General features: G+C 33.0%; 2 protein-coding genes, 1 long non-coding RNA gene and 3 other non-coding genes across 6 annotated transcripts; 3 read left to right on the forward strand and 3 right to left on the reverse strand.

Annotated features, from left to right (window-relative positions):
• The first annotated feature begins 12,637 nt into the window (after positions 1-12,637).
• Positions 12,638-14,381, forward strand: LOC132060299 (uncharacterized). Its single transcript, XM_059453272.1, has one exon. It carries the CDS (start codon positions 12,794-12,796, stop codon positions 14,273-14,275), a length of 1,482 nt encoding a protein of 493 aa, XP_059309255.1. The 5' UTR covers positions 12,638-12,793; the 3' UTR covers positions 14,276-14,381.
• A 14,353-nt stretch (positions 14,382-28,734) lies between these two features.
• Positions 28,735-43,225, reverse strand: LOC132060300 (villin-2-like). The gene is made up of 23 exons (XM_059453273.1): positions 42,983-43,225; positions 37,939-38,087; positions 37,645-37,744; positions 37,459-37,527; positions 37,141-37,377; positions 36,866-37,043; positions 35,996-36,128; positions 35,451-35,610; positions 35,230-35,377; positions 35,052-35,152; positions 34,807-34,965; positions 34,149-34,217; positions 34,008-34,076; positions 33,779-33,916; positions 33,268-33,396; positions 32,524-32,674; positions 32,405-32,415; positions 32,160-32,300; positions 31,950-32,075; positions 31,234-31,296; positions 30,394-30,685; positions 29,502-29,716; positions 28,735-29,241 (listed from the first exon to the last, which is right to left on the reverse strand). Exons 2-23 carry the CDS (start codon positions 37,992-37,994, stop codon positions 29,128-29,130), a joined length of 2,859 nt encoding a protein of 952 aa, XP_059309256.1. The 5' UTR covers positions 37,995-38,087; positions 42,983-43,225; the 3' UTR covers positions 28,735-29,127.
• Positions 43,178-43,424, forward strand: LOC132060301 (uncharacterized). Its single transcript, XR_009415915.1, has 2 exons — positions 43,178-43,327; positions 43,363-43,424. It is a non-coding gene; the product is annotated as an uncharacterized LOC132060301 (long non-coding RNA).
• A 7,566-nt stretch (positions 43,425-50,990) lies between these two features.
• Positions 50,991-51,079, reverse strand: LOC132061737 (small nucleolar RNA snoR114). The gene has a single exon (XR_009416154.1). It is a non-coding gene; the product is annotated as a small nucleolar RNA snoR114 (small nucleolar RNA).
• A 4-nt stretch (positions 51,080-51,083) lies between these two features.
• On the reverse strand, positions 51,084-51,154 carry TRNAG-GCC (transfer RNA glycine (anticodon GCC)). The gene has a single exon. It is a non-coding gene; the product is annotated as a tRNA-Gly (tRNA).
• Positions 51,155-54,739: 3,585 nt separating this feature from the next.
• Positions 54,740-54,810, forward strand: TRNAA-GGC (transfer RNA alanine (anticodon GGC)). The gene has a single exon. It is a non-coding gene; the product is annotated as a tRNA-Ala (tRNA).
• Positions 54,811-61,200: the final 6,390 nt, after the last annotated feature.

Consider the following 61,200-nt stretch of genomic DNA (forward strand, 5'->3'; position numbering starts at 1 on the left):
AAATTTCCCTCTCAGAATGATTTCCTTCGAATTTTTCCCAAACTTTGTTGGACTCATAAAATATGATATCATTTTTTATTGCAAGTTGTGTTGCCCCCATTGGTTTGTCATTACGTTAGAACTACACATAAATGTTTTGCCTTGAAGTGGGGCTTCTTCAAATTGTGAGGTTTCTTGATCCTTTTTAGCTTCATTTTTGCATATTCTCTTCTGCCTGTCAAATAATTTTTTAAATTGATGTGGATTATCAGGATAAGATGTTTCTCTAACCATACAAAATTGTGAGTTTTCAAGATTCTTTTCAACTTCAATTTTGCATCTGCTCCTTTGCCTACCCAGCAATACTTTTAAAATGTTGGAGTTGCTTTGGATTACCAGGATAAAACTCGAAAGTACTTTTCTGTTTTGTTTAAAAATCAAGAAATTAGGTGGAGTTAGATACTGTATGTTTTGTGATGAAAGTTAAAGTCACTTGAAAAAAGTGATTTTTTTCCGGAATAGTTCACCTTTGAAAATGAGAAAGTATCTCTCACGGAATCACATTCAAGATATCTACTTCTATTCTAGAATCTCTTTATCCTACTCCTATCTTTTTTCCCGTTTTTAATCGATAATATTGGGAGTGTGATAAGATGTAAAGAAATAGGAATATACAAAGGATATTGTCTTGTAGTATAAATTGTTCATTTCTTTCATTTCCATATCTAATGCATTTTCATTGGAGGAGGTATGGTCTTAGCTACTGAAAGATAATGGTAGCTTTTATATTTGATCTAAACATACTTGATTCATAGAGAAAAAAATTGAACCTTGATTTTGTCATATTTAGAGGTGAGTGTAGATAGAAGAGTTCATTATAAATAGTTTTGACAGGCAAATAATTTTGACTTGGATTGACACCATTGATTTTAAATATTTCTCCAATGTACGAAAGCTTTAAATTCAACACATTTTTTCCTAGATTGATTTCCTTAGAAGATTGACATCTTCATATGAACTCAATTAATATTATACTTAGTCAATTGTGTTTATTTCGGCTTTATTATTTTTTTGAGTGAAAGTTTGATCTGTTAGAGGTCAGATTTGCAAAATCTGATATGAACATAATTTCCTTAATCGGTTTCAGTGAACTTGGTTTGTGATGAATGGTTACAAGAATTGGAATCGACTAAGAACGCTAATTGTATAGAACCTTACAATGTGATTTTGCTTTTTAGGAGCTATTTTGGCCACTGCAAACGTTGAACCAAACCTCCATTATTGCTCTCTTGTATGTATCTAAACTATTATTAAGATTTGCTTTATAGGTCGTGGAGGGTGCAAACGTGCTGCGGTGCCTGCGAATTATTGCGGTAGATATTGACAGCAAAAAATATTATTTGTATAACTCTTCTACATCATTTGAGATTTTGGATAGTCTCCATTCATATTTCACATCAATTGTTTGACCAAATTTGAGCTTGCATATTCTCTTAGAGAGAAGTAAATTTTAAGTTCCTACATATTTTTATTGGAAGTAGAGGAAGTAAGGAAACTAAAAGAGATGACAAGATGAATGGTGAAAGAATTGACTTATATTGGGAAGTAATGTTACAGGCTCTCTTTTATCATACTTTATATTGTGAATATACTTGAAGCTTTGTTCACTTATACTGTCAATATACCTGAAGCTTTGTTTACTTTAGCATTGTAATGAGAACTAAGAATTACTACATGATTGACATTTTTGAATGGTTTAGAGATGAAATAGAAGCAAATAAAAGAGAAGGGGGCGAAAATTTGGGATAAGCTATCGTAGGGAAATTAGAAATATATTTGCTGGTTTGGTTTTTTTTTTTTCTTCTCAAATTAGTTGGCTAATTTGTTTTTGCATGATTTCTAATGATAAAATTGTGAAGGTTTTTAATTCAACATTCATCTTCTTAAACCCCACACCCAATGTTCTTTTACAATTCATTTGAAATCATCTGGATTAATTTCTCTTTTGTTCTCCTTCCCAAGTTCGATACTATTCTTTTCGGAATACTTTAAATTGTTCAAATGTCATTATATTCTTTTGATCACTATGTCTTTCTAAAATTTTGCATGTAATCAATTTACAAGCATGATAAGATACATTAACAACTGTATACCATTTTTTAGTTTTATGTACTCTGACTCAAATAAATTCTTATACTTGTTTTATTCATGTAAATTGATAATGAATATACAAAGGAAAACAAGAGAGATATATTTTACTTTAACCAGCGCGCGAGAAGTCTTGCGAGCGTATTAATACAGTTATTAATTAATTAACTACTTTTTGTCCTAAAAGTACCACTTTTCATAATCCTAAGCTGTCACTTGTCACAATCCTAAGGCAAACTATCCTCTTTTTAATAATATATAGATATAGATATAGATATAGATATAGATTTTGCTTTTGTATGAAACTATTCAAATATCATGTTAGCAATCCTAAAAGCGGATCAAAAATTGGGCCGGCCCACATCATTTTTACCTTGACTTGGGCCAAGCTCATTTGCACAAATGTCCCTCTTTCGGGGTGGTCATTCATTTTAAGCCGTCGGCATGTTTGGCGCGGCATAATTTAGATTTCGTAAGGCATAGTTTATATTTAACTTTAGCATATGTATTATGACATAGCACAAATTATGTCAAACAAGGTAAAACTTTCAACATCAACATAATATGAAAAAATGACATAATTTTAAATTTTGCTCGGCATAGTTTTACATTTAACTTCGGCATATGTATTATAACATCCACGTAAATTATGCCGGACATGACAAAATTTTCAGCACTCAACATAAGCTGAAAAATACTATAAAACTTGTGCCGCAGAACTTAATTCCTACATAATTTATGCCCAGCGATGCAAAAGTTCAGTTTTCGAAGATAATGTTACAGAAATTATAACTTGCGAAGCATGTCTTGTTATTTTCCTTAACTAAGTAGCGGGCGGGGGGGGGGGGGGTGGGGAATTAAAAGACCGGTGCGTTTGAAGGAAATGCGCAACAAAATGATTCGACGGATCCAAACCTTGGAGCTTCTATCAGGTCTTATATAGACTCTTGGAGACAAGCCCATCAATTGCTTAACATATCTTCTGGCCCAATAATATCCTCCAGCGCCTTGATGAGCCACCTTAGTAAAAGGGTTTCAGAAATCACTTATTTTTCACAGAAAGAAAAATACTTTTCTTAATGCCAAATGGAACCATAAGGTTCAACTTATAGAGTTATAGGGTGGCTCGTGACGTTTTAGTAATAGATTAAACGAATATACATGATGTTTTAAGTCATAATTAATCATCTTTTTTCACGAACGGTATGATGAATGCAAAAAATGTAGGGATTGTTGTCCTGATATGTTTTTTTTTTCTGGCTTAATCATTTAATATCCAATGCTAAGTAGTCCGACTAATTTATACTACGCCATGTAAGAACATCAAGGAAGTTAGAGCATTCTCTCTTTGGAATTATTTTTTATTTTCTAGATTCGAATGCGGAACTTTTAATTATGAGTGCGGGAATTCTAATCATCACAATACATCTCTGGTTGGTGCATATATTTCAATTTTATTAACATGTCTCCTAATTAATACACAAGAAAATGCAAAATGTGAATGTATGTATCAACAATACAATTAGGGGAATTGCTCTTATTATTATTCTCTCACATGCTAGGGAGTACTATTTATATCTTTTTGGGCCAATATTTAGTCCTTTTCATACCTTAGATCATCGGATTCTTCTTCATCCAAAATGAATGTCCAATTGAATCCACTTTAACAAGCTCATCCACTTTATAGACTTTTTGGTTCCCCATCAAGCACAAAGATTGTTTCACTATGTTTGTGAAAGGAAAAAGAAAAAGTGAGCACAAATATAAAACATGGCACAGGAGATAGGCCTAAAAAATGTAAGTGATTCCTTTCTATTTATCTCAGCTTAGTGAGTAGAGTTATTCGATGTTTATACTGGTGATAATTAGCAAATATCCTACAGAATAATTAATAGAAAGTTGCATTTATCACGTAAAAATAGTTGAGGTGCGTGTAAACTAATCGGATATTAATCTTCTAAAAAGATAAGTTATAGGAGTGATAGGCGGACCTAGCTAACTTGTAAGCTATGAATTCACGAGAACTTAGTAGCTTTTGTCCAAATCAATCACATTTTTTATAACATCCACACAAATTATGTCAGACAAGGCAAAACTTTCAATGCTCAACATAATAGAAAAAAACAAAACTTGTGTCGCATAACTTAATTCTTCTGAGAATTTATGCCGAGCAAGGCAAAAGTTCAGTTTTCAAATATAATGTTATAGAAATTATGCCTTGTGAAGCAGATCTGGTTATTTTTATTAACTAAGTAGCAGGGGGAAAAAAGTTAAAAACCACACATATGAGGGGCAAAAATTAAAGACCAGCACGTTTGAAGGGAAATCCGCGCAAAAAAATGAGCAAAGGATCCGGCAACAGGCTTATATCTAGTCTTATATATGACTCTTGGAGACAAGAAGCCCATCAATTGCCTAACACATCTTCATGGCCCAATAATATCCTCAACACCATGAGCCACCTAAGTAAAAGGGTAGTGATTCGGACAATCACTTATTTTTCAGAAAAAGAAAAATATTTTGTTAATACCAAATGTACCCTTAAGTTTCACCTTATAGAGTTGTATGTGGCTCATGACATTTTAATAATAGATTAAAGGAATATACAGGATGTTTTAAGACATAATTAATCATTTTTTTCCATGCATGGTATAATGGATGTGCACAATGTAGTGATTGTTTTCTTGATATTTTTATCCGGCTTAATCTTCTGATATCCAATGTTCAGTAATCAGGCTAATTTAAATTCGAGCTAGTACGCCATGTAGGAACATTAAGGAAGTTAGAACATTCTGTAGTGGAATTTTTATTTTCTAGATTCAAATACGGAACTTTTAATTATGAGTGCAGGAATTCCAATCATCACAACACGTCCTTGGTTGGTATATATATTTCAATTTTAGTGATATATCTCCTAATTAATACACAAGAAAATGCAAACTGTGAATGTATGTATCAGCAATACAATGAGGGGAATTGCTCTTATTATTATTCTCTCACATACTAGGAAGTACTATTTATATCTTTTTGGGCCTATATTTTATCCTTTTCATACTTTTTAGCATCAGATTCTTCTTCATCCAAAATGAAGGTCCAATTGCATCCACTTTAACAAGCTCATCCACTTTATAGGCATTTTGGTCTTTAATTCTTAAGTTCACACCCCATCCCCATCAAGCACAAAGATTGTTTCACTGTGTTTGTGAAAGAAAAAAGAAAAAGTGAACACTCGTTATAAATGGCATAGGAGAGTGATTTCTTTTTGTTTATCTCAACTTTGCGGACAAAGTTATTCGGTATTTTTACTAGTAAGAAGCAGTAAATATCGACAAAATAATCAATAGAAAGTTGCATGTACCACTTTAAATAGTTGAGGTGCACACAAACTACTAGAATATTAAACTGGATGCATAGTTACCCTTACGTCTTTAATACATGGGACCAACACTTGAAGTGGCTGTCAGTCGAGCAAAAGGCAAGTCTCAAAATGCTCAGTTATTCAAAATGTGGTACACAGAAATTACGCATGCCTTGTGGATTGAAAGGAACTTGAGAATATTTGAGAAGAGAAGCAGATCATGGGAAAACATTGTAAAGGAGATTATCTATGTCATTTGTGTCCGAGCTCTTCCTAGGATCCAGAATGTAGTTCATAGTTTTATATTCTAGATTAGCTCTTTGTTTATTTGATGTTTTGAAGATGAATAGCTTAGCTATGTACAGCTAGCTACAGTGTTGTAAATCTTACACTTTGGTGATTAATTAAAAATAAAAAATTAAAAAAAAAATAAGGCGTAGGAGTGATAGAGGCGGACCTAGCTAACTTGTGAGCCATGAGTTCACGCAAATTTAATAGCTTTTGTCCAAATCATACATATATATTAAAAAATTCACTAAATATCTATAAGTATTTGACTGTGATTTACTTCGATTTATCTCAGCTTTGTGAGTAGAGCTATTCGATCTTTGTACTGGTGATAATTAGACAATATATGATAAAATAATCAGAAGAAAGTTGCATGCATCATGTGAAATAGTCGACGTGCGCACAAACTTCTTTGATACTAATAGTGTAAAAAGTAGGATATGAAACATGATCCAGGTTATGAGTTCACGTGAATATAATAGTTTTTTCAGACCCCATATATATGAAAGAAAAAATTCTTGAATTTCCATAAATATTTGACTCTAAACACAATTATTATTTTATACATTAATTTGAATGGATCCCCATAAAAGCACATCACACCCCCTACTTATGAGCTCAATAATCCAACACTATAGCATAAGCTTTTTTCCCCAGATGGGATCTTTTAAGGTTCATCTTTTAGATTATTCTGTATTGTTTCACCCTCCATGTGAAAAAAAGTCAGAAAATACTGTGTTAGCATTTATTCTCGCGGGGATAGGCAAATAGAAATGAGGCATCCACTTAAAAAAAAATCCATATTGCAAAAAAATTAAAAGAAAATGGGTCTAATTGAAAAATCAAATATCCACACTTTCCTAGGACTTCAGTGTGCATAGACCATGAAATAAGTGTAGGAGTCAATGTAAAATAAGAGTTTAATATATTCAGATCGTTTTATAAGCAAAAAATTAAATTAAAAAAATAAAGTCATATCACACGGCTCCAAAATTTTATCGGTCTATAATGAAAGATAACTAGTTCAAACTTTTAGAGGAGTTGTTCACTAATGATTGTTAACAGTTGACTTTTTTAATCTTTTCGATACGTAGAAACAAGTTAATTAGAAAGATTAATAACTTAAATCATCTAATTTAAATGGTCTTCAAGAACAAAATACAAACTAATAACACAAATTCTGTGATTGCAACTGAACTCATATATGACTCTTGAATTATGTATTATGTGGGGAAAAAAAATACATCGATTAACATAACGCTCATTTTGAACCTATAGATTCTAAATTTTAAATCAGATTCTATTATGAAGTAGGACCATTTAAATGTAATTAAATGGCTGGCACTTGTCAGTACAAATTTGGTACATATTTTGAAAGGTAGAAATAAATCTATTTAGACATGGTGGGACTTTTTATGCGTGAAGTCATAAAGGAGCACTGGAAGGTGCATTGCCCCAGCTACAGCTAACAGAACTGTTTACAATATGATTGGTTGTACTAGTGGTGGAGTATTTACTATTTCGACTACCTAATAACAGTAGCTAAATATATAGGAATTATATCAACGAAAGAAAAAAAGTTCTCCTTGAATCTTAGAAGATTTTTTTTTATTTTTTATTTTTATAATCGTGATGTCCGGTCAGTTTCCATACCTCGATTGATTTTATGAATACATGCTACTTTTTATGCCACAGGGAGTATCGAAAACTACACGTCTATCAAAGTTTTGAACAAAATGAGAAGAAATCATCTGAGTGTCTTTTTTCTTGGCGAATTTGAATCCGAAGGCTTCAAGGATTTCAATTCACTTTATTGAGACTACACCCTTTAGTTCAAGTATTTAGTGTATAGAGAGAAAATCAACCGGTCCGACTAATCCGAATTTACACAATAAAAGTCTATTAATTGGAGAAGTGATTTAGCTATTATTCTTGAAGAGGATCGGATCGTTGGGAATCAAGCCCTAAACATTAGGTTAAGAGTTAAATACTTACCATTTAATCACACTCTTCGATGAAACATCGTAAGAAAGTTAAACATAATCAGCAACCACTAAGCGTAATTTTGCAACAAATTTTTTATTTAATAGAAATTCTAGTAAAAATGACATTTTAGAATTAAAAATGAAATATTTTTTGGTAGGGAGCGTTTTTCCTTTTAATAATTTTATGCAGCGCGAATTTGAATTAATCGAATTAATAAATACCGAAGGACTAAAACAAAAAAAATTACATTATTCATCCATCGGTTAGAAGTGAGCAGACATATATGAGGGGAAATATTATATCTCCCTCCAACCGGATATATTGTCATTAATTAGTTGAAGTTGGCAACATCTATGTAGTCTTTTCAATATATCGCTAAAATTAAAACTTCGTATAGTAATTGTGTAATATAGGAGTATAGAGTAAAAAAGTGAACGTTTAGTATATATTTGAAAACTAAAATGTTTGTTTAACCTAAACAAGAAAGGGGGAAGGTGAAACATATTACAGTCTAATCTAATAATTACAATTTCGCCTTACATCACTTATTTCAATTATCATCGGCGAATATTATCTTGTTGTTTAATTAGTTTCAACTCGTCATATATTTACATGTTACTCTCTCATCTTTAAAAAATTGTACAAATAGAAGAAGCAAACAATAGGAATCTTTGAGAAAGATCAAATTCATCACCTATAAATGTGACTAGGATAATTGAGATCCCTTCACTCGTAATTAACTTGAGATCTTGGAGTCGAATGAATAGAAAACCTCTTGACAGGAATTAAGGAGTGTTTTATCTTTTCTAATAAATCTACCTGACACAAATCTAAAAATCTAGTCGAATCAGTAAGTTTTCAAATACCAGAATTTCAAATGAAGAAAAGAGAAAGATTACTTTTTCCATCTAATATTCAATACAGGCTTTGGGGCACGACTAATCCAAATTCGTCTCAGAAAATTTTATCTTCGGTGCTCCCTTCCAAAAGTGACTCCATTGCCCGAGTATCAACTCCTAAACTAAATTCTTGGAGAAAAAAGAATTTTCTGCTTGATCCCGCTTTGTTTCTCCATCCGTCTGATATTCGTTGTGGAACCAACTAATCCAAATTTGCGATGTTAAGTTTTCACTTTTGGAGGTAAATTTAACATTCCCTACCAACCCTTCTCCGAACTCAAATCCGAAGCATATATGATTAGGAATGAAATGGTACTTACCACTCTACCATAATAAAATTCAGGTTCATATATATGTGTTCTTTGTTTAGTTCCAAGAACCAAAGGGCCTAATAATATGTGCATTGTGCAGTGCATACTTGCCAAAGTACTGTAGCTGCCACTTTCCTAGTAATAACAACCAAACAAGCACATGTTTCATAGAAAGTTCTATGAAATTATCACCATAAATAATTCGTATTTTGACATATAAAAAAAACAAATACTTTATTGGGACAAAGACCATAATGGAGGTTCAGTTTGACTCTCACAAACAAGACTGACATGGTGGATCTCTTAACAAATCTTTTTTCTTCTTTCTCTGTCTTTTTATGTTTGGTAGAAAAAAAATACTTTAAATAATATTCCTTACATCTTCAAAAAGAAAAAAAGGGAGGAAAATGAATGGTTTTGGTTTAATAAATTTGGTATTCAAAATTTACTAACTCGACTAATTCAGTTTTGCGTAGAATAAATTCACTAAGGGAAGTAAAAGTCTCTTCACATGTACAATTCTATACGTGGAAACATACTTTCAAGTTGTGCAATGGAAATTTTGTGTTATTATTCCTCAAAATTATGATTTAGGTCCTGATAACTTTCAATTAACTGAAATTTATACTTTAAAGTTAATTCTTCTTCTTGTAAATCTTCAAAAACTTAATGATAATTATTAACCATTACATCATTTAATTACCTAAGTGCTATATTAAATTTGTATTCTTTTCATATATGAGGGTAATATAGTTCTAAAAATAATCTCAAGGTAACATATTTCCTATAAAAATTAAGGACAGAAAAATACATTTTAATTAAAAGTTAAATGTGCTTCATCATACATGACAAAGACTAAATCTAGAATTTACTAACAACCGCAGACCAAAAGTATTATTATCTCTTATTCAAATTTCATGCGACTCTTTTTTATATTTTATTATTATTTACTTGTTGCATGTCTTGATAGGGACAACTAGTTACAATTATTGTTTATTCAACCTGTACATTATTAGATTGCCACAAGAGTATTTCCTGATTATAAATGGAATTTTCTTCTGTAATAATTGACTTATTTATTCAGATAATTTCTTAATACAGCAAGAAAAATTTAAAGCAGCAGAAATAAAAATAGTAGGACTATAAATTATAGCAATTGAAAACTATAACCACAAAGCCAAAAACTTGTCAACAAACTGTAGGGTGGCCCCTCTAATTTTAGTGCTCATTAGCATTAATACACACATTTTCCTCATTTATTAAAGTCTGCCCCTTCTGTCCACCGACACTTTCATAGCAGCCCCACCTTTTGCCTATTATTACATTGTCCTATCATAAATTGACAAATTAATTTTCAATGAAATCTTAACGTAGATTTTGAATTAAGAATATGCTTATATGTCCAATTGTCACTTCAAAAGTCAGATAAATTTTCTTTAGTACTCCCTCCGTCACAATTTATGTGGTATTTTTCAATTTTCTAGAGTCAATTTGATTAAACTTTGAAGCTAAATCAGATTAGATTAATTCAATATTTTAAAATTAAAATTTATATATTGAAAACTACATGAAAAGTAGTATAAATTGCAACTTTTCTCATATTAATTTGGTGAAAAAATATACCTTGAGATGTTGGTCAATGTTCATGCAGTTTAAATCTCGAGAAGCAAAACGTGTCACATACATTGGGATAGAGGGGGTAATAATTTAGAATTTTTTTTCTTGCTCCAAAAGAGTACTTTTAACATGTCAATTATGTGAAAACATTTTGTTGATGAGTGATAGACTGACAATAAGATTTGATTTTAAAAATTTTGCGCAATATCATATCATGTTAAATTGTGCGACTTGTTTCTTATTCTGAATTGCATCAAAATTACTCATATTTGGGAATTAGGTGTACAAAATTACCGCATTTAGCCTAAGATTAACCATCCAAATTTATTGTGCCTACAATTGTTTCTTTTAATCTTTGCTAAAGTTGAGTTGGAATCATGCACCAAATTGGTAAAAATTAACCACCAACTTATAACTTATACTCCATCTCTTAGAGTGGAATGAAAGCTAATTACCGTATTTAGGCTGGATTAACCATCCAAATTAATAGTGCCTACTATTGTTTCTGTTAAACTTTTTTGCTAAGTTAAGCTCAAGCATGCACAACATTGGTAAAGAAATAACCACCAACTAAATTATACCCCATCTATTAAAGTGGAATGATAGCTTTAAAAGTTGATCAAAACAAAGTTCAACCAATAATTTCGGTACTCAGATTATGCCAATGACAATTCAGTCAAAAAAGAACTATTTTCATATAGGTGGGTAAATATTTCAAAGGCTGTATATTTTTGAAAATTTTACCACAAGGGAAAATCTTGTTAATTAATTTTGTGGTCCTTAGCTTATTGTATCTGAGCCAAATTAGAACTTCTAGAGAATATGTTACTCGATGGAAAAGAAGTACTTTTTGCCTAATTAATCAGGGATCTGTGATGCTATATGTAAATATCTGTACACTTTAAAATTTTCAAACAAGAAGTCGAAAAATTGACTTGCCCACAAAAGATTGAGTTCTATAATTTTTCATGTAACACAATAGAAGATCACATCAATTGAAAGTTAATTGCCCCAAAGATGATTTCTAAATTAAAGTTAAGAAATGCAATTACGACTTTTTTTAAAAATAATTCAACTAGAAGAAAATTTATTTTTATAAAAGAAAGTCTCATTAATTAATTTTGTGATTTCAATTGTGTTTGAGTCCAATTAGAACTTTACAAAACCTGTTATTTCGTGAACGGAAAAGGTCTAAAAATGTCCTTGAACTATTACAAGAGGTCTAAATATACCCTTCATCCACCAATTTTGACTCACTTATGTCCTTTGACTAACGGTCAACAATGAATTATTATTTTTTTAAATTACACGTGACAACTTCTTATTGCCCAAAATTTAAACACACAGAAAATCTAACTTAAAAAAGAGACACCACTAATCTTTTTCTTAAGGGGTGTGCAAATGGCTAAGTGAACACTCTTTTTTATCCGAATATGGTACTCTGGTTGGTACCTAGATAAATTTGATATGATCTTTGTATGCAGTTCAGAAATCCGCATGACAAATACATATATACTCCCTACGGTTCAAAATAAGTGTCAGTTAATCTTTTTATTTTGATTCAAAATAAGTGTTCATTTACAAAATCAAGAAGGAATTAATTTCATTTTTTCAGATTTGCCCTTATTTAATCGATGCAATAAATAAGCAAGAGTCTTATTAAATAAGGGATGTTTAGTCAAATATTTTTTTTCTAGGGGTTAGTGTTTTCTTAAGGGCCGTGAAAATGCTAAGTACGCTTATATTGAAATGGAAGGAGTAACTAATTATTAACACATGAATAACTAAACCAGACATAGCTAATAATGCATAGATTCTCTCCTAATTAATCTCTGTATTTGCTAAAACCACAACTCTAACCATCTACCAAACCACCCTAAGTAATTACTCACGCTTTAGACGATATTTTGGGAATTTTATATTTGATCAAAATCTACTAAATTATTATTGTCTATTATATTATTGTTATACATGCAACTTTGTTCTAATTTATTTCCATCACTAATAACACATTAACACCTTTAAGAGAAAGAGGACAACAGAGAAACTCCATATATATGGAGGTGGGAACCTTGAAAACCACTTAGTGAGAGAGAGAGAGAAACACAACATCAATAACAATCACAAAACCACAAAGCTTTCTAGATAGAGAAACAGAAAGAAAAACCCACTGTCTATCTGTGTGAGAGAAAGTAAATATAGTAGGCATGAAATTCACAACAAAAACCAAAGAAAACAATAACAACACCAACAATAGCAGCATTAGTAAAGAAAGTTGGGGTATGGGTTTTTTCTTCATATTTTTCCCAGAAGAAGATGATAACAATATCAACAACAACAACAATATTCACAACAAAAAACACAACTTTTCTTTGTCTTCATCATCATATTCTCCATCATTTAAATCCATTAACACAATCCTCAAGCGTTCCAATTCATCTCATCTTCTTTCCAAAGCACAATCAACAATTTCAATTTGCGCACTTTTAATATTCATCACACTTCTCCTCTTCACTCTCTCAACTTTCGAACCCACAAATACCATACAATATCACAAACAAAAACACCCACTCCCGACCCGACCCGTTTCGACCCGACAAAAACCGTTGGTGTTCTTCCCACATGCATTGCAAGGTATGGGTTCGTTGTATAGAAGAGGAACAAGAGCCATGCAAGACGTCATTGTCGCACACGTGACCGAATCTGTAACGGTAAAAGAACTGAAGTACTTCCTTCGTTTGGTGCACAGAACTGGATCCACTTGTAAATCCGACATTGTATTTATATTTTCATCCAGAACCAGTTCGTTCGACAACGTCACTGTCGCAGAGAACAACTCTTTCTTGAAGCTCCTCAAGAATTATACCTCGAATTTCGACCCGGCCAGTTCCTACCCGACCCTGTTTGACCCGACCCGCTTTGTGATTTCGGGTCTGAAAGAGAAGGAAAGTGGAGAACCAATATGGGGTAGGAAAATTCGGAGCAGTAATAATAACAGTAACGGGAACGTGACCGAGTTGACTCATCACGAGTCGACTCGGTTGAGTTATGGCTCGGTGGTGAGTTTTGATGTAGGCGAACTCGATACCGAGAACTCGTTATCGGGTTTTTTAGAACATGTTCCAATGAGTTTGAGAAGATGGGCTTGTTACCCGATGTTATTGGGCCGGGTACGAAGGAATTACAAGCACGTAATGTTAGTGGACGTAAAGGAATTTATCGTACTGGGTGACTCACTGAGTCAACTCAAGAATCATAGTCCTGAATCCGTTATATTAACAACAATTCCTAGTAAGAGAAAGAATTCCGAGAAAAGACAAATTAACCCGGGCATTGTTTTTGGTGGGGCCCGAGGAGTACGTAGACTCGCGAACGCGATGTTAACGGAGATTGTTCGGGTTATAATGCAACATAAAAGGAGAAACTTGGTATCAGAGTCGGTACTGTTTAATCAACTTGTTGGGAATGAGTTTATATTGAAGAATGTGAATTTGATCGTATCGGGTGAGTCAATTCATGAACTGAGTTCACTCACTGGGTTATTGAACTCGAAATCGGGTTCTAATTCGTTTAATACTTCGAAATTTCCAATTATTAGGCGTGGAAATAGTAATTTAGATGTTAGTTATGTTTTTAAGAAGTATTTGTGTTCTTCTCCTTTGGATTCTATAGCTTATAGTGATTGTTAGTTAGTTAAGAAAAAAAAGAAAATCACAGGTTTATATATTTTTTTGGGAGTTTTTGTAGTGTTTTTTTGTTCATAATACAATTTGTTCATTAGTATTTTGATTTTGGGGTTAAACTTGTCATTTTTTTTAAATAATATTTTGCTCTCCTATGTTACTTATGGAGGAAGAAAAGGAGAAGGAGATAATTGATAGTGTTCAAATTGATATTGGCAATTTCGTTTGTTTATTTTATTTCAACTTTTTGAAAAAAATTATATACATTATAGTATAAAGAATTTTTATATTATGTGTACAGTATTATCGATTATTACTCATTATTGACATTGTAAAAATATTCTTGATCCATCACCTTTGGAAAGAATACTTTTTTATTCGAAATGATTGTAAGAAATACACTGTGACGCTTATGATGGAGGGCTGACTGATGAGAATAAATCGAAATGAAGAACCGAAAGGTTCTTAGGATGACAAGTTTCAGAAGAAGAGTGCATGTTCAACTTAAGGGGAATCTCACATCAAAAAAGAGAGAAAAGTGAAGAGATTTATAAAGTATAACACAAGTTCACACAATATATGCATTTATGGATTTGTTGATGACACAGGCCGAAGGACAAATTTGTAAGGTCAGTTGAGCTAAGACGGACAATATGTGCCGTTGACTTGAATTATCACATGATTTGTTAGAACATTGGTCAATTTCACCTTTTGGGGGGAAAAAAGAAACTTGATTGATCTAAGTTAGGGGAAGAGCTTGTCATGACAAAAACTGATTTTTTTTTATTTTTTTTTAAAGGGCTGAAATCAATGAACTCTGTCCTTTTTTTATTTGGAAATTTCAGCTGGCAGTTGATTTAGAGAAGAAAATTAACTGCTCCAATAAGTACAAAGTAATTGCAGAATTTAGTGAAGGAAACTAACTTCATTGAATGATTTGTCATTCATTCATAAATGTTTGGGACAGAAAGCCTGCTGTCATTCTTAATGAGGGACAGTTTAATAAGGTCCTTGTGTCAATGAAGCATTTAGCAACTCTAAATACAACTTTAATTCTACTCATAATCTTATTTTTTCTTTTCATAAAATTTACCAGCCTAGAAGTTTGTAAGTATTTTTTTCAGATTTGCCTCAGCCTCATCATGGGATGTACATTCCCTTTAGAGATTCAATGTCTTCGTTGAGGTTTTTCCTATCATCGAACTATGGTGGTCTTATTTTAATATCGTATTTGTCACAACCTAAGTCCATAACATGTATTATCTCTTTTGGTCTAACGTGCCTCACAAATTTGTCTCTTAGGCTAGGCCATAATCGAGCCAAAAAAGTGTTAACCATGTGAACTTGTGTTGTCTTATATAACATCGATCTTCACTTTCTCTCTCTTTTTAATGTGAAATTTGACTAAACTTACCGGATTAGAAATATGTTAGTCCTTCTCTTTGACTCGTCCTTCATTACGAATGTCACATTTTACATCTTCAATGGTTGTACATGAAAATTAATCAACACCATAATTACCGTTCTTTTTCCCGAACATGATTCAATCATGAATTTATCCTAGCTAACTAATTTAACTAACTACTTATTACTGTTTCCAGCCCTAGAAGAAATCATTCTTGCCTTTCACCTTCATTTAATTTCAATAGAATTTACAAGGAATACACATGATGTCACTCTTTTCATTTACAAAACTTTTCCCTTAAGAAATATGCAGATTTTTTAAAATATTGATAATATGAATAGACTTAAAGGGCAGTGTTAACTAAAATTTGACAAATTCAAAATAATTATTGAGTAAATGGTTTTTGAGGGTTTGGGGGATAAAAGATCACCCGCTTTTTTTGTCCTGAATTTCTAAAGCAACACTTATTTTGGAACAAATTTTTTTTGCTAAAGCGATATTTATTTGGGACAAAGGAAGTATCTACTTATTAATTTGTATAAATATCCAATGCAAATAAATTTTTATCAATATGTGTGCGTGTGGAGGTGGGGGTGGGGGTTGTTTGGGAGAGTTGAAGGAAAGGAGTCATGGAGGGAATGTGAGGCAGCTAAACTCTTTGGGGATTAGGGAATGCATTGATTGAAACCATGTGTTATGTAACACATTTCCACCCCTTTTTCCCCCTTTGTTTCCTTTCCTTTACCCCCTTTTGACTAGATCGATTAAAGAGACACACAACAAGAAACGTGATTAATTTAATTTCATGCCTTTGCTTTTCTTTTATTGTTCTTAATAACCACCTTTCACAGCTTTTTCCAGCTAAACAAACAGGCTTAGCTTTCTTGCACTATCATGGGAGAGGGGGCATCTTGAGGATTAGTTATGCGTTCACATAAACTTAAAGGCGGAGCTCATATTTAAAGATTATTGATTCAGGATTTTAATTTTTTTTAAAGTTAGTAAGTTCTAAATTAATAATTTTGTATATATTCAATAGATTTCTTCTTTGAGCCGAGAGTCTATCGGCAATAACCTCTCTAGCTCTCAAGTTAGGGGTAAGGTCTGCGTACACTTATCCTCCCCATAGATGACAGACTCCACTTGTGGAACTACACTGGGTATGTTGTTGTTAACTTGTTATTCAATAGATTTCTTAAGACAAATACATGATTTTTACTGGTTATTAAAACCAAAAAGGGGCCTCCATCCCCTCATATTATGTAAACAAAAGGAAAAAGGGGTTTTAGAGAAGTCTCATGAATTCCTGAGATCGATTTTTATTGATGAAAAAAATACGAAACACAAAATTGATAAGAAAGAGAAATTATATTCAAAGTTTAACGATATTCGTATTACGTTAAGAGTGTCTTTAGACCGATATAATCGGACAACTAAGGTAAGATGGAAGTTTAAAGGGAATTGTTATTTTTATTTAAGAAAATAGGAAATTAAATAAAGAGAAGTGGAATTTATTTTTAAGTTCACTATTCCCTATGCTGATCTCCTCACTTGGCGCTTTATTGTAAGTAAAATAATCGAGATAAGCAAAAGAATTATCCTCTGATTTAAATGCATATTAATATATCGTAAACTTATATTTTGTCTCCCCCATTAATTACGTCTTAAGAAATTATAATACTACTTAATTGCTATTCGAAAAATCTAAGCTCCGTCCAACTCACCCTTTCAATTAATTAACTAATCACAATTAATTTAATCAGCAAGATTAGTTTATAATTAAATGATTGACATAGAAATCTTAACACTAATGGCATGGTAAACTCAAAAAGTGAAAAAGAGGCAATATTGAAGGAATATAAGGTAGCTAAAGTTTTTGGGAGTGGAGAGAGCATTCATTGAAACCATGTGATCTATAAAAGTCCTTTCCAAAATTTCCCTTTGTTTCCTCCCTTTCTTTTATTTGGTGTCCCACTCGATGTTCGGTATTTATTTCGAGTTTGGTTAATTCGGATTTACGCCTGTTTATAACTCAAATAGCTAGAAAGCGCTCTTTACTATTCCCTCTGTCCAATTTAAGTGTTTTAGTTTGACTAGACACGGAGTTTAAGAAATAAAGAAAGATTTTTTAATATTGTTGTCCTAAATTAAAGATGTGTATCATTGAATCGTGTGGTTAAATTTGCCATGTAGGATGTTCGAATTGTTAACTTACTAAATAGAGAAATAGACACTCTTTTGGACATACCAAAAAGGAAAGTAAGACATTTAAATCGGGACAGGGGGAGCACGATTTCTTTTTTCATACTCAAAGCTCGAACTCGGTACCTCAGACTAATAAAAGGATCCTATCCGTCCCACCAGTAGAAACTATGGTAATTTTCTCCCTTTCAAACTAAAACTATAAAAAGGAGAAACACAAGAGAGGAAATCTTAGCCTAGAAGACATGATTATTTCAAGTCTTCAATTTGCACTTCATTAATTTTTTGTTCTTTTGCTAGCTTTTTCCCAACTTACCAAACAACCCTTCCAGTTGACCTATGAGCTTCGGGTAAAATAAGGAAAAGAGCTGGGGGTCAAATTTGTCATGTAATATCCAAAATTGTTTAATTTTATCCATACGTTATATTTTGAGTTCATTTATATTTGTGTTGTTAGAAAAAATTTCATTTTAATTTGTCATTGACTTTTAATGGAGCTCCAATGCGAGAATAATTCTAGAAATAGTCAAAGTAGGGTAAATTTGGACCCTTTCTTGAACTATTCTGATACATGGAGTCCACCAATTTTACGGCGCATAAATTTCATAAAATAAATATCAGGTGACTTACGAATGACAAGTATGAATGCACCTAAGGTATATCATAAACAATAAAATTAAGTAATTTTGGATATAGTATAAGGACAAACTTGAGTCCTTATTCTAATAAATTAGTTTGTGTAATATCACCATGTAATATGAGCATTACATCATATGCTTGCTCTGTAACAAAAATTGAAGCTACTCTGACAACAAAAATGATCTAATTCTACGCACTGATTATGTAACTTAAAATATTTACATAGTCAAATTATTTACAAGATAATTACAAATAAATGTTAATATGAAAAAATATGCTTTGAACAAAGAATAGTCAAATTATTTACAAGATAATTACAAATAAATGTTAATATGAAAAAATATGCTTTGAAGTTTGAACAAAGAAAAACAAACTTATTTATTGACTTCACTACTCTCTATGCTGATCTCCTTATTAGAAGCTACATTTTGACGTTTCCTCGAATGATCTAATTCTTGCTATTAATATTTTAAGTCATTGAGATGAGCAAAAGAATTATCCTTTGAATACGCAAACTCTACATAATTTGCATCTCAAATATAGTACACTAATTGCTTACTCCATATTTGTTTAAGCTTTAGAACATTAGAATACTAATTGTTACTGATCAAATCTTTGCACAACCCAATTCAACCTTCAATTATTTAACTAGTTACAATTAATTGATCTACATAAGCAATTTATTATTAAATGGACCATAGAAACCTTAATATTCATGGCACGTTAACGTACTTCGTAGATCTCTTTGAAATTTTGAATAATTGACTTTAGTCTTCAAAGTTCAAATTTACCCTTAATTAAATAACTTAGAGAAACAGGGGGTCAAACTAATAATAGGGGAATATTTTAAAAGTTACATTCAAGAAAAATTGGATTCTTGTAATTAATTCGGATTGTACAATGATTATGCTATACTTGTCCATTATCGATCGATCGGTTTTGTAAGGATTTTCAGAGGGGTTTGCGCTACTACCAATAGCAAAATCTTATTGATCTTTTCTATCTAGCTAATAAATGGAAAGTCCACTTTAAAATTGTAGGTCGTGTATCTTCCCGGAGTATATGCTTCAACAAAAATTGCACAAGAGTGAATTAGAAATCTCTAATAAAATGTTCATTGGTAACCTAGCAAATACAGTATGTTATATGTTGTTATTAAGGGATTGACGACTTACTCTCTTACTCAGTGAGGGATGCCATCTAATTCCCAAAAAACTTTTGGAGTATTTTATGTAAATTATGATATACATTTTTACAAATATGAGCGGCACTTATTGGGAAAAATACTAGATAAATAATACTACAAGATATAGTACTTCAAAGAAATTTTCTTGATAATAATTAGTGAATGTTTGAGAATTAAGTACCTTTTAACGCTAAGTGATATAGTTATCTTGCATGTTGCAACACCATAAAATAAAGATTGGGGGAATCTTTTGGCTTTAAAAAGGAATTTTATGATAGCTAATGATGCAATTCGTCCTTAACTACATTTCTCCCCCACAACCTTTAAGTTAATGATGCTTATCATGCTATTGCTTAAGTCAAACTATAATGACTAAGGTGAAGGAAAAAGACATTTATGTCTAATTGAGGTATTAAGCACTAACGATTTACCAAGCAAAATGTTATTTACTAGGTTATTTTAATCTGTTTCATTACTGAAATCTTATCACATCGTCTATATATGTTGTGCAGGTTAGAAATAGGGGCAGAGTTCGAAGGGCAGAAGAGGGTTCGCCCCAATTTTTTGGCCAAAAATTTACACCATATATTCAAGATTTTTTTATGTTTATAATAAATGATGAATTTATTTGGTGAAAATTCTATTTCCGTCACTGGTAGGACATGTCACTGAGTTCGAAAATTTTGTTACAATATAATAGTTAAATAAAACGAATAAAGAAGCGGACTCATTATATATACAAGAGAACATGAAATTAGCTACGGAATTTGTCGGTAATCCCTAGCTAATCTGTCACTAAATAGCTCCTCCCTAATTATATTTTCTTATAATCTGTCGCTAATCCTTGGCTAAATGAGATTAGCATGAAATTTTGTCCGTCGCTAATACCTTATTTTCTATTAGTTATGAATTAATTAAACTTCGAGAATTTTTGGGTTATAATTTTTTTTTTTTTTTTTTTTTTTTTTGGCAAAGTGCTGGCCTTGGATACCCAACCTAATGAGTGCTTCATGATATATATTCATATCCAAAATCCAAAAAATGACCAATAGCCAATAGCCACCGACAGTTATAATTGTGCCACATTTCAAACACTCATCAATTGATATAAAAGACAATACCCCAGAAGAAAAAGAATAAAAACCCCTTGTGATTTTTGGCTTTTAGAGTGTGCATGTAATTGGTGGGTCCAAAAACAAAAAATATTTTGGCACTTTTAGTTCGAGTGGGAGTATTGAGGAAGAAGATTTATTGGATGGGTGAGATATCATCCATACAAATTGGGATACAAAAGGATCAAATATGATCAAAAAAGGCTTTGAAATTTTTAGTGGACTAAAGAGAAGTTGACAGTGAGCAAGAACAAAACAAATTGAGGTCCCTAACATATCTTTTTATTTAATTTTATTTTTCCTACCATTCGAAAAATTGATATGAGTTGAGCTTAAATAGAGAAATGATTCATATAACCGATTCCAACTTGTTTGAGACAGAAGTGTAGTAGTATTAGTTGTTTGTATACTCTTCCCAAAAACTGACATGATGGAACTTAAACAAAGAATTGAAGATTCATATCCGCAACTTGTTCGAGATTGAGGCGAAAGTAATAAAATTTAGTAGCAGTTAATTTGAACAACAAATGGTTAAAGTTGAAAAAAAATGAAGTATTTGACAAATGAGTTTGGAAAAACAGTATTTGAAAGTTGAAATTCTATTTTAGAATGAGTTTCACTTGAAGTTATATGAACTGAAAATTTTATTTGACTTGAAATACTCCTCAAACATTAATTTTTCAATAGTTCACAATAATTCGAATAAAAAACTCGGTATCTGCAAATTAATGATGATTAAAATTAAGCCATTTAATTTTAATAACTCTAGGAGGTACTCTATAATTGCTGAAACTTCATGGACCTATAATTAGTTCCAGCAGTCTACCTAAAGTAATGGACCAAATGTGCCATTTCAATATTATCTTTTGGGACAAAGAATCTAACCAAAAAATATAGTTTTTGTTTTATCTTTTACATGTATGTTGCATTGCATCAAGTTTCAAACAGCTTGGCCTGCTATTGCACTAGTTTTTGGTTGTATTGAAATTTCAGTCTTGTGAATAATCTTCTGTTAAATTAATCCGTAAATTAATTATACTTGAAGTCATCAATCATACACAGCTACAAAAAAATTTAATATCTGTCCCACTTTGATTTGAATAATTGAGAATCTTGGAGATTTTATATGGCTTCCCCACATGAGAACATTCAAAGAAAATAAATAATCAAAAAAGATAAATCCTAATATAGCCGTCCTATTTGAACTATGTATTAGCTCTAATGATGGACCCGTTATAGAATGTACATTTTGAATTTTAATTAATCTTTTTGATGAAATATTTTATCTCAGAAACCAATAATAATTTGCCATGTTAGTATATATTAGTAATTGTTTTTAAGTAGTAAGCATATGATTTAGGCTTCACATCACATGCCGTACTTATCAAACTTTTAAATATCGATTTTGAGATATGATTATGATAGGACTTATGAATAAAGACAAGACTTTTGATTTTTCTCTTCTTAATTTTTTTGGGAAGAAGATTCTTTCGACCATGTTAGAGAAATTTTTATTACGTTCTTCCAAAGTCCTTATTATATTTGATTGATTGTATGAATGCTACAATTTCAAGACCGTCACGTATCTCCCTCTTTTTATTATTTTATATTCGGAAATTTATTGGCTCGATTAATTCAGATTCAAGTTAGATAGACTCATAATAAAACACTTAGTAGGAATGTCATCAGGTGCCCGTTTGTAATGGCATAGTTTCAAATATATTCAGTTTTTTAAAATTATTTAAAGTATAACCCGCTGTTACTGTCCTCCATTCTTCGTTTTTGGTAAATTTTAAATCCCAAAATCAGACAATAATAACATATAAGGGATCAATTATAATGCTACTTTAAAAAATATGTCATTGACCTAGGAGTTTAAGTTTTTGCTTTGTATATACCATGCATCTCGCGTGGGTTCTTTAAAAGGAACAATATTGATCTTTATTCATCAAAGAAATATTGTAAAACACTTCTAAGCACATATTAGGAATGTTTATTCTGAATTGTTGAGTCTTTATGCACAAAGTTCATGTAAGAGGGAGAGTAATGCCAAGTTATAAACTTTATGCACAAAGTTCATGTAAGAGGGAGAGTAATGCCAAGTTATAAAGGTTATGCCAACTTTGATCTGAATTATCGAACTTCAAACATTTGAGTCTAAGATTAGATTTTGTATAGAGTTCCCAGCTTGAGGCCTTTTGGTCGAAAGTTCTCAAACTTTATCTTGAATATCTGAAGTTAGAAGCTAGCTAAGCCTTCAAATTTCAAATTTTAAAATTCAACTTCAGAAGGTCTAAAGTTAGGCTTGGCTATTTCCCTACTTTGTGCCGCAGTAATGAAGTTGAAAATTCAAACCCGTGATTTTTAAATTCAAATTTTCAGGTTTGAATTTGATTTGAAATGGCTAAATATTAAATATTTTTTATTGTTTGTCTTTTCTTTAAACAACAATCGCTCTTCATTCACATAGTTCAAACCCAATTTTTTTTATTGAGCATGGAGAAATTAAATCCGAACCATCCCACCACACTTCTCAGCGAGGACCATCACGTGTAATATTGTTAGACTCTATATTGAAGCTATAATATAGTAGTTAGTACTATAATAAAAAATTAAGCTATGAAATTCTAACATTACCAACATTGTTCTATTATATTTTTGCCCTTTTCTTCTATTCAAGGAGCCACAAGAAAATAAGTACATAAAAAATGTGTAACCATGGCCATATACAAGTTAATAAGACGCTTTACCTGCCCTTTTATAACTCCATTTTATTCTTTTAGAAAAAACTCCAATTTATTGTGTACATTTTGGTTGATACTTATTAATTAGTTTTCATTTTGGTTGATACTTATTAATTAGTTTTTTTTTTCCCCCTTTCTTGTTATTAGTTTGGTGTGGGTGATGACGGGGAAGGATAAGCATCCAAAAAGATAGGATTCTTTGATCCTCCAATATAATTTGTTGGTACATGAAGAATTTTTTATAACTATAAATGGGAATTTCTTCTATGAATTGGAGTAGGAGCTATTATTTGAATAATCAACAAAACTCCAAATTTTTTGTGTGACCACAAGCCTTTAAGATTTTATTGACGTGGCTGATAATGACTGATTAAAACCAGTTGAAAAATCAAAGGAAATAAATAAAAAAGTGAAAATTTTCTAGATTGAAATAGAGAAGGCCAATTTCAATTGTTCCACATGTACATATTTGTTTCAAGACGTTTTTGATGTAAGCTTATTTTGCAAAATCTTTTCAATTATTTTTCCTCACCTATGCTACCCCAAAAAGGTTCTGCCTAACAAAGCTTCCTTTAAATATTAATTTAATGTGATTAAACTTACTCTAAAGTTCACGAGTATTGGGAATCTTTTTGTAGAAGCCCTTAATATATCATAAACTCCTCACGGGTAGAATATATTATGAGTTAGGTAGGGTTCGTATTTCTTATTCTTTTTGAATATGTGATGCACAACAAATAAATTCTTTTTCTCAGGTACTCTTTATTTCGGTGTCGAAGAGAGATGAATTCGGAATTTGAAGTTTATGAGTTTTGAATAGTAGGATAGTACTTTAAGGAATGATTTGGTATGATGAATAAGTAAAAATAGTTATGGAATAAAAATTTAGTACCAACTTATTCTTTGTTTGGTTACTAATCATGGGATAAGCTATCCCAGGATTAAAAATAGTGCTGGGATAACTTATACCCATCAGAGGATGGAATAGTAATCATGGGATGACTTATCCTAGGATAAAATAGTAAAATTGACTAAAATAGCCCTGAGGTACTCAAAATCCTTTTTCTACTACATAAGTGGAGGGTATTTTTGTAAACAAATAACTTTTTCTTAAAAGTTATGCAATGCATGTTACTGTTAATATAACAAACCAAACAATCAATAAGAAATAATATCAAGATAGCTAATCCCAACATAAATAATCCCAGTATAACTTATCCCAACATAATTATTCCCATCATAACTTGAGTTCAAATCAAACGACTCCTAAGTGTTTGTAACTGAATTCTAAATTTAAATTTTGTCCTTCTTGATGGATTTTTTAACAGAATTTGAACAAAAACTTATTGGTTCTCCCGAATCAGTAACTTAAATTCTACATCAGTCCTTGATGCCGGATGCAACTCTTTGGCAGCGATGTCATTTGAAACCAATAATTTCAAAGCGAAATATATATGTAAAAATCAACTAAAATTTGAATAAGTATTATACATGATAAAGTATAACGAGTTCAATACTAAAAACGTTAAACGTTTTTACATTAAGGTTAAATCTTTGATCTGCATTGGCTATTTATACGACCAACTTGCCAATAGATCAATTTTTTTTTTAAAAAAAAATTTTCCCTCGATATTCGGTGCTCGCTTTGGTATTCTGATTAATCTGAATTCACGCCGCATAAAGATCATCAAAGGTGGAAGCACACTCAACAAGGATTTTTCCATTCCTAAATAGCAAACCCGAGACCTTTTATCAAGGGTGGAGTCATGTTACACATCCCACCACAACTAGGGTAGATGATCAATTTCCATTTCTCTTCTTTCTTTAAGCACAAACAACCCCCCCCCCCCCCCCCGCCCCGCGCCCCACCCTAACCCTCTCTTTTTTTTTTTTTTTTTCTTTTCTTTTTTTTTTTGTTATGATTTAGGATCTAGAGTTTTCTACTTCCTCCTCACCTATTAGAGTATCTTCATATAATGGTTTAACATCAATAATGTGAAAGCTACAAATTTAATATCTGGCCCGACCTTGGTTCAAATAATTGATGAGAACTGGAGATTTAGGCAAGGTGGACACACGAGAGCGATCAAAAAATTAATTAACAAGAAAAATCCTAAATTTGCCGTCCCACATGAAACTATATTTGGCCCTAATAATGGACAAATCGTGGACAAATTATAGGAGAGGGCATGTACATTTTTTTAATTTAGTAATCTTTTTGAATATTTTGCCATGCTAGTATTAATAATTTTTTCAACTAAAAAAATATAAATTATGGACTTTAGAGACATAAACATGATATAATACAATTACCATTACGTCTCAGTCCCAACCAGCAATTGCCATTTTCTACTATTTGATTTCTGAGAGTGATTCTTTGTGTCACGCTAAAAATTGTTAAAACGTTGCTTCAAAGTCCCTATCATATTTGATTGATTTTTCACAGTTATGCAATTTGTGAATCAGTACAAAATAGAAAATTGACTTTCAAGAAAACTCGTAGTCATAAATAGGGATGAGAAAAGACAATTCTAGTGAGTAACTCAAACAAAATGAAAAGAAGAAGAAAACACAAAACTCTAAATTGAAGATCTTGCAACCAAGGGCCAAAAAAAAAAAAAAAATGAAAAAGAAGAAATTTGATAAGATTCCTCATGTAAACTTATGTTTTATTATACATTTATACCTACTTTCTTACCTATAATTCCATTTCAACTTTTTTAATAGGAAAAAAAAATCCCTTTCTCCACCTCGCTCTCAAAAAAAAAAATAAAAAATCTTCATGAATATATAATTGTAAATAAAATCTAACACCGCAATTGCACATCAATATCATTCTTTTTGTTTTCCATTAATAAATGGAACTCAATACATAAACCAAATAATGCAATTGAATTCATCTTGCCGACCAAAAAGGAAAAAAATGATGCAATCATATGGTCACCAAAAAGAGGAAAGTATTATATACTCCTTCCGATTTAATTATGTGACTTTGTTTATTTAGACACTGAAATTCACGAAGAAAAAAAGCGACCTAAAATTTGTAATATTAAACAAACTGTTTACACAGACATACATGAGACTATTGCGGTTATCAAAGCATGCCATTAAGGATAATATCAAATTTTTAAATATAAAAATGTATATTATTCTTTTAGTACAGATTAATAAGAAATTAACGTGAAACAAAGGGATTACACAACAGTGGTAAGTTGGTGTGCATTTTAATAATACCAAAAGTGGTAGTTGTTGTGGATAAGTGACTAATAATCAGTATACTTTGAGATAACAGAATAATAAGCTCAAAAGCACAATATAAATGATGTAATAGCATGGTCCAGAACCTTTAAATGGATGTTATACAAGACAAGTACAGAATAATTGTTAGGTAAAGAGTTCTTTTCTATTAGTCTTTTGCTATTATCATCATTCTAATCTTTATGTGGATATCATTTTTTTCCCTTTTAGTGCATTTTTTTTCTTCTTTTTTTATTTGATTTTTTATCCATATTGTTTACCAAAAATCTTTTATTATTATTTTTTCATCCAAAAGGTCCCCTACAATCCACTAGCACTTCTTTTATCACGTCACCACATACTTAGAGGTTCGATTTAAAAAGATTATACATTCTGCCCAATCTTTTACTTTGTTATTTATTTATTGTTTTGGTAAGAGGTAGTTTTTTTCTAGTATTTTTGGCAAGAGGTTTTTAGGGGAAAGTCCTTGAGCCAAGAGTCAATATGAAACAACCTCTCTACATTCCAAGGTAGATGTAAGATCTCTATACGCTCTACTCTCCTCAAACCCCGCTCGTGAGAATATACTGGATATGTTAAAGATATGTTACAAAGTAATGGAAGAGAATTTGTTAAAGATATTTTACACTTTTCCCTCATTGGTGCTGTAAAGGTTCTCAAAGGGACTAAATGGTCATTGGCCATTTCATCTATTGCCTTAAAGATTCGAATTAAATATTCAAATTCTCTATGTAGTATCAACTAAAACTTTGGTGAGCATAATATATTTTTTCACGAGAAAATTACACTGTATGTTAATTGGAACAACAATGCTTTCAAAATTGACCCATTTTTTTAATTCTTACAAAAATTGTCCGAAATTTTGTTTTTCTCTCTCTCTCTCTCTCTCTCTCTCTTCTCCGCCTTCTTATATGTTTGTATATGTTGGTATATGTTGATATAAGTGTCTGTATATGTATGTATATATTTGTATATTTTGAGCTATTTTTTGTAATATAAGTTTTGGATTATTTTTTTACAATTCAGATGACCAACTTGTATATTTATGAAATTTTCCCTAATTTCACAATTGCTTTCTCTTCATGTTCTCTACCACTCCACTTTAAAACAATAAAAACAAAAAGATCATATCCACATGTAATGATATAAACACCTTAAAACTAGATTACACGTCAAGTCCTTCATCAGATATATAAGGTTTTTTTTTTTTTTGGGGGGGGGGGGGGAAGGGGCGGGGGTGGTATAAGGATTTTCAAAGGAGTCCTTTAAATAATGAGTTACTCCCACATTAACAGTGTATACTCAAATTCTTTCACAAAGTGTATAATCATTTAATTGACCTCCATTTCAAAGTCAATAATTTGCTCTATTGTTATATTGTTAAAGTTGTTTTAGTGAAGTGCATGTGGCCCCACATTTTTTTTCTCTCTTTCACAGAATTGTCAATATACCAAATGTTTTAGCTGTATGATTTTTCATGTTAATAATTTATTGTTTTATGCTTTTACACAACGTTACCATGCTGGTTTGAAGTAAAATAATTAATGGTTTCTAAAAGCTGTTCAATGATTGCTTGAAATTGGAAAAGAACATATTAATACTGATCAAATCTCAACTACAAAACAAAAAAAAAAAAAAGAAGTTACTACAATCAATTATCATTTAGACATAAATGTAAACGTTTTACATGCACAAAGTTGCTCAACAAAGCTCCAAGAATGAATTGCAAACCAACAAAAGATCAAACTCTTGATCCAATGTCCATTTGTTTAGCACTCTCAAATACATACGAAAGGACACTCTTACGGCAAATGTGTGAACAAAGCATTAAAAAGAATAAGGAAAGCAATGCAAGCACCCGATAGAATAGTCGAGTTGCATGCAAGCTGATGCGGATACAGCCGTTAAAAAAAATAAAATAGCAGAACCAAATAGGTCTCTTGATGACAAACCCCAAATGTTATATTCCTTTTGTATATAGGTTACAACATAATGTATACACCCTTTAATTAACAAATACATGACTTCAATGAACACAAACTCAGATACACTGATCAAATCAAAGAATCAACCTGACTGCTGACTTTCAACCAAAAAACCAAACTTCAAGCAGGCATCACATAATCGTAAAAATAAAACTACCAAGAGCTATGGTCATTGAGAGAAAAGCAAGACGTAAAAATGCTACATACACAATCCAGGCAATATGTACCTATAAAAGTAGGTTGCTCTGGCAAGAAACATGTCAAATGAATGTCCAGAACTGCAAGAAATAGATAGCGCACGAGGCCATTTTGTTCTCAATGCAGGCTCTAGAAGAGATCGACTTTCCTTTTGTTCATATCTTGTTTCCATTTAGGCAACTTGTAGAATGCTTCTTTTTTCATACCAAGTACAGACACAAATTCCTCATCCGAAAGATAAGCCTGAAAGAGACAATCAGAAAAGCAAGATGGAGCTCATAGCAGTTGTGAGATTTAAATGTATTCACAATGTTGGCTTCTGATTTGACTGATTTTATGGACTTGTTAGAATCGTTTGCTATGGAAATTTATACAAGCCCAAACTTTTGTATTTCCGTCAGTACCATCGTGGTACTGAAAGTTGAATATAAGTTTCTATATATATACACCATTATTTCTGAAGAAAAAGAAATGAAAGAACCAAAAATGCTTGAGCTACAAACCTCTCTCCGCTTAAAATCAATCCCAGTGACAGGATTGTCAGATTTAGCCTTCAGCTGTTCATAACTAAATATGGCCTGACCACTTTCATTGCCACCCTCATCCTGCTCTGGTTCTGGCTTCAGTTCTGACCCATTAGTCTCTTCGGGCTCAACTATCTCCTTAGGTTCTGAAGCTTTTTCAGAATCTTGGACGTCAGCAGTAGAAAGATCACTTTCTGCTTTGGAAAAGTAAGCATCAAGGTTTCTCAAACTACTCCAAGAACAGAGCTTAAAAGGTAATTTTGAGTAGAATGATTCGATTTTCCATATAAACTGTCAAATATCACTTTTCATGCAACCAATATTTCCCTCAATATCATTAACTGACAGCATAAGCACATTAACTAGCTATCATAATATAATACATGCATAAATAGAACCATCAACATAATTTATGCATGCATGCACAAACACATAAATTATGAATTAAGGGGTCATTTCACTGTTGGTTAGCAAGTGAATTATTCATGTATTAAAATCAGCATATCTAGTACCATGTTTGGTAGCATTTTAATTGCTATTTCGAAAATGAAACACATCCAGTACGGTGTTTGGTTACCAGTTTACAGTGCCCCATAACTAATCAAGTTATGAGTCAATTTATGTATTATTTTATGTAGATAGAAGATGAAATAACTAATACATGAATAATTAAACCATAAGTAATCACTGCAAAACTAATACTTGCATAACTCTAACCACCAACCAAAAGACCCCTCAAAGCACAAGATTTCAGAAAAGAAATGATTTTGAAGCTGGCACAATATCTGTTGATCCAATAATCGCAAGACTCACAAATGGAGAATACACCGAAAGCTAAAAGCAAGAGGAAGAGAAAAAAAGATTTTTATACCAGGAGCGCCAGAGTCTACTGATCGGACAGGAGAGCTTCTGGTTGATCGGACAGGTGAGCTTCTGTTTGATTGGGCAGGAGAACCACCCTCACTAGACTGCTTTTTCTCAGCTGTAAGAACACCAGATAATGCAGCTATTGCAGCTGCTCTTTGTGAAGCCGAACTTGCTCCAGAAGGCCTTGGTGCAGAACTAGATTTTGGAGGAGACGGGGAACTGAATGCATTGTTCAAAGCAGCTAAGGCTGAAGCCCTTTGGGTTGGCCCACCTGATCCATTTGACCTTTGCTGGTTCTGAAATAAAGAGAAGGCTGCTAGCACATTGGAATTTTTTTTGAACATTTGAGATTTAATGCTTTCCACATTTGGTTGACAATGACAGAATCAACCCTTAACAATTACTTAATAACCATGAAATCGACACTGACTATTCTACATGTGCGCATTCTTTAAAAGTTCTCTTAATCTGAAACATTTTGATACCCAAATATCCTTTTTAATTTTTTTGGTAATTGTGGTTCCTTGTCCAATTCAAGGATCTTTTCTTTTTTTATATCACTTACTTTTTGCTTTTCTATTTAACCCTTGTGTGTGAGGGCTCTAATATGATCCTAAAGAAAACCCACACAGAGAAAAGATTCTTCATTACGCTTACAGAATGGCCAGCTTAGACAGGAATAAGTATAGTGTCACATATGCTACATTGGTATCTAAAAGGAATTATCAGTTACACGATTAAAAGATATCAGTAGTCTTAAGATAACAGAAATGAGAAAACATTTGCAAATACGAAATAAATTGAGCATAAACCCATCTTGCCTTTGATAAAATCAAGCAATTACCTCTGAAGCATGACCAACCCCAAAGAGTAGCATAACCTTCTTCTGGAATGAGTTTCCATGGGCCTGGTTAAATAAAATAGGTCGGTTAGGGCGAAATACAGATCATAGAATTCTTTAGAGGTGGGAAAAACATTTTGAGATAAGATGAGATCGATATGTTACAACAACAAATATTGTGAAAGTAACTTTGTCTTCAACAGTGAGAAAGATGAAGCTTCAACATGTTACTTTAACCCCTACTTCAAAGCTATTGACAGAGATCTTTTTTCAAGTGAAACCATTCAGTATCTTGTAAAAGACAGTTTACGATAAGTGCATGATTTTGGTTTAAAGATCAGAAAGAGGTATTCAAATGTGTTGTCAGTTTGTTGCTAGCCGTTGTTCAAAAACATACATACATATATATATATACATATATATATATATATAGAAACACTGCTAAAATTTCTAGTAATCATCAAAGCTGAAAGGTTTCAGAGTAAGAGGAAGGTGTTTATCAAAATGGTAATTGAGTTCAGCCAATAAATACGATACCATAGAACTTATCAATTCGATGTAAAATTCCACCTTCTCTACCCCATCCTCTCCGAAATCATAAAAGAAATATATAAATAAAGGATGACTAATGGAACTCTTCTATGACATCAACATAATGTCCACGAGTTCATGCCAGAAGGGCTGATAATGACAACCAGACGAGAGAGTTAGTCACGTACACTAGCTTTTGCAGGATCCCATGAGAAAAATGTTGTAAAGAAGCAAGGCTCATTTCCTTCAGTGACTTTATAGAGTGGAACATTTGGTGATAATCCTTCCAAAGATGCAGCCAATTCTACGTATTTCTGTAATCATATTAATGGATTAAAATGTAAATTAGGAAATATGCTTACATAATAGTAAATGCCTATAATAGCCTTGCATATTACCTGTCCAATGTCAAAAGCGCTCTGCTTTTCTTTGGAGTCTGCTGACTGACCAACCCAAACAAACACCTCAGCATGTGTGTCGAGTAGTAAGACATCCTCGGTCAATAAATCATCTTGAGCGAAGTTGTAGATTTCTTCAACCTATCAAGTGAATAGAGAACAAATCTAAGAACACAAAAAAAAAAAAAAAAAAAAGGAGCTGAGCAGAAATCGAGAGATTTCAAATTAATATTACAGGGCATTACCTCAAATTTTCCTGGATATCAACATGATAACATAGAAATCATTAAGAGTTTGTTAGCAGATGGAAGCAATCCTTATTGCAAATAAGAAAATCAAAAGAATTATAGGATAATGGATGTACCTCCTTTATTAAATGAATAAGCAAACAAGTGGGGATCCCTCGAGACTTCTGGAGTCACTTTCTTGCTGGTATAACTTTGTTTTCCTCCAAGAGCAAACCAGAAAGCTGAGCTCTCTGTTCCTTCTTTAGTGTGTTTCACTGCCGCTCCTGGCTGAAGTTACATAAAAAATAAACTACATTAGTCCAGTGCAGGCACACTAGGACAAACATGACAGCTATCGGTTGGAGATATCTTCTTCAAAATTTCAGAGTGGATGTCAATATGCATGTGGACACATTAATTACACAACCGGTAAAGAGCACAAAACAGAGCTATGCATGATTTACATAGGGTTCAAATCCCCCAATCCATAAAGGGCAGCCCGGTGCATGAAGCATCCCACATTAGCAGGGCCCAGGGAAGGGCCGGTACTCATCGGAGTAGATTATCACCCTAAGCACTCAAAATGATGAGAATTGCCAGATAACAAATTCAAGCAATTTTTAGCATTAAGAATTCACTCATTCGCTGTAGACATTTATATAATTTATTTTCACTATTATTAGTTCTATATCTAGAGGAACTCACAAAACTCAGTGGAGATCTTCTTGAGATCAGAAATTTAAAGTCCCGTCCAAGTGTTTCAATATTTCAAAGTGAAACCATGAGCAATTTATCAGGAGTACTTAAAAGATTGGCTAATTAGAAAGAGAATAACCGGGTAAAAAGTCAAATAATTTTTTCCAATTTCAAAAAACTCTCACCTTCAAGAATTCTGCAACCTTTGCTGCTAATTGCTGCTGCTCATAAGTACTCTGGTTACCGTGCCAACTGAATAATGAAGTGCCGGATTGCAGAAGAAAACACTCATTAGTGTTCAGTGAACTTGGCACCTGATATAGTTTAGACACAAAAGGAGCATATTAGACTCGAGTTCCCGTCTCCCAAACTTTATCACTACAACTAGTGCATGCAAAGAACACATTTGACGAAAGAAAAAGACCATATATCACTATATAAGGCAGTAGAGAGCCCACACTGAGCCAGCAGATAGAATAAAGATTGAAGTTTCAGTAGTAGAGGTGTTAGGACTCGAAGAAAGATTGTATCAACCTGGAGAGTAGCTACCCGTCTACCTAAAAACAGGTTGACTTATCGTATGAAGTAACATCAACAAGAACAGTAGATAGGAGAACATGTACTGTGCGAACAAAGCATATTATCTGCTTCGAATACTAAAAGAAGAAGAAAAAAGGTGAAGGTCCACAAGCTCACAGCATCCACTTGAACGGCTTTGTTATTGTGCACAGAAGTTCCGGATAACTGGATAAGTGCAACTGAATCAGCAGTATAGGTTTCATCATTCAAGCCTTTGTCAGCAATATAGTTTTTGTAGCCAGAGCTCAAACCACCCTGAGGAAAATCAAAATTCATCAGGGCTATTGATGATGTAAATCAAGAACTGTAGCATCATCAGCATGCATTATGCTGTATGAAGAGGTACCTTAAGGACCAACATGGGCTGGAAGATTGCAACAAACTGTGGAGGTTCTTTCCCTTGAAACACCCGACCCTGTATAATGTTAAATGTCAAATTAAAACCTCACCAACTTTTGAGAGACAACCAATATGTGACAAGTAATACCAGCACAGGTCTTCCTTTAAGTGAATTGCACATTGTAGTGGCCAATCGAGCAGCCATGATTTGGTCCTCCTGTATCAGAACACATGACTTTTATCACATATGGAAACTGGACAAGGATTTTAGACTCATTACCTATCTCCAACAAAGCACAAAGACGGTTCACAAACTAACAAAAGGGTACTAGATGAAAGCACATGGCTGGTTTTTTAGTCCCTTCAATCTTACCTTGACCCCTTTCCCCGGTGGAAAAGATCGAAATATGCAAGCATTTCAAACTAAACCAAATAGTATTATTGCAGTATATTACTCATTCCTTGAAGTGACATTTTTACTACACATCTATTTAAGATCACATCTACCTCACTCTAATGCATAAATCATGTTTTCGGTAAGATTTCTCTTATAAATATCTCCATGCTGGTCAAATAGAAGAATAGTTCACAAGAAAGTACAAACATATGAGAATCATTTACACAATTGAATCATTTTTTTGGTTTCCTTTCCCTTATTCACCGGGTCCATGAAGACTAGATCACAAGCAAGTTGAGATAAATGAAAACTATAAGTTTAGATGCATGGCATATCAAGTTAATCATCAAATAAAAGTTCTGAAAAAACGATACATGGACCCTTGATTTGCAGTGACGATCCGCTTTACCTCAATACTATCCTTTCCAATCCACCAACATAGATAGTAATCGTCTCTCCTTTCATGAGAGTGGTAGTTGTAGAGAACCACATAGCAATCTCCACTGTAGAATTTACCAATATCTTCTTTTGGGACAGGTGTCTTTGCACTACCATTGATGCGCCATACCTAATAAATCTCATGTTTTTAGTAAAATAAGCTGATTAAATCAACACGTATTGTTGAAGAAATGGAAATAAGGGTGCTGATCGGACCTCTAGTTTTCCACCCCCTTCAAGCAGCGGAGGCACTTCCTCAATTACAGGAGCACTTTTGCTGGCACCTTTGACGCCAACACCTTGTTGCTTCAGCAAAGCTGTAAAGATGGGACAACTTAGAACTACTGGCAACAAAACAACATTACAATTCTTCACAAGTTAAGAAAAAATATACCTGCTACTTTTCCTCTCCCCTCTTCAGGGGCAGGTGCAGATCCTGATGGCCAAGAGTCGAAGTTGGACTTGAATGAATGGCTTTCATAACCTTGAATAACCCGGGTTACACGTGTTGCCTTGGGTCTATTTTGAGAGACAAGATATTCCTGGGGATATCACAAGCTATTTAGCCACTAGAAATCATATCAAATAACTAACATGTGGATTAAACAATTCTACCTCTGCAGTTTGAATGGCAGCTTTCCTCTCCTCCAGTTGAGTTACACGGCCAACCCAAACAAATACCTCAGCACCGCAATCCAAAAGATAGCATTTATTGTTTTCCAAGCTAGACTTTGAAAGTTCACCATCTACAGGACTGACTTGACCATCAGCGATACTGCAAAATGAGGAAGCAATCAGCTTCAGCACCAACACCAGCAAAAGGTTGATATACAAAATCCAGTGATGAGAAAGTAGCAAGCATAAGGGCATTGCAATTGACATAGAAATGGAAAACACGAGAGAATTAATTAGACCAGTTCAACTTCAAGCATAAAGATCTTCTACCATGAAGAAGTCATGTGGACCAGTTATAGGGGTTAATTAGACCAGTTCAACTTCAAGCGTTAAGAATGACTATTTTGTTTTGCGGGGTAAGCAGGGCTTCTTGAATGGGATAGCTTCAAGGCACCAAAGGCTTGAATGGCTTTCAGCACGACATTCACCCAGGAAACAAAAATCATATATTCCATCATGCATAAATCAACAGAAGGCAACAATACCTGCAAAGTTTAGGAGGTGTCTTCTCGGGGACAATATCATCTTCAGTAATAACCTTTTTGCTAATTGGAGCAAATCCACCAAACAAAACCCAGAATGAACCAGAATCAGATTCAGCTTGCAAATTTCCATCATCTGAGATATACAATGGAAAGTATGAAGGAGTAGTCAAGCCCAGAGGCATGTCACAAAAATTTAGGAAAGTAACAAAAGAGTGATATGCTGCACTGGATGCCATATATGACGAATAGACATACACATTGACTCTATCCAACCCAATCGGCATAGTGTTGACATCATAATGATAGATCATTCCCCCTTTAGCTTACTAAGTTTAAATGTATGTTCCCTATCTTCATTGATCAAGCCTTTTCGTGGGTGTAAGCAGTTTAGTTCCACCTTTTAGTTGAATCAAATGATTCTCTCCCACAATGTTATTAAACAGTTGCTTTTCATATTAAAATACACTTGAGAACGATACCAAATGCTAAGTATTAGTTGCAAAAAAGTAGAAACTATATAGAACAGAACTAACTAACGGCAGATAACCTCTCCAGTGATCAGATTCAAACAAGGACAGTCAAATTAGGATAAAAGGGATGCAGAAATATATTCGATTTGAGCCACTTCTTTTTAATTTTCCCAATGTTATTAAACAGTTGCTTTTCATATTAAAATACACTTGAGAACGATACCAAATGCTAAGTATTAGTTGCAAAAAAGTAGAAACTATATAGAACAGAACTAACTAACGGCAGATAACCTCTCCAGTGATCAGATTCAAACAAGGACAGTCAAATTAGGATAAAGGGGATGCAGAAATATATTCGATTTGAGCCACTTCTTTTTAATTTTCCATGGCTTGTACGTACCAACAATTGCAACATCACACGTCCCCTCATGATATTTTTCCTTCAAATACTGAATAACTTCTAATGATTTGGCCCTTTCCTGGATATTGGAGTTTGCACCATTGAACTGATATATCTTGTCTTTAGTGTCCAGAATGAACACATCATCATGATTTAGAGAGGACCGGGAGAACGGGACCTGACAACATTTTCAATTCAGTTATAATCAATTCAAACACAATTCAAATGAAATACATAACTCCGGAAGATCTCGCACATAAGTTGTTAAGATGTACCTGCTTCATCCTGACAACTCGTTTACCCTTGCAAATATACAGCCTTGTTTCAAATTCTTCCTCCTCTGGCGTCTTGAATCCAGATGCAACACCACCCTCCAGAGGTATAATACATGGTTTAAAGTATGACAAGAATTTGTCAGATTCATGACCTTGGATTTCTCGATGTTGTACAGCTCGCCCTCCAAGGACCACATCAAGCTCCATTGTTTTGATAGCTGCGGTTCCAGCTTCATCCTAACAAAGCATCAATTTTTTTAGGAAACGGAAAAGTAACATAAGTTGGATCTGTAAGGAAGAATGACACTAAGTTCATACCTGACTAGTATCCTTTCCAAGCCAGAAGTGTATATCATACACATAAGCACCTCCCTTTCCTGAAGTTGTCTGAAATTTAAAATGCAAAGTATTCCAGGACTATGATTATGTCACTCTCCATCAATGAACTCAACAAGCATAAAACATTTCCATAAAATAACCAAAAACTTAAATATCAGTATGTACCTGCAAGATGATGTATGAATCACCGGAGTAAAATTTACCATAATCGGATTTTGGCATAGGGACTGGTTGGAAATCCTCAATTCTCCAAATTTCAGTCCCTCTAAATAAGGTTAAGTTGAAAACTGAACTTCAAAATTTTCTAGCAGACCAAGTTACACTATAAACAATTAAGATATAATTACAAAAACTAGTAAGCAGTCAAGAGTAGCTAAACACTTTCCAGCTTCTGGTACAAAACCATTAAATAGCAGGAATTCAAGAAATACCAGCGAAACCAAACTCAGCTAAGGATACACTCTTTGACCTGCACCCTGAAATGCAGGATCCAAAACTTTCGCAGAGCTAGACATTGTGCAAAGTCCTCCTTGTTACCACTTCTTTCAACAAAGGAAACTGGAATGCTGAACGTCCTAACCTCAGCTATTTCAATATGACCAAACCAACTGTACAATGGAAATGAGTCATCAGTATTTGTGGAATATAGTCCAAATTGATAAATGCAACAAAACAAGGAAAGTCATTAACGTTTACAGTAGCAGAGCAGAATGAAATCTTCATAAGAACATATATATATATATATATATATATATATATATATATATATATATATATATATATATATATATATATGGGAACAAATCAATCTTCACAACAGAGAGTTCTTCACGTTTGAAGCCATGATACAGCTTCTTCAACTTCCCAATGTTAATTCCATAAAACTGATTTAGAAGCTAGATATCATACTACAACAAGAAGTACTACTACTATGCGTCAGACAAGTTGGAATCAACTACATGAATCCTCACCGACCAAATTTTCCCGTTTAAGCTCAACTCATTTCATCATCATACCAAAAAAAAAAAAAAAAAAGCGAAAATAGACTAAATATATATAAATCTATGATAAGGTCAAAATAGTCCTACAAAAGCAAGAAGCTCAAAATCAACGTACTAACAACACTAAAATAATTTACATTACTTGATCAAAAAAAAAAAAAAAGACTAAAACCTATTCTTAACTGGTAGATATCACCTATATTGATCTTTGTCTTCCATTGTAACCTATATTTAGCTAAGTCTTGATTTCAAGATATTGCAAGTCTTTTGAGACAATTTCCTTCCATGTGATTTTAGATCTACCTCACTCCCTTTAAAAACCTCATTCACCATAGTTTCACGCCTACAGACAAGTGATACATAGGTCGACTCGGGGAATGACCAAACCATCTCAAATCCCCAATGCGTGCTACTTGCACCTTCTTGAGAATGTGCTCATTTTTAATCTTGTATGACTGCACATCTATCTTAGCATCCGCATCTTTACAACACTCATCTTAGGGATATGATGGACTTTCAAGCACAATTCCATTTTCCCTTCCAAACTTGACAAGCTTGGAATTCTTGGATTTGTCTTTAAATGTCTTGTCAGGTACTATTCTTAAGTCATTGGAAAAGCTCTCATACCTTAAAAGCATCAATGTCTCATTTAATGTTTTAGATGTTGAAATACCTAGTAGTGGTGTATTTGCAAATTCCACTTTGCAATCATTTCTTGGGAACAAAGGTCTATGTGGAATGCACATACTGGAGATTCCTGTTTGTGCTATCACAAATCCTGAACAATAATCAAAATCTAAGGAACTTGTGTTAAAAAATGTTATTCCAGTGGTTACTTCATCATTACTGATATTCTTGTTGGTTTCAATTTGGATAATGAAACAACAGAAGAAAGGAAAGTCCAAAAATGTGGAAAAGGAACTGGAGATCAGGACTTATCAATTGATATTTTGTCACGAGATTCAACGAGCAACAAATAGATGGATCAAATTCAATTGGTGTGAGAAGCTCTGGCTCCGTGTACAAAAGCACATTATGTAGTGGAACTATGGTAGCCATAAAGGTTCTGGATTTGGATAATGAAGAAGTATGCAAGAAATTTGATATCGAATGCGAAGTGATGAGAAATGTTAGGCACAAAAATCTTACAAAGAAGAGTCCTTCTTGAATCTCCTTTTCCACGTCTTTGGACTTCCCTTTCTTCGGTCGTTTCCTTATCCAAATTGAAACCAACAAAAATATCAGAAATGATGAAGTAACCACTGGAATAACTTTCAATTTCGTTTCATCTTTGCACATTATAATGCAAGGGAAGGAAATTAAAAGGTGAACATACTTTTCTTATATTTTGTGGACTTTCTTTTTACGGAAAAGGGCCAAATATACCCCTCGTTATACTTTGGGTCCAAATATACCCCTACCGTTATACTATTGGCTCAAATATACCCTTCCTCCGTTAAAGTTATTCACCTTGGACATCCTATCCTACGTGGCAGTGATATTTGATGAGGTGGATGCCACATGGCATTGCCACCTCATCACCCCTAACCCATCTTCTTCCACTACTAAAATTTCCACCCCTCCGCCACCATTGCCACCATTACCACCATATAGTTAGAGGAAAAAAAGGACTTACTATTTAATTTTTTAAAATGGGATTGAAGAATTGAATCATATTGTTCAACTATTGCTTTTATTTCACCTAAAATTCTGCAGAAAATAGCATATTGGAGCTACTATACCCATGTCTTCCTATAATATTTTTTGTAATTATCAGTTTTACACTTCTTGTAATAATGTCAAACCCCACAGTGGTTCTTTTAAAAATAGCTCGTTTTCTCAATCTTGGTCAAATAGGCCACACGGGCCATCTTATTTTCACAAGAATTCTCAGTTTGGAAGAAGCAATTTTGTTATTTTCAAGGCTTCTGATTCAACAACTAACAGAAAACAAGTAAAGGTAACCCTTTTTTTGGTCGTAGTTTGGCTTTACCTTTATAAGAAAAGGATTTTTTTTTTTTTTTTTGCGAATTTTATTCTCTGCTGGATTTGAATTTGATTTTTCTTGATTTTTTTCTTTCTTTTGAGTACTGAGTCTATAAATTTCAATAGTAAGTCCTTTTTTTTCACTAACTATATGGCGGTAATGGTGGCAATGGTGACGGAGGGGTGAAAATTTTAGTAGTGGAAGAAGATGAGTTAGGGGTGATGAGGTGGTAATGCCACGTGGCATCCACCTCATCAAATATCACTGCCATGTAGGATAGGATGTCCAAGGTGGACAACTTTAACGGAGAAAGGATATATTTGAGCTAATAGTATAATGATAGGGGTATATTTGGACTCAAAGTATAACGAGGGGTATATTTGACCCTTTTCCCATAGTACAGGGGTATATTTGGCCCTTTTCCGTTCTTTTTATGGCTAAATGGCTTTTTGAAGGAGGAGTCCCGACTCTTCCTTGTACAACCAATTCTCAAGACTCTCGTTGGGCATATATTGCAGAACAAAGGCTCTGATATAGTCACTAGAACAAGTAGGAATCATAGTGACAAGATTTTTATGCCTAACATTTCTCATCACTTCACATTCAATATCAAAACTCTTGCATACTTCCTCATTTTCCAACTCCAAAATCTTTATGGCCACTACAGTTCCACTAGATAATGTGCCTTTGTACACAGAGCCAGACCTTCCCACACCAATTAAATTTGATCCATCAAAATTATTTGCTGCTCATTGAATCTCATGATAAGAAGTCATTTGATAAGTCCTACCTCTAGTACCTTTTCCATGTCTTTGGACTTTTCTTTCTTCTGCCGTTTCATTATCCAAATTGAACCCAATAAAAATATCATTAATGATGAAGTAACCACTAGAATAACAATTTTTAGTAGAAGCTCCTTAGATTTGGATTGTTGTTGGGATTTGTGATAGAACAAAAGGAACCTCCAATATGTGCATTCCACCTAGACCTTTGTTCCCAAAAATAATTGCAGAGTGGAATTTGCAAACACCATATCTGGGTATTTCACCATTGATACTTTTAAGGTATGACTTACGAATAGTACCTGACAAGACGCTTGAGGACAAACCAAGAATTCCATGCTTATCAACTATGAAAGAGAGAATGGAATTGTGCCTAACAATGAATTGTTCGATAGGTCAATAGACTTCAAGTTTTGGATGTCACCGCATTTGCTTGGTATCTTATCCGAAAACGGGTTACTAGAATGATCTAGTTCTACAACGGCCTTCAGTCCTCCATAAGTCCTCCATATCTGGTGGAACTTCTCCCTCGATATAATTTCATGACACGATGGAGAATACCGCTCATTTTCCAAAGGCTTGAAGGAAACTTTGAAGATGATTTGTTAGAACTCAAACAAATCGCTTGTAGCGTGCTAAGATTTTCTAAACATTCTGGAATGATCGAGGATGCAGAGAAGCATAGTCACGTCATGTCAGCAACATTGCGTGCTTCTTAACTGAGCTGCCTTATATCCCAATCTAAGCATCAACTAGTACACCTCAATCCCTAAATAGGCTGGGATCAGCTAAATGAATCGTTAATAGCCCTTCCGCTCCATAAAACTCAATAATCAGTCCGTTAATATCAAATTAAGGATTCTCTACTCGTCAAAGAAAACAAAACTAGGGGTTAATTGAAACTAAAAGGAGTTATTGTAAACATATAAATTCCTCAGAGATAATGTACACCAGAAACTAATGATCTATTGCAAGATCACCCATTTGACAAATTTAAACAAAGAGTTCACCCATTATCAAATAATGGAACATACTCATCAAAAATTCAATCTGTTCAACCAAAAAAAGTCAAAATGATCATTCTTCAAAAACCCCATTTCACAAATTTAAACAAAGAGTTCACCTAATAATCAAATAATGGAACATACTCATAAAAAATTCAATATTTTTAACCAAAGAAAGGTCAAAATGATCATTCTTGAAAACCCCATTTCGCAAATTTAAACAAAGAGTTAGCCCATAATCAAATAATGGAACATACTCATCAAATATTCAATCTTTTTAACCAAAGAAAGGTCAAAATGATCATTCTTGAAAACCCCATTTCACAAATTTAAACAAAGAGTTCTCCCATAATCAAATAATGGAACACACTCATCAAAAATTCAATCTTTTTAACCAAAAAAAAAGGTCAAAATGATCATTCTTGAAAACCCAATTTTACAAATTTAAACAAAGAGTTCAACCATAATCTACCTGGATCAAACAAAATTCTACATATCAATTAATCAAATGCCTCAATAACTCAAAAGCTAAATAAAAATCAGATCTTTACTCATCAGATTATTCAAAAACAAGATAAACATTATGAGAAATGATAATCCAGCAAAACTATACAACAAAGTAATCAAAATCAAAACAATAAAATCAAATATAAACACATCAATTCAATACACAAAATCAAGATCTGAGCAATAATGATCAAATTAAAACCCCAAATGATTGCAAAAAACTCACCTTTTTTTTTCTCCTCTACAGAGAGATCTATGCACTCCACAGAGAAGAAAAATGAAAAGGCTATTATTCACAAAACTGGCCAAATATGAAAGAAAGAGAAAGAGAAAAAGGGGGTATTGCAAAGCTGGCCAAATATGAAAGAAAGGGAGAGAGAAAAGGGGTTACAGCAAAAAGGAAGTGAATAATTGTAGTAATGGGGTTCCAAGATTGTGGCTTTTGAGATTTGGGATTGGCTGGAAAATGATTGTATTATTGTAAAAGAAAAGATTTTTTTTTTTTTTTTTTTTTTTGTAGACACAAAGACAGTATATTTGGTAAAATCAAGAACGAGAAAGAGAAAGGTGTATGATGATGATGAAAGGATAGAGAGAGAAAGTATGTAAGGGGAGATGAAGAAGATATGAAATGATGATTTTTGAGCCTTTGATGAGAGAGAAAGAAAGACAGGTGAAGAGAGAGGAGGGGGTGTGTTGCACCGGCCATGCTGGCTTTTTCTTCAGGTTTTAGTTGTATTTTTGGATTTTTCTTGTTTTTTTTGTTCAACTTCTTTTCCTTTTTTATTCTTTTTTTTTAAAAAAAAAAAAAAATCTGTTGAGGTTTTCTTTTCTTTTTCTCTTGTAAATTATGTAAACAAAAGCCAACACCCGAGTGAGGACAGTGAGAGGCGACTGGGAACACTTTTTGATTGTGATGGGGCTTTATTAGGGATCGGCTTTTAGCCCGTTTTCATTTGACCCGGTAATGGATGGATTGACGAGGCAAATCCAAGATGAGGGTGTATGCTATTTGCAGATGGCATAGTTCTGATTGATGAGATTCGCAGTGGAGTTAACGCTAAGTTGGAAGTTTGGAGACACACTTCCGTACCTTGAAGTCTAAAGGATTCAGCTTAAGCAGGACTGAGATAAAATATTTGGAGTGCAAGTTCAGTGGCATAGCACATGAGGCTGGAGTTGAAGTGCGGTTTGATGTTCAGGTCATTTTAAAGAGAGGAAGTTTGAAGTATATTGGGTCTATTATCCAAGGAGATGGGGAGATTGATGATGTTGTCACACATCATATCATCGGCGCTCGGTGGATGAAATGGAGGCTTAAGTCCGGAATCTTTTGTGATAAGAAAGTGCCCCCAAAACTTAAAGGCAAGTTCTATAAAGTGGTGGTTCGACCCTACTGTGTTGTATGGAGCGGAGTGTTGGCTAGTCAAGAAAGCTTATTGAGGTAGAGGTAGGCTGGTGAAATGTTGGGGAGAGGTGATAAGACAATATACATGGCACGATTCCGGAACTACAGGGACATGACCTTAGATAGGAAGTTATAGAGGACACAGATTAGGGTAAAAGGCTAGTAGGTAGTAGAGTGTTGTCTCGCTAGTAGTTATAGTACTCATATGATTTCTTGCCCTTCGATGTTTGTTATTATCTATTGTTTCTTGTACTTCTTGTAGGTACTATTCCTTTTTTCATATGCTTTGACAAGGCTTATTCACTTCCATTATTTCTTTTTCTGCTTGTCTGGGTTTACTTTTCTAGAGCCGACAATCTATCGGAAATAGCCTCTCCACTTCTGAAGGTAGAGTATAATTTGTTCTTGCCTTGGAAGTACATAAGGGTCCACAGGAAGACAAAAAGACCTTGGGGTAGTTCAAGAAGAAGATGGCATGCTAAGTGTAGACATAAAATGATAAGCAGGGCTAAATATACTACTGGAAAATTTTCCCACGGTCTGCGTACACGCTATCCTTTCAGACTCCACTTGTGATACTATACTGAATATATTGTTGTATTTTGTAAACAAAATATAAAAAACAGTAACTAATGTCTGGCAAATCACTAATTGTGTATACAAAAAGGTTTTTGCTAGGAAAAATACATTTCTTTTAGCAGGAAAATGATATAAAGTAGGAGTAAATAGAATTACAATCAGTGCATGAAGATTTGGGATTATGTTCAAATTTTGTGCTTCAATTTTGTTTTGTTTTCTTGAGCCGTAAATATTTTCTTTGGTAAATAAAATCTTTACTTATAAAACAAAAGTAAAATCGAAAAAATAACTTGCACCATTAGCTGCTATTTATATTGAATTAAATAATTTCATTTTAAAGGAAAAAAGTTAAATTAAATATATATCATATTTGATTATGATAAAGAAATGTGAAATTGGTAAACTAAATTTCCAGAATTAAGTTAGAGGAAAAGGAATTTACTCACTCCCATAGTATGCATATATAATTAATTCTCAGTTTGAGGAATTAGGTCAGCAATATCTTTCTCAGCTGGACACATGTTTATAATTCTTTTCATGATTTTCGATTTTTCTTTTAATCAAGTTCGAATCATATATGAATAAATGAATAACACAAGGAAAAATAAACACAAATGTAAAAAAGGAGACACAAAAACATGGTTGGTTTGAGTCTTTTTCTCTTTTTCTTAATGAATAGGAACTATATCAATGTCACAAACATGCTTTTTCTTCAATCCAAAAATAAATAAACCGGTCCTCCACACGCTGCTTCATGTGATTTTTGAACTGTCAATTTTAATGTTGGTACTCTTTTCTTCTTTTCCTTATCCATAGTTGGTTTGGTAGTAAATGTAATTAAATTTGTTAGAAAATATGTTTGTTCCTTGTTGGTTGTGTTAGGTATCTAATGATGTTTTTAGTAAATTCTTTTACGTGATATCAAAATTAAATATTAGTAAAATCATTTGAACATTCACGTTTTCTCTTCATATTTATCGCTCGAGGACTTCTCTATCTCAACTATGTTCATGGAGTTGTTCTGGACTTCATTTTCGATTGAGTCCCACATCAGTCGAGGCTTGCATCACATGTTTTTTCTTGTATGATCTTGGTTATGTTCACCTTTTGAACTAGTTTTTAAATTGAATTGAGCCTCCATCTTATATTGTCTATGTTTCAGATGTCCAGTCATGGATACGTAAGGGGTATTAAGTTTCACGTCAATTGGGGCTTGAATTTTATTTGCTATCTGGTATTGGACAATCTTCATTTCTTGAAGTATAACTTTTGGAGTTTGCTATGCTTAATATGCATTCTTATCTTTCTCAAATCAGTGTCAATTGATCCAAATTCACTCATTAGCTTGGTGAGTCTAATCTATTCCTCCCTACTTCAAGTTCGCTCTCGTTATGCCTCCCCTTTCTCACTACTACAAAGGAGGAGGAGGAAAAAGCAAAAGATGGAATCTCCAAATCTAGATGTAACACATAAATAAGATTTTACGTATGAAAAAATGCCAGAGAATGCACTTTTTCCTCATCAATTATATAGAATTTTTAAAGGAATTTATGATATTTCGAGCTGCATCGTTCTTTATCTTAAACTTTTAGGTCGATTGCTCATATTCTTTTACATAATTTAATAATAATTGTATTCATATCATTATCAAATGTGTATTTATTATACTTTTCTTTGATTGAATTGTTTGGAAGACACCCTAGAGTGGGCCGAAAGTGGTCTCCAATAACGGATGTCCAACCGACTTTTCGTCCTTGGCCATCTACATCGATTGAAAAAGAAAAAAGACAATCTTAAATGCAAATTGAAAATTTAGGTAAAGAAAACTAAGTATTCAACTCCTCACGAATTTGTAGAAAATAGAAGAGTTTTACCACTCTTCAGTATTATAGACAAATCTCTGCAGCAACATCGTTTGTACAGATATTTGTTCAAATAAGAATACTGAATCATAATCAAGTTTGTATGAAGGGCTAACTTTGCGGTGAAAGAAAAAATCGTAACGACTATCAAAGAGTATGATAGGATGGATGGAATCCATTCATCTTTAATTAACTAAATGTATCGGGTTGACTTGTGAGAATGGAGAAACACATGGTAGTGAACGCTTTCCCTTTAATGGGCCTTACATGAGTTGCTTTTATGACATAATCTTTTTATTTCCTTCTATAAACAAATTAATTTGGGTTAAGTATACTAACCTAAGTATATACAAAATAGATGTAGCAAACCATGAGGCAAAAACATTGAAATTATACATCTTGGAAATATTTTAGAAGAACAAAAACAAAATAATATTTTTGTGTCCCCATAAGAAAGTCTTGAAAATCCTTAATTTCCATGCACGAATAATCACCCCTATTTGGCATCTGCTATACTCCTTTCTTTTTCCAATTATTTAACCTTATTTTACAAGTTTATAAGAGCACTTAATGAGAACATCATGTGGCGTTTAGTATTTTTAAATAGGCACTTTTTAATAATTAGAAATTTAGCACTTTTAATATTACGATCACTGTCCCTTTGTAGAAAAAAATGACAAAAATGGTTCCTTAATTTTTGGAGTTGGTTCAAAGTAGCCCCTTAGATATACTCCTCAGTAGTTTTGGTCCTTTAAGTTTGTCAAAAATGAGCATTTTTATTACTTTAATAAACTCCAGTAATTAGATTTATTGAAAACTTCAAAAAAAAAAAAATCAGGAATATATGGTTGATAAAATCGTAACAACACAAAGGAAATAATTGGCTTTCGCAAGTATAAACTTTCACTATCCTCAATTTCACCAACTTTAATTAGCAATTTTTATACTACGTTTTGATTATCGAGATATGTGATAAAATGTTAAAAATTAAATATGTTGGGAACGTCACACTCCCTATTTTGACTCGAATTCCAGTTAGCGGAGATGCATACAAAATGTTATTATCCTTGGATCAGAAAAGATAACACTAACATCTTTACGCCATCCATAAGTCCATAAGTATAGACAATTATCTTACTAATATTTTAAACTTTAAATAGAAATTTCAGATAATAGTCACATAGCTTTCCTATGATTAGCCATTTGAATAACATAAAACCCTAAATGAAGCGGACGGCTTGGCCGGTTGCAGACTACAGATGAATGAAAATGACATTTCAAAATTTAAAAAATTAATTAGTTAAAGGAATATAAAACTTAGCCTCCAAGTGTAACTTATTAGTAAAGGATTGGATTAAAATTGTTGATAAAAAAATTCAGACATTCTTCTGGGTGCTCTAGTTTTGAATATGACATTTCATGGAGTATTAAGTAGTGACACCTGTGAATTTTTAACAGAGTAATAATCTAAATTTGTAAATGATACTGTCACATATTTTAACATGATAATTGAGCAGACATGAGTTCTTATTACAAGTCTCACTATTGTGCATTTATCAAGAAGTATTTTCATGAACACACGTTATAATAAAAAGTACGAGACCTCCAGGAAAGGATTTTTTTTATAGATTAATTACATAAACGCTTATCCGTTCATAACATTTCCAACGCGTTTGGTAGGAAAATTGCTCGAAAAATCCACACATTGTTTTGAAAGAAAGGGAACTCTTTTCCACTAAACTTTGGGAAAAGATTTTTTCTTTTTTAATTAGAGAAAATACTTATTTATATATATCTTTTTTTTTTTTCCTTCCCCAAAAAAGCTGGTGCAAACTGCAAAGACATGACTTATTGGCGCAATAAGGGAACAAAATATGGACTTTAGGAGAATTCAGTATTGGCAGCCACAAGAGGCTTTAAAGTGCATGCTTCTTATTGTCCCAAGAAGGTAATAAAAGTTAATAAAGCAACTGAGGACCCCCACCCTACCCCGCATCCTTTGCCTACTTTTTAGTTTACCATCTCGTATTCGATACCTGTATTATAGTATTATGGTCTTGATTAATGCGAATTTGCATTGTATAAGGCTCATTGAAGAGGAAGAGCTCCTTACGTACTAAGATCTTTTTTCATGCCCATGTGACAGAACATTTCTGTCGGAAATTGACTGGTTAGAAACATTTCCGACAGACTTTCTGATGACAATCTAACGAGATATAACAATAACATATCCAGTGTAATTCCACAAGTGTGGGTGTAAGCAGATCTTACCCCTACCTTGTGCACGTACAGAGACTGTTTCCGATAGACCCGTAGCTCAAGGAAAGCATGAACATAACAATTATGGAAACATAAACATTAACAACAACAAGATAGCAAGCATAAGACATTCTAACGGAAACGTCCATGGAAAAATATTCACTACTTTTATAGTATTATTAGAATTCATCAGAAACATTTTAAGAGTGAAGAAATATGATTGATCATTTCACCACAATCTTTGATGTTTGCCTCCTTTGCCCTACCATACCCAGTAGTCCACTAAGCTGACAAGTACAATACAACCATCAATTTCAATAAAATAAAAAGTACAACTCCAGCCTTGAATTGTTTTAATCAATCACAATTCACAACCATATTCATTGAAGCAATATACAAAGGTTTGCGTGTATAATATTATCCACTATATGTTTCTTTGCAGAATATGTGTAAATTTAGTTTAAAATGATTTTTGTTAATATAGCTGAAACTTGAAGGTAGGGTAATAAGGGTATATGGATGCAAACTCGCTACCAAAACAAAAACAAGACCTTTTTTACAAGGAAAGATAGAACACACATTTCATTTTTGAATTAATACCCCTCTCTTTCCTCAAAGTGATTCTTTTCCGTTAGATTTAGTGATTTTACTGTTTTTTCTTATATTCAAACAGTAGCATACACATTATTTTATGCAAGTACTATTGATCTACTGTTACAACTCGGCTTGTAAGAATGTAGGATTATATCGATTTTAAGAGTTTGCTTTTTGTCGCAAATTGATATTTATTTCATATTCATTTGGCCTATATATACTAAATACCGTTTCTAAAAATCATAAGGGAAAAAACAAAAACAAGACCTTTTCTACAAGGAAAGAAAGAACACACGACTTTCGTTTTTGAATACCACTCACTTTCCTCGAAGTGAGTTATTTTTCGCGAGATTTAGTGATTTTACTATTTTTTATTACATTCAAAACAGTAGCATACACATTATTTATGCAAGCACTATTGATCTACTATTACAACCCGGATTGTAAGAATGTAGGATTATATCGATTTTAAGAGATTACTTTTTGTCTCAAATTGATATTTATTTCATAGTCATTTAGCTTACATATGTCTAAATACTGTTTCTAAAAAGAATAAGGGCAAAAACAAAAACGAGACCTTTTCTACAAGGAAAGAAAAAACACACGACTCTCCTTTTTGAATACCACTCATTCCTCAAAGTGATTCTTTTCCTCTAGATTTAGTGATTTTACTGTTTTTTCTTATATTCAAACAGTAGCATACACATTATTTTATGCAAGTACTATTGATCTACTGTTACAACTCGGCTTGTAAGAATGTAGGATTATATCGATTTTAAGAGTTTACCTTTTGTCGCAAATTGATATTTATTTCATATTCATTTGGCCTATATATGCTAAATACCGTTTCTAAAAATCATAAGGAAAAAAAACAAAAACAAGACCTTTTCTACAAGGAAAGAAAGAACACACGACTTTCGTTTTTGAATACCACTCACTTTCCTCAAAGTGAGTTATTTTTCGCGAGATTTAGTGATTTTACTATTTTTTATTACATTCAAAACAGTAGCATACACATCATTTTATGCAAAGCACTATTGATCTCTCTTGTTACAACCCGACTTGTAAGAATGTAGGATTATATCGATTTTAAGAGTTTACTTTTTGTCACAAATTGATATTTATTTCATAGTCATTTAGCTTATACATGTCTAAATCTTTGTTTCTAAAAAGAATAAGGGGAAAAACAAAAGCGAGACCTTTTCTACAAGGAAAGAAAAAACACACGACTCTCCTTTTTGAATACCACTCATTCCTCAAAGTGAGTTCGGTGTAGTATTATATCGAAAAATTAAGGGGGGAAAAAAAAACAAACTCAGATGCGCAACTCATCGGCGTATAATTCGGACAATTGCAGAGACCCTATATGTCTAAATACTATTTCTATAAAGAATAAGGGGAAAAACAAAAGCGAGACCTTTTCTACAAGGAAAGAAAAAACACACGACTCTCCTTTTTGAATACCACTCATTCCTCGAAGTGAGTTCGGTGTAGTATTATATCGAAAAATTAAGGGGGGGAAAAAAAAAAGCTCAGATGCGCAACTCATCGTCGTATAATCCGGACAAGTGCAGAGACCCAATATCAATGCATTGAGCGCAATAATCATCACAGCTTAATATGCACCAGCCGGGAATCGAACCCGGGTCTGTACCGTGGCAGGGTACTATTCTACCACTAGACCACTGGTGCTTCTTGTTTGTAAGCCCCTCACAAATCCTGAATTACCAATTGAGTCTCCTTTTGGTTAATTGAACACTAATTTTTTTCAGCCAAATGCATAAACAACCTCTTAATTTCCTGAGTGCGTGATTTTTTTTTCTTTCTTTCTTTGTCGCCTTATAGAGGTATTCTCAGCATGGACAGTGTCTATAGAGCTACCAACATTGTTACATGTGTTTCATTAATCCACCTTGAAGTGCAAATTTGTGCCAAAAAGAGATCCTGATCACGCTATCTTACCACAAATATTGAAGCTTTTTTGTTTTCTTTGCAAGACGACTTGCACTTAAGATGCAATTATCTTTTATGAGATCTAATAGTATAAACTTTTATAATTATCAGTGTAATGAAGTTAAACTCAGACAAAGATAAAAAGTAAGATGCAAATAATGTCAAATAAACACTTCAAGAAGAAAATAACCAATATATTGCAAAATGAACTCTTTTCAAGAAGGTTTACACCACATAAGTTCTTTTAGTATATAGTATCCACCAATGACATGATTATTTTTTCTTCTTATTCATAAAACACCAAGTCTTATTCTAAACATAGGATATTACCAAAGATACATAAGATCATGAAACTTATATAACCATTCTCTTTTATATCCATTTTAGCATGTCCATTTTATTTTAAGAAGAACATGGGCATGGAAATGCACAACAAGGATAGCAAGGGCAACGCTCCATTCTTCGTCGTCGCAATTCGCCAGAAACTTCCTTTGATGGAAGAGTAATATTATTGTGATTTTCAACAATTTTAGATGATGTAATTGCTTCATTACCTCCAATAGTAGCAATTAAATTGCCATAATTAGATGAAGAGTTGCAGAGGAGGAAAAGGGTCATTAATAAAACCATGAATAACATAAGTATTAGTAGTGCATTTTTCCTTGCCATGGTTGATATATCAAGTTTATTTGTGTGTTAGTGATTACTGATATTAATTTCCTTCATGTAAATGGTTTATATAGGCGCTATTGGAAAAAATTCTTGTTATGTTTTCAAGATTCTTGTGAGTATTTTGAGTCCGGCAATAAAGCAATAAATTCATACTTGTGTGGTAAATTTTGAAAGGAAAAGAAATTGGTGGAGTTTTCAAGAGAATCTTTTAGGCCGTACATCAAAAATAAATAAGAAACTGTTTTATTTAATCAATCTCTTACTTGGAAAATGAGTCGATTATTCAAGACGTTTTGTTACTAGTTTGAATCTTCGTTGTCATTATATGTAACTTTCTTTCGTCGTCAACTTATCATATGAGACTTATTCGCATACCAGTGTTAGGCATACATGCATGCCATCTTGTATTAAGGGGATACACTTATCCGTACTGGATGTTTACACCAAATCATATAAATTTACTATAGTTAGGTGTTTTAGTGAGGCGAGAATGCAAGTTCATTAACCATGGTTAATTGCTAAATGTCTATAATACAACTACATGTCATACATCCATATGCTAGATATAAACACTTGTTACGGATAAGTTTTTGCCTATTTTAGTAGAAGGGACCTAGCATAACACCATTAGCTCACTAGGGGTTCAATGAATTATTAGACGTGTCAAATGGGCGGGTCGGGTTGAATTTAGACGGGTCAAAATGGGTTGAGTTAATCAATGGGCAGGTCACTTGGGCTGAAATCGGCTTAAAAGCGGGTCATAACCCATGCTTCAATTTTGCAATACAGCAAGTACAGGAACCACATTGAGAGACACAAACTTGGCAATTGCCAATGGCATCAAGATTAATATCACTTGTCTTCTGGGATAAGAGGGCTCTTTGCGTAATTGGATTATCAATAATAATATCACGTGAGCTACTAATTTGGTTGAAGCAAAGTGATGATAAAACTATGAAAAGAGCAAAAATTGCTATAGTGGTTCTTGCCATTGCACTAGATAGTATGCTATATTCAATATAGTTATGGAGTGCAAATTGAACTCTTTGCTCCTCCTTTATATAGAGCTCATCATGTGGAAATAGAAGCATTGCAAACCGGAAGGTCAAATCAGCCACTAAGCTCCTGCTATGTACGGGATCCGAGAAAAGATCGAACTGCATTATTTCATCATATATTTACAATTTGTCTTAACTTGCATTTCTACAAGAGGCTTTTTTCGCAACTTGAACCGTTGCGCTAAGCCTCCCCTTCTGTTCCATTTATGTGACACTATTTCTTACTAGTCCGTTCCAGAAAAAATGTCTCATTTCTATATTCGAAAATAATTTGATTTTAAACTTCTTATTTTATGTCTAATGGTACCTTTATAGCTACAACTCATGGCGTATTAACATCGTAATTTTTAAGTTTCAAAAATATTTCTTTCTTTTAAATTCCGTTTGACCAGTCAAACTCCGACACATAAATTGAAATGATAGGAATATGTGATTTAGATCTTTAAACCAAAATATTTAAATAATGCTTATGGATAAATGCAGGGCCAGTTCTATAAACAACTTGGTTGTAGTGGAGATTTCCAGCCCCTTTGAAAATAAATTGTCAACTTGTGAGAAGAATGCAAAGAATGGTTTATCATGGCTTATTCACTTTCGTTATTTTTATTTTCATAATTGCTTTGAATTGTTTGCCCGTATCTAACCATTCCTATGCCTTTTCTTGAGCCGAGAGTCTTTTGGAAACAGCCTCCCTACCTAAGGTAGGGGTAAGGTCTGCGTACACTGTACCCTCCCCAAACCTCACATTGTGGGATTCATTGGGTATGTTATTGTTGTTGTTGTTGTTGTTGAGAAGAATACAGTTGTTGTTGAGAAGAATACAATGTAAGTAATTAATGAATTCACAAGCTAGCTTTGAAATTTGTGTTTAATGCTGATGTCGTGGATGATATCAGCAATGTCATTCTACTCTGCCGCTATAAATAGCTCATCTCACTCATGCACATTGTGAAAAAAATTATAGAGAATTTTGAATACAATAACAACATATCCAGTGTAATTTTATAAGTGGAGTCTGGAAAGAATAGAGTATACGTAGAATTAAGATAGGTAGTTCTTATAGGAAAAAGTTTCGATTTGTTACTATATACTTTGTGGAGGAGGTCTAGACTTATCCTCGGTTAAGAGTCGAATTTGTTTGAGTCCTTGCTCGTTACCAAATAAAGACATTTTTAGCTCAAAAGCTTAATGACAAGAACTCAAATGGATCCAACTTCTAAAGCAGGGTAATTCTAAACCTTTTCGTAAAGTACGGGGATAAATTTCAACCTTTTTTCCTTTTTAATAATGTATGACCCTCAAGGATTTTATGATAGTGCTCCATCCTGAAATATTCGATCCTTAAAATATATTGAATGCATCATTTTCACAACGAGTTGTATCCTATGAAAAGATACATTAAATTTTGAATCGCTCTTAATAAGTTCACCATCAATATTTGCAGAACCTTATGGCTAAACGAGTCCTGCAAATATTAAGATATTACAAAACTATACTCTTTTACCATCAAAGCAACTTGAAAGAGTTAGTATTCACATAACCAGAAAGGAGATGTAATAACATATTTTTAATGAGTTAGGGTGAAGAGGAACAAGCACCAGTGGTCTAGTGGTAGAATAGTACCCTGGCACGGTACAGACCCGGGTTCAATTCCCGCCTGGTGCATTAGCTGTGGTAATTATTGCGCTCAATGCAGTGGTAAAAGGGTCTCTCTGCAGTAGTCTGATACACAGGGCGATGAGCTGCGCATCTGAGCTATCCCCCCCCCCCCCCCCCCCCTTTTTTTTTTTTTTTTTTTTAAATTTTAAAGTTAATTTACGAAGTTCTATTTTTGTTGTGGAAAAAGATAAATTTGATGCTTATCATTTTTTTTTTTTTATAACCGGTGGATTTAGGATTTTGTATAAACGGTTTCAGATAAACATGACGAAAGTCGACAATAAAGTCCACATTAGGTATAGGAAGCGAGATTTGCTCGCTACTCTACTTTTTCTTCTTTTTTATTAGCTACTTCAAAATGAAGTCACCTTTTTAAGTCGCGCTCTTGATATCATGTAGGTCCGCCCCTGATAATAACAATTAATTACCGTATAAGAATAATGCATTAATTTTGTTATCTACATCTGCAGGGACTGCAAGATGTAGATAATTTATAATGTTTATAATTTTTTGTATAAGTGGTGGATTCGGGATTTGTATAAGCGGGTTTAGATAGACACGACGATAGCCAGCAATAAAATCAACATCAGGCATAGTGAGTGAGATTTGCTCGCTACTCTACTTTTTCTTCTTTTTCATTCGCTGCCTCAAAATGAAGTCACCTTTTGTAAGTCTGTGCTCTTGATATCATGTAGGTCCGCTGCCGATAATAACTATTACGGATTCAGAATTTTGTATAAGCGGGTTCAGATAGACACGACGATAGCCAACAATAAAATCAACAATAGTGAGCGAGATTTGCTCACTACTCTACTTTTTCATCTTTTTTATTCGTTACCGCAAAATGAAGTCACCTTTTTTTAAGTCGGTGCTCTTAATACCATGTAGATCCACCCCTGATGACAACAATTAATTATTGTATAAGGAATAATACAGTAGTTTTTTTGTTCTAAATCATGCAGGGACTGCAAGAATATCCAAGTCTCTTGTCTTTTTCATGTCTTGATTCTGCAGCCTCAAAGATTCTTTAAAATTCTCATAAAGACAAAATCACATTGTAAATTTAGATATATTGTTATACTAGACTGCTAATATCAAAGATATATCTCTTGGAAATGACATAAAATTAGACCTTGTGCTATAGATAGACTCCATCACATATACTATATAAACCATTGGATAAAGACTAAGATTATTCATCATTATAGCCACTTAAACTTTTGAATCATGGCAAACAAAAACACTGTGTCCATTTTTGCACTTTTCATGAGCTTTTCCCTACTTTTCTACATTTGCAACTCTTCTTCTGCTAATGACAATTATTTAAGTGATAAATTTGCAACTATTGATAATTATTTTACTCCAGTGACAAAGGGCTTTTTTGCTGAGCTTCAACGTAGAAAAATGGAAATTTGCTCTTGTACACCTTGTTGTTACATATGCCCATGCCCTACTTCTTAAAACTGGCCATATAATAAAGCCGGAGTTCAACTTATATACGCCGACAGGGCAAAAAATACTACAATATATATGCACCCCTGTTTTTGCTTTATATTCGTATGAACGTGACTGTTTAGGTACAATGTGTCCTAGACAAGTCAATCTATGTAATAACCTTTCGTATGTAGTATGAATAAAAGTTTCCTTTTGATCAACAAAAAACAGAAGGTCTCTCTAATACATGTTTGTAGCAGGATGTCGTAACCTGCCTTGATTTAAAGATTGCAGATTCGATCTTTTATGGAGGTGCATATATCTTTGGGGTGATCTGATAGCGTAAAAGTTATTTACACTATCGGTGGAAATCAGTTAAACTCAGAGAGACTACAGGCTAGCTACTTCCAACTTCATCGGTTTCTTCCTTTTTTTTTTTTTTTTTTTTTTTTTAGGTATTTTCCTATGTGATGGTGATGTCCTGTTAAAAATAAATTAGATGGTGCATTGATGAATAGTCTTTAAACCAGAAGTTCCGAGTGTTTGAATTGTATAATTAAAAGAATAAAAAGCTTAAACCCTTTTGTGTAGGATCTTTTTGTTCCTTTAAAGGATGCATTAAAGCATTACTTATTAACCTTAACATTTCATTGAGAACATATATAGCTCGAAATTTGAGATCCAACAACTCTCCTCGATATCATTCGATTAATTAATCGTAAACTCAAACATAAGCATACATTTAGTAAAAAAGAATATGAGGTGCCCGTAAGGTAAATTAAGTACCAACAAAGGACGGCATAAACTGCAAATCCTAAAAATGCATACTTTACCCATATAGACATTAATGAAGGAGTCTCGAAGAGATTATTAATTAGATAATGTAAAGAGTGAGTTTACAACTCATTAAGCATCATGGATATTTTCTGCGACGTGGCTGCCACGTCTTCTAATCAATCCTATTAAGTTTATGTCGACGTGACGTGTCATGTCTTAACCCGTGCATCTGAGCTTTCCTTTACCTTTTTTTTTTAAAAAAAAAAAATTATTTTAAGAAGTTCTATCTTTGTTGTTGAAAAAGATAGAATATACGTTTATAATTCTTTTTACACTATCATATAAAAGATGCACCATCACGTTAAAGATGACCGATAACAAACCATGGCGGATTCATGATTTTGTGTGAGTGGGTTCAGATAGACACGACAATAGCTACCAATAAAGTCACCATCGGGTGTGTGTATACACACACACGCATATATATATATAGATACTGCAAGCGATCGAGATTTGCTCGATACTCTACTTCTTTTCTTTTTTATTCGCTATCTCAAAATGAAGTCACATTTTTTAAGTCGGCGCTTTTGATACCATGTAGGTCCGCCCTCAATGACGACCATTAATTACTATATAAGGAATAATACAGTAATTTTTTTGTTCTAAATCAGGCAGGGACTCCAAGTATTGTTGGAAAAATATTAGAGATGATCACATTAAGAAGAACAACTAATAGAGAAATAAAATTTTGTAATAATAATAGAGATAAGACAGAGTTAAAATTAGAAAACACAGTTCAAGGCACACTATGGATGATACTGTCTTCAGAGTAGATTTCTGTCGCTATCCCGGTGCTAATAGCAAAGTGACGTTTTACTCCAAGATACACCGCACCACTCAGGAATTCTTCTAATGTGCACTCAAATAGAAGTTCCGGACAATCTTTTTAATCTCTTCGCTTTAGTAAAAAGGAAGAGGCAAGAATGCAAATTTTATGTTGTAGGAATTTTTTGTATTGCTGGAATTTTGTGTTGTTCAAATTTTTTCTAAGTGTTGAAAATCTACAGCAGACCTATTATTTATATGGTGTAGAAAATAACTAACACACCTTTTCAAAGAAAGAATGTACCCCTTAAGATTGGATGACACCTTTTCACAATGAATAGTTGTACCCGGATAACACCTTTTTACAATATATTGTGTCTTTTCAAAAGTATGTTTAAATTTTGAATCACTTGTAAAATAAATTCCAACAAGAATATCCAAGCCTTTGTCGTTTTCATTTCATGGATAATTCTGCAGCCTCAAAGATTCTTTAAAATTCTCATAAAGACAAAATCACTTTGTAAATTTAGAATAATGTTATACTATTCTGCTAATTTCAAAGATATATTTTTTGTAAATGACACAAAATTTGATCTTATACTACAGATATACTCCATCACATATACCATATAAACCACTGAATAAAGGCTGAGACTATTAATCATTATAGCCACTTAAACTTTTGAACCATGGCAAACAAAAACACCGTGTCCATACTTGCAATTTTCATAGTTTTTTCCTTATTTTTCTTCAGTTGCAACTCTTCTTCTGATGATGATGATGGAAATTATTTAACTGATAAATTTGCAACTATTGGCAATTACTTTACTCCAGTTTCAAAGGGCTTTTTTGCTGAGCTTCAACGGAGAAAATTGGATTTTTGCTCTTGTGCACCTTGTTGTTACACATGTCCATGCCCTACTTCTTAAAATTGGCTCTATATATACGTAATAAAGCAGGGATTCAACTTATATACGCTGACAATGTAAATCCGACCACTTTCTTATGAAGGGTGGCTACATGTGCTGATACCTTTCTGATGACTTGATAGTGTGAAAAATTATTTACACTGTCGGCGAATATTAGTTTAACTCTGAAATTAAAGTCCCTAATGCTATATCATGTACCCCTATTTTTGTTTTATTTCGTATGAACGTGATTGTTTAGGTACTATATGTATCCTAGACAAGTCGATCTATGTAATAACCCTTCGTAGTATGAATAAAAGTTTCCTTTTGATCAACAAAAGAAAAAGGCCACCCTTATAATTGTTTGTAGTACTAAGTAGGTTGTCGTAACATGTCTTATTTTCAAGATTACAGATCCGATTTCTTACGGAGTAGTTGTTATATGTAATATTACATATTTATGTCACATAATCGTTAGTAATATTTGGGTCTTCTGAAGTAACAAATTAGTTAAATTATATAATTCCCTAATTTTAAGTCATTAAGGAGTGCTTTTGTCTTCATCGTTCTTCCTTGATGGGCTAGTACTATATATTATGGGTGTGGATCAGTGATATATTAAAGTTATTATCTTATACTATAACAAGTAAGACATATGAAAGTCAATGATATATGCTTATTGCAATCTTTTGTTGTAAAAATATCGAGAATTAACTGAACCAATACCAAAGAACCGAGAGAACCGAGACAATATAATTGGATAGTTTGAAAGATGACGCTTTAATTGGTTATACGTGATAGATTAGCCAACCAAAAAAAAAAAAAAAAAGAGAGAGAGAGAGAGAGAGAGAAAATGATACCTTGTGGCCACTTACAAATTGAATTGAAAGAAATGATCTTTTTAGATCTCTTGTGTGTAAAAATGAAATATATTATTTGTAAAAATGAAGATATCTTGTAAAAATGCCATAAAACTAAAAACAAATTTTCAAAGGGCTACAAACGCACTTCTCCCCCTTGATGTATTTGATCGCCAAGAATTACTATTGAGGAACTCTTTAATATTTCGAATTGAACTTGAAGAATAACGTCTCTTCATCACTTCGGTTTTTAGAAAGAGAATATTTGATGTCTTGATCTCTTCATTTGTGCCGATGACTTATGACATTTTCGAGATACCTCTTTAATCGGATATATGTACCCCTTTTTGTGTGCAGCCAGGGTTTTTCGTGGAATAGCCTCGAAAAAACTCTAACAGACGAGTCCGGAGCCAAAATGGCTTATTTTTACAGCCATTAGACAAAAATAGTATGCTTTTTTTTTTTTAGACCAAAATGGGTATTTCGTTGGATAACCAACGAAATACCCACACAACGTACTGTTCCGTGCCGGTGAATTTCTTGCATTTCGCTACATGTGTAGCGAAATGCAAGAATTTTTTTTTTTTTTAATTTTCCTTTGCATTTCGTGAATCAATTCACGAAATAGGCATTTTTAATTTTTTTTTTTTTTTTTTTTGCAATTCGTGTAATTAAAACTGTTTTTTTTTTTTTTTTTTAGCATTTCGTGATGCAATTCACGAAATGGATTTTTTTTTTATTTCGTCAATTAAATGAACGAAGTTGATACGAAATGCAAAAAATTGCAAAAAAAAAAAAAACAAAAAAGCCTATTTCGTGATTTGATTCACGAAATGCAAGGAATTTTTTTTTTATTTTCCTTTGCATTTCGTGAATCAATTCACGAAATAGGCATTTTTTTTTTTTGCAATTCGTGAAATTAAAACTGTTTTTTTTTAAAATTAAAAGGGAAAAGTATTCAAAACACACTCAAACTATGGCCAAATTTGCCATAACACACCTCAACTTTGCGGGGGTCCTATGACCCCCCTGGACTTATTTTTTGTGTATTATTTTCGCTTTCAACCGGACAAAGTCACTCAAACGAAGTTTGAGTGTATGCACGCGCTCATAAAATTAAAATCGACGGGTATTTTCATTATTTTGGTTTCCAAAATTTGAAATCCAAAATTCTCTCTCACCTTCCACTCGATTTCGCCATATTAATCACTCAAATACCATTTTAAATCGCAAATCAAAGTGTGAATCATAGTTAAACTAACTTTAGGTGGTAACATCGCGGTGGATTTTGACCCGAAATCGTCGATTGATCTTCAAGCTTTTAGTGAACCGAAAAATACCAGGTTAGTCTTGTTCTTTGTCGTATTTGTACGCATAAAGTTTATTTTTTTCCATATTATATAGGATTTATGAAATTGTCGTATGAATTTCTAGGGTTTGTTAAAAAATTATGGGTTTTTCCTAGTTTAAATTGGGGTTATTTGGGGTTAAGAGATGTGTAATCTTATGTCGTGTAGTATTACCGTTGTAATTGCGTCCAATTTATTTTCACCCAAAATGTGATTTTATACACCGTTTGGCCTTGTATTGTC

Source organism: Lycium ferocissimum, chromosome 6 (assembly GCF_029784015.1).
Source record: "Lycium ferocissimum isolate CSIRO_LF1 chromosome 6, AGI_CSIRO_Lferr_CH_V1, whole genome shotgun sequence".
Taxonomy (NCBI): Eukaryota; Viridiplantae; Streptophyta; class Magnoliopsida; order Solanales; family Solanaceae; genus Lycium; species Lycium ferocissimum.

Excerpts from the sequence above, each read along its gene's own strand:
- LOC132060299 (XM_059453272.1), top strand. The coding sequence starts at position 12,794 with ATGAAATTCACAACAAAAACCAAAGAAAACAATAACAACACCAACAAT.
- LOC132060300 (XM_059453273.1), bottom strand. The coding sequence starts at position 37,994 with ATGTCTAGCTCTGCGAAAGTTTTGGATCCTGCATTTCAGGGTGCAGGT. Across the intron at positions 37,745-37,938 it reads CAGGGTGCAGGTCAAAGAGT|AGGGACTGAAATTTGGAGAA; the intron begins GTATCCTTAGCT and ends AACCTTATTTAG. Across the intron at positions 30,686-31,233 it reads GGGTTGGTCATGCTTCAGAG|AACCAGCAAAGGTCAAATGG; the intron begins GTAATTGCTTGA and ends TCTTTATTTCAG.